Source organism: Ovis aries, chromosome 16, assembly GCF_016772045.2.
Source record: "Ovis aries strain OAR_USU_Benz2616 breed Rambouillet chromosome 16, ARS-UI_Ramb_v3.0, whole genome shotgun sequence".
In the NCBI taxonomy this organism is placed as follows: domain Eukaryota; kingdom Metazoa; phylum Chordata; class Mammalia; order Artiodactyla; family Bovidae; genus Ovis; species Ovis aries.
In genome coordinates this window covers 66749996-66821469 of record NC_056069.1, presented here as the reverse complement: position 1 = coordinate 66821469, position 71474 = coordinate 66749996, and the positions used below count along the sequence as shown (strand labels likewise).

The 71474-nt window shown below is 49.8% G+C and overlaps 1 protein-coding gene across 1 annotated transcript; it reads left to right on the top strand.

Annotated features, from left to right (window-relative positions):
• The first annotated feature begins 13639 nt into the window (after positions 1–13639).
• On the top strand, positions 13640–69416 carry UBE2QL1 (ubiquitin conjugating enzyme E2 Q family like 1). Its single transcript, XM_027980178.3, has 2 exons — positions 13640–14777; positions 68061–69416. Exons 1-2 carry the CDS (start codon positions 13986–13988, stop codon positions 68190–68192), a joined length of 924 nt encoding a protein of 307 aa, XP_027835979.1. The 5' UTR covers positions 13640–13985; the 3' UTR covers positions 68193–69416.
• Positions 69417–71474: the final 2058 nt, after the last annotated feature.

The window sequence follows — 71474 nt, the reverse complement described above, 5'->3', positions numbered from 1 at the left end:
TCCACGAGCGCTAAAACATAAAACCCTCTCACGTAGGAAAACAGGACATTTGAAATGTTTTCCAAAAGAGTTCATGTTACTTCAAAAAGAGTTCATGAACTTGCTAGAGATTCAATGCTTGCGTACATGCTCCAGCCCACTCACACACCCCGTGTCCAAAACACATCAATTTCTTGCAGAAATACTCATAATCAAATCTTACATTTTTAACAAGCTAAAGGACAGAACGAAATCCAAATGCGGGTTACAGAGGTAGAGAGGCATCTCAGAGTCAGTCAGAGCAATTCAGAAAGATCGTTCACAGACTCCACCCCGGTCCCGCGGTGAAGAACCCGCCTGCCAGTGTACGGGACACAGGTTTGATCCCTGGTCTGGGAAGATTCCACGTGCCTCGGGGCAACGAAGCCTGAGCGCCGCGACCCTTGAGGCCCGTGCTCCGTGGAGCCTGTGGTCCACAATGAGAGAGGCCCCCACAAGCAGAAGCCGGACCACCGCAACTCGAGAGTGACCCCTGCTCTCCGCAATTCAAGAAAACCTGCGGGCAGCAACCAATACCCAGCGCCACCAGAAAGAAACGAATAAAATGAAAAATAAATATCATTTGCTTCTGAGATAAACATTTGATGACTCAAACCACCAGCATCTCCCCCTCGATATCTTGCTTTCATCGGGTTAAACAAACATTCTTGCATTTTGGGACACTCATAGCTTCTAAATCCATGACGAGACAGTCATAGCCACACATCTTAATTACGGCCTCTGTTTTCCATCAGAACCGTGACCTTTGACGGTGGCTTTTCCCACCTTCTATTCCCTAGTTCGCTCTAAATTAAGCTAGTATGTAGTTTTTTTGGTTCTCTGTCCCCAGCCTTTTCTATGTGTTTGAAAGAGTTCTCTACCAGGGCTTTCTCGTCTTCTGATTTTTCTGTTGAAGGGGCTCTTGCCACTGACCTTACGATAAAACATCCTCCTAAATCCTGTGCCAGGAATTCTGGGAAAACATCTGAGCTCAGAGACCCCAAGTCATTGCCGTGGTCTCAGCTGCCAAGCAGCAGTCACGACCTGCTCCAGCGCAGGGCAGTCAGTGCCTCCTTCCCGCGTCACCTGGCTGTTCGTGTGGTCCCATCCCTCAAAGAAATATGGGAATTCCTCTGGGGCAGGCTGCCTGACCGGAGACACTGTCCCCTGCTTCAAAAGCAGACGGAGACCGTATATCACTGGAACAACAAAACAACTCCTCCCACGAGACTGTCATCCCTCCCTGTCCTCGCTGCCTAAACACGGGGACCACTGCACAAACATCTCCGGGCAGGCAGCCTCACCAGTGCGGATGCCTTCGATGAAACCATGGGCTTTTCATATATCTGGAATCTAGGGAAATGGTACTGATGAACCTATCTGCAAGGCAGGAATAAAGGCGCATGTGTAGAGAGCGGACTTGTGGACACGTCGGGGGAAGGAGAAGGTGGGACAAATCGAAACAGTCTCACTGACGTGTATGCTCTACCACGTGCAGAAGAGCTAGCTGGTGTGAACGTGCTGTCTAACACGGGAGCTCAGCCCAGGGCTCGGAGGCAACCTAGAGGCCGGGGGTGACGGGGTGAGAGGCAGGGACGTGTGTACACACAGCTGATCCACGCTGCTGGACAGCAGAAACCGATGCAACACTGGAAAGCAATTATCCTCCACTTAAAAATAACTTTTAAAAAATATAGGCTTTTCTATTTAAATATTCATCACTGGATTAATTCATTTAGGCGTGTATACAATTATTCAGTAAAAAACCATGTTCAGAAATGCCATCCCCTGAAAGACAGCAGGACAAATTTTATCTCATGCTGCTTTTGAAGATATCTGTTATATACCTTTAAATCTCTTTTGCTGTTCTTTCAGCTTTGTTTCCTCAGACGGTGGTTCTCTGTTTGGGTGGTGTTTTCTCAAGCCTTTGGTGGCGCTTTATTCTCTGCGTATGGGATTGCTCAGGAACCCCTGCTCATTCCCCGGGGAAGGCTGAGGCTGAATTTGCTGTCTTCCATGATTGCGGGTGAGGGACATGAACAGAGGAGCAAATTGGCGCTGGTCATCCAGATAGTGTTACTCACTCATTCGGGTCCTACTCTTTGCAACCCCATGGACTGTAGCCCACCAGGCTCTTCTGCTCATGGAACTCTCCAGGCAAGACAACTGGAGTGGGTAGCCATCTCCTCCTCCAGGGATCTTCCTGACCCAGGGATCAAACCCAAGTCTCCTGCATTGTAGGTTGATTCTCTACCGTCCAAGCCGCAAGGGAAGCCCATTTGTCCAGATAAGCAGCTTCTAATTCACCCTAGGACCTCCAGTAGCTCCCATGCTTTCTCTGAACTTTGGGTGCATCTTCCAACGCTGCCTGTGGTGGCCCAGCCAGGATCACCTCAGTGACTGTCCGGAGTCCCCATCCTATTCTTTATCTTCAGATCAGTTCAGTCACTCAGTCATGTCCAACTCTTTGTGACCCCATGGACTGTAGCACGCCAGGCCTCTCTGTCCATCACCATCTCCCAGAGTTCCCTCAAATTCATGTCCATCAAGTCAGTGATGCCATCCAACCATCTCATCCTCTGTCGTCCCCTTCTCTTCCTGCCTTCAATCTTTCCCAGCGTCAGGGTCTTTTCAAATGAGCAAGCTCTTCACATCAGCTGGCCAAAGTATTGGAGTTTCAACTTCAACATCAGTCCTTCCAATGAACACCCAGGACTGATCTCCTTTAGGATGGACTGGTTGGATCTCCTTGCAGTCCAAGGGACTCTCAAGAGTCTTCTCCAACATCACAATTTAAAAGCATCAATTCTTCAGCATTCAGCTTTCTTTATAGTCCAACTCTCACATCCATACATGACTACAGGAAAAACCATAGCCTTGACTAGACGGACCTTTGTTGGCAAAGTAATGTCTCTGCTTTTTAATATGCTGTCTAGGTTGGTCATAACTTTCCTTCCAAGGAGTAAGCGTCTTTTAATTTCATGGTTGCAGTTAACCATCTGCAGTGATTTTGGAGCCAAAAAAATAAAGTCAGCCACTGTTTCCACTGTTTCCCATCTATTTCCCATGAAGTGATGGGACCAGATGCCATGATCTTTGTTTTCTGAATGTTGAGCTTTAAGCCAACTTTTTCACTCTCCTCTTTCACTTTCATCAAGAGGCTCTTTAGTTCTTCTTCACTTTCTGCCATAAAAGTGGTATCATCTGCATATCTGAGGTTATTGATATTTCTCCCAGCAATCTGGATTCCAGCTTGTGCTTCTTCCAGCCCAGTGTTTCTCATGATGTACTCTGCATAGAAGTTAAATAAGCAGGGTGACAATATACAGCCTTGATGTACTCCTTTTCCTATTTGGAACCAGTCTTTTGTTCCGTGTCCAGTTCTAACTATTGCTTCCTGACCTGCATATAGGTTTCTCAAGAGGCAGGTCAGTTGGTCTGGTATTCCCATTTCTTTCAGAATTTTCCAGTTTGTTGTGATTCACACAGTCAAAGGCTTTGGCATAGTCAATAAAGCAGAAATAGATGTTTTTCTGGAACTCTCTTGCTTTTTCGATGATCCAACAGATGTTGGCAATTTGATCTCTGGTTCCTCTGCATTTTCTAAAACCAGCTTGAACATCTGGAAGTTCACAGTTCATGTCCTGTTGAAGCCTGGCTTGGAGAATTTTGAGCATTACTTTACTAGCCTGTGAGATGAGTGCAGTTGTGCAGTAGTCTGAGCATTCTTTGGCATTCTTGATCTCCATTCAGTCTCAAATGGTCACAGCCTCTGTGGCAGAACGTTCATGTCATGGATTCACTGAACTGCTTTCCCTGACAACCTGCTTCAGTCTGCTCTTGTCTTTGAGGAATGCCTCCACGTTTCAGGTCCACTGAGGATTCTCTTTCTTATTTTCTAGCAGTTATGCTGGTGAGAGTGGGACACAGTGCAACCAACTTGGAAAGGAGTTTAGTAGTTTCTTGCAGAATTAAACAAAGACACAGCCTTTGACGCACTCCTTGTCATAACCTGAAAGAAGTGAAAACATACATTTAAAAAGACTTGCATCTCGGGGGGCACAGAAGCCATATACACAGTATCCCAGACTGGGACCAACCCCAAAGTCCTTTGACAGGAAAACAGATAAACATATCATGGTATATTCATACGATGAATCAATGAGCAACTGTTATTCAGTTGCTTAGTCGTGTCCGACTCTTTGAGACCCCATGAACGGCAGCATGCCAGGCACCTCCGTCCTTCACTGTCTCTCAGAGTCTGCTCAAACTCATGTCCATTGAGTCAGTGCAACGAATACTACTGATCAATCCAACAAAATGCCGATACATGCACGACATCCATGAATCTCACCTTGAGACCATATATTGATCATATATCGACTGGCAGACGTCAGACACAAAAGAGGACCTACTGTATAATCCCATTAATATAAAGTTCAAAAACAAACAAAGCCACTTTATGGTAATAGATACCAGAATAAAGGGTGCCTTTGGTGGAGGCTTAGGGAAGGCTAGACACACCATGGAGGGATGGAAATAGTCCATCTCTTAACTGAAGTCTAAGCTACACAAAGGTCCGTCTAGGCAAAGCTATGGTTTTTCCAGTGGTCATGTATGGATGTGAGAGTTGGACTATAAAGAAAGCTGAGCACCGAAGAATTGATGCCTTTGAACTGTGGTGTTGGAGAAGACTCTTGAGAGTCCCTTGGACTGCAAGGAGATCCAACCAGTCCATCCTAAAGGAGATCAGTCCTGGGTGTTCATTGGAAGGACTGATGTTGAAGTTGAAACTCCAATACTTTGGCCAGCTGATGTGAAGAGCTGACTCACTTGAAAAGACCCTGATGCTAGGAAAGATTGAAGGCAGGAGGAGAAGGGGATGACAGAGGATGAGATGGTTGGGTGGCATTACTGACTCGACAGACATGGGTTTGGGTGGACTCCGGGAGTTGGAGATGGACAGGGAGGCCTGGTGTGCTGTGGTTCATGGGGTCGCAAATACTCAGACACAACTGAGCAACTGAACCGAACTGAACTGAAGACACACAAGTACATACATGCTTGAAAACCCACTCAGTCATGCAATAAAAATCTGTGCACTTCACTGGATGCAAATGAACCATCTACTTTTAAAAGTTTGAAAATAAGATACTATTTTTGAATACCAAATTTGCAGAGTTTATTTTTAATTATTTTTTTCAAAGCTGACATGAGAGCACGAACACATTTATCGTCCTGCACTGCTGGGAAGCTGCTGCTGCTAAGTCGCTTCAGTCGTGTCTGACTCTGTGCGACCCCATAGACGGAAGCCCACCAGGCTCCCCCGTCCCTGGGATTCTCCAGGCAAGAACACTGGAGTGGGTTGCCATTTCCTTCTCCACTGCTGGGAAGATAAACAGCAAAAAAGGTTCAGAAGATTCCTTTATATTCTAATGCTTTGAAAATGCATAAGATAAATATAATACATGCTCTCAGTTTCAGCTAATTACAATATTTCACTCACCACCCCTCAGCTGTGTCAGGAAGCAGGACTGACTTTCTCAGAATACTATATTTGGACCCATATTTAGACCTAATATTTAAGGTAACAGTGAATAGAGACACGCGCCACCTTGACACACAATATCAGCTGTCATTTTACACTTCCATACAATCAGAAAGTAACTGTCTTTGCCTCCAGCAAAGATAAAAAGGGCAGGAGGAATGAGATGATTATCTCTGGAAACCTCTCCAGGACCAAGCAGCTTCTTCTTCAGAAAAGAGTGCATGACTCATTTCATCAGTCAAGCATGCCTTCAACTGCCAAGAGAAAAATCTAAATTCCGTAATCACAAAAGCCATCTCAAACTCTTTCTTCTCTGCTCAAAAAGCTAAGTATAGCCCAAGAGGAAGCCTTCGGCGACATCGTGGTAATGGTTCACGGGGTCTTCCAGGCGGTCCACACGCCGACCCCCTCTGGACTGGACCACCTGACCTTTGGAGGTCATGAAGGAACAGTGTGGGGATGTTCTGCCAACTCCTGAAAGACGCTGCAGTGAGGGAAGAGGGGAGGCAGCTGTGGGCAGCGACGGGGACCGCCCTCCGCAGCCATTCCAGCACTCGCGCAACCCTGGGCGGGTGGGCAGCTAAAACCCGAGGGCAATTCCCCCTTTCCGGCCTCCTCAGCACCCGTTTCTCCTGTTGTTTCTCAACACAGCACCTTCGTCATCAATTTTCTAGATTAAATATCTCCTGTTGAAACGCTTGGCTTAGCTCTGTGTTGCTGATTTGTTGTTGTTGTGATTCAGTAGCTAAGTCATGCCCAACTCTTTGAGACCCCGTACAATGCCAGCCTTCTCTGTCCTTTACTATCTCCTGGAGTTTGCTCAAACTCATGTCCACTAAGCCAATGATGCCACCCAACCATCTCATGCGGTCGTCCCCTCTTCTCATCCTGACCTCAATCCTTCCCAGCATCAGGGTCTTTTCAAATGGCCACCCATCATCAGGTGGCCAAAGTATTGGAGCTTCAGCATCAGTCCTTCCAATGAACATCCAGGACTGATCTCCTTTAGGATTGACTGCTTTGATCTCCTTGCAGTCCAAGGGACTCTCAAGAGTCTTCTCTAGCACCACAGTTCAAAAGCATCCAATCTTTGCTGTTCAGCCTTCTTTATGGTCCAACTCTCATATCCACACATGACTACTGGAAAAACCACAGCCTTGACTAGATGGACCCTTGTCAGCAAAGTGATATCTCTGCTTCTTAATATGTTGTCTAGGTTTGTCATCCTTTTCTTCCAAGGAGCAGGCATCTTTTAATTTTATGGCTGCAGTCACTGTCCACAGTGATTTTGGAGCCCAAGAAAATAAAGTCTATCACTGTTTCCGCTTTCCCCTCTCCTATTTGCCATGAAGTGATGGGACTTAATGCCATAGTCTTAGTTTTTTGAACGTTGAGTTTTAAGCCAGCTTTTTCACTTTCCTCTTTCCCCTTCATCAAGAGCCTCTTCAGTCCCTCTCCACTTTCTGCCATTAGGGTGGTGTCGTCTGCATATCTGAGATTGGTGCTCTTGATTCCAGCTTGTGTGTTCCTGACTGGACCTGGACTAATATGGGATTAGCACCAGGAGTGAGTCCAAAGACTGAGATGACCAGCTAACGGCTTAGACTTGAGCACAGAGATGGGATCGGCGCTGGTGGGAAACGGGAGACTGGCAGTCAGTGGAAAGCAGCAGCAGCAGTCCTGCTGTGGCCAGCATCTGTGCTGCCTGAGCCGCGGGGTGCGCTTGAAAGGAAGGTTGGGGAGTGCACACAGCTGCTGCACTTGACCCTGATGGTAGAGACACTGATGACAGTGGAAAGGCAGAAGATGGGGGGCTCTGCACAGTGGGGAGCGAGCTGGTGGAAGGAAAACAACAGGCTCAGAGATCAGAACGCTCAGCTCAAGAAGAGTCAGAGCCGGCGGGACCCTCCACCATGGCCCTAAAAGACCATCAGGACCCTCAGAGTCGCAGCACTGGAACAGCTGAAACCAGCCCCCAAAGCTTCTTCCTGAGGCTGCGGAACCATAAAGGACACGGAATTCACCGCCTTGCCAGCACTCGGATGTGAGAGCCGGGTCACGGATCGGGAAAGAAACAGAACCCGGGTGACTGAGGCTGGGGGTGACTCCGGAAGCTTTGAGAACCTAGAACCCTAACTGCCCTTGCCTGCCTAGGGAGTTTCACCACACCTGAATAAGGATACTAGCTCCTACGCCTGGAAAATGTTAGTCGCTCAGTCATGTTCAACTCTTTTCGACCCCGTGGACTGTAGCCCACCGGGCTCCTCTGTCCACGGGATTTTCCAGGCAAGAATACTGGAGTGGGTCGCCCTTCCCTTCTCCAGGGGATCTTCCCAACCCAGACATCAAACCCAGGTCTCCTGCACTGGCAGGTAGACCCTCTACCATCTGAGCCACCAGGGAAGCCATTCTGTGCCTGGAGGCCCCATGCTAATCATACCCAAGGCAGTCCTCCCCGACACTCACCTGCCACTCCTCCCTGCCCTCAAACCAGAGCCCAGCTCACCCCAAGGGAACATGTGTCAGGTCTGACCCAAGAGGAGAGAGCCTGTACTCTGGGAGAAAGCAGCAAAGCCCTGCCCTGTTTTGGTACAACCGACAGCATGTGGATGAGGCATCTGGCTAAGGCACCAGGCCTGGGGTCCAGGCTCCCTTGCCACCACCTCCTGTGAGCCTGGCAAGAGCCTCACTACTGTGACTTCAGAGTCTGTGCTGTAAAATGGAAAGCTGAGTTTTCAATTAAATGATAAATCCTTCCGCACCCATCATGGGTCTTGGGTAAGTGCAGAACACGGTATGGAATATTCCTGGATGTCCTCAAGCTCTTTCCTTTAGCGCTTTCTAGAGCAACTCTCTAGGGAGCACTCAGAGGGCGATAAAGACGTCCTCCCCAGAACCCCGGCTCCAGGAGGGCCGGACGCGCGCACTGTGGTCTCTGCAGTGACCGCATGCAGCGGGTGCTCACAGAGCGACGGTGCGGCACCATCTGTCCAGGTCTGAACCTTGCCTTCACTGACCATTCACTGCATCATTTTGGACCAGGTTCTTAATTTCTCTATAAAGTAAGGCCAAACATGCTGCCTACTTAAGAGGTGTTAGGTCCCATCACTTCATGGCAAATAGATGGGGAAACAATGGAAACAGTGAATGACTTTACTTTGTTGGGCTCCAAAATCACTGCAGATGGTGACTTCAGCCATGAAATTAAAAGATCCTTGCTCCTTGGAAGAAAAGTTATGACCAACCTAGATAGCATATTAAAAAAGCAGAGACATCACTTTGCCAACAAAGGTCCGTCTAGTCAAAGCTATGGTTTTTCCAGTGGTCATGTATGGATATGAGAGTTGTACTATAAAGAAAGCTGAATGTTGAAAAATTGATGCCTTTGAACTGTGGTGTTGGAGAAGACTCTTGAGAGTCCCTTTGATGACAAGGAGATCCAACTAGTCCATTTTAAAGGGAATCAGTCTTGAATATTCATTGGAAGGACTGATGCTGAAGCTGAAACACAATACTTTGGCCACCTCATGTGAAGAACTGACTCACTGGATAAGACTCTAATGCTGAGAAAGATTGAAGGCATGAGGAGAAGGGGACAACAGAGGATAAGATGGTTGGGTGGCATCATCAACTCATGGACATGAGTCTGAGTAAGCTCCAGGAGTTGGTGATGGACAGGGAGGCCTGGCGTGCTGCAGTCCATGTGGTCACAAACAGTCGGACACGACTGATCAAACTGAACTGGACTGAAGATTAAGTGAATTAAGATTCAGATCACATAGTGCTTGGTATGACACAAGCTAAGAATTGTCATGGTAGTGCTGGCTTTGATGACTGGTGGAAAAACGAAGGCCATCATAGGTCATGTGCCCACTGATATCAATGATCAACACTATGCTGCCTTGCAGAGAATTGTTTTAGCAAAAAAATGTTTTCGAATTTTGGTCATGATCTCAACACCTCCGTTCAAGGGAATAAGCAATGCGCGTGACTCGGGTGCTGACATTTTGAGCTGTTCTGGTTGATGCCTTTTTGAGACTAGACTCCAAAAGAAATAGGACCAGCTGGAAAAAATCGATACAGCCCTTTGAGACAAAAAAATAAATAAATGGTCAAACCCAGTTCTGCATCCTTTTATAAAAACTGCCACTGGAGAGAGCTGGCCCCGACATCACCAATTCGAAGGCTCATGGGCGGGTCATTGGCAGTGCAATTCCCGGATGACCAACGACCGCTGTGATAACCAGCTTCCCTTCCTCCCTCCCTTTCTTCCCTTCAAGGCAGACTGGCCTCGGCTTTCTCTGCGGATATTCCCTAGCCGTTCTCCTCCCCATCCCATCACTGCTTGCGGACGGAGAAGGAACTCCGGACCCACAGTTGTCCTTAGAGTTTATCTTCTTTTGCTAAATGCTCACAATTCATCTGCCCTAATGGTGTAAACTTAATCTCTGCTGCTGCTGCTGTTAAGTCGCTTCAGTTGTGTCCGACTCTGTGTGACCCCACAGCCCACCAGGCTCCCCCGTCCCTGGGATTCTCCAGGCAAGAACACTGGAGTGGGTTGCCATTTCCTTCTCCAGTGCATGAAAGTGAAAAGTCAAAGTGAAGCTGCTTAGTCCTGTCTGACCCTCAGCGACCCCATGGACTGCAGCCTTCCAGGCTCCTCCATCCATGGGATTTTCCAGGCAAGAGTACTGGAGTGGGGTGCCATTGCCTTCTCCATAACAATCTCTAATAAGGTAATTTTTTAAAACTTGTTAACTTTTTTTTATTGTAACTGCAACATATTCCTTTTTAGAGTGTTGGAAAATCAAATAAACAGGAAAAAATTTAACAACAAAGTGTAACCTCTACACACTGCTAGGCTGGGTAGTTACCCAGTCATTCTTCTAACACAGAACCTTCTAGAATCTCCTGGGATAAGAAGGAAAGGGTCCTTCTTCCCATTGCTGCCTTTACCATGCAGTCACTGAATCAAGTCTCTGGGTCCGTTGACTGGAGGGTTGAGGGGAGAGTAAGTTAGAATACCTACCTGTACTAATGCGATAATTGTTACCATTTCAATTTTCCTCCTTCAGTCTTTCTTCCTATACATAGCTTTATGTAACTGTAGCTATAGTGTGATATAACTTTTCAGTCTGCTTTCTTACTTGAAATTATTAAGTTCATCATAAATATTTTCATTTTGCCATATAATCTCCATAGCTGTAAGGTTATTGCTGCATACTATTCTCTCAAGTGGATTAGGTATAATAGGTAAGATGACCACAGTCTCACCTGCCAGTCAGTCCTGCTTTGGGCTCTTGCTTCAGCATTAGTATTAAATGAGGTCCCAGGTGGCTCAGACGGTAAAGCGTCTGCCTACAATGTGGGAGACCCAGATTCAGTCCCTGGGTCGGGAAGATCTCCTAGAGAAGGAAATGGCAACCCACTCTAGTATTCTTGCCTGGGAAATCCCATGGATGGAGGAGCCTGGTGGGCTACAGTCCATGGGGTCACGAAGAGTCGGAGGACATGACTGAACGACTTCACTTTTTTTCACTTTCACTTTTACTTAAAAAAAGAACAAAAAAAGCTGCATTCAGGGAATAAATTATATGATCACTCTAATAATCTTCCCAACAGCTGGCTGGGATTTCAGTTAAACCATTCCCAAACCACATAGGATGACACCTCTGCTTCAGGTGAGGCCTCCCCCAAGGCCTGCTAGTCTGTGGGGAGGATAGTCACATCTACAGAGGCTTTCTCACCTCCAGCTCCAGAACAGGACCGATATTCAACCCAAGCAAAAACCCTGTAGTGCAAGGTACTGTCTAGGGCAGCTGGTCAACCCCAGCACAGGACTTGGGGTCACGGGGTCGGGGTGTAAGGCCCAGCACAGGGCTGAGCTGGGCCAGCTGCTTAGCTTCTTTGAAACAGCTTATTCATCAATAAAATGGGTCAGATAAAACCTGAGATGGTGTCTCTGGCCGTAAAATGATAAAACATGAGATGCTTGCCTGTCCCCACCAGCATCACCACCAGATCTTCTAACATTCCATCTTCCCACAGGGTAAATGAACTCAGCATATTTGCAGACAGACCCTGTCATCTTCCTGCTCCACTTCTCTTTAAAAATCAGAGCTGGATAGAATGGGGGTCACAAAAATGTCCAGGAGACCTGGACAACTACATCGCAGTCAGTTACAGCGAGACTTGGTCACCAGCCACTGGTCTCGCTGGGCAGAAGCTCTTGCCCAGTCCCACCAACTGAAAAAACAGCCTCCACGGAGACCCACCTTTGTACCTCGTCCCTCTCCAGGGACCACATCCCAGGGCGCATGCACTTGCCCCACGCCAGTGAGGACTGGCCAGCACCCTGCTCTGCTGGGAGACAATCCCAGAAAACCCAACCGCAGACCATCAGATCTGTACTTAGTTCCGGGGTGGTCTGAAAAGTTACTTTTCACAGTGAAAATTTTTAACAATTTGGAAAAAGTGAAAATGGTAGAGACATTTAGAAACAATCATCATGATGATATTAGAATGAACACGCTGGGCAGATGAATTTAGAGGGTCCTCGAGATAGATGAAAGTCAAACCAGAAACAGCAGCGAAGTCTGGAGTCAGCCCTGAGCCATCTGGGTTTTGGGGGCGGGGGGAAGGGATGGATTCCTTCTACTTTCAAAGCTCAGTCGGTAAAGAGACTGCCTCTTGCAGGAGACCTGGGTTTGATTCCTGGGTCGGGAAGATCCCCTGGAGCAGGAAATGGCAACCCACTCCAGTATGCTTGCCTGGAGAGTCCCGTGGACAGAGGAGGCTGGCGGGCAAGAGCTGGGCACGACGGAGCGACCAGGCGCGCATACACCTCCTGCACCGCGGGGCTCGGCACCGCCCCACTCGGTTCCCGATTGTGCAGCCGGGCCACGCACACCAGACCTGGCACGCGCGGCAGCGCGATCGCTGCAAACATTGCCTCCAAGGCTTCTCTGGTTGGTCCAGCTTTGGGGGCTTCCTGCTTGAAATTTCACCAGATAAAAATACTTTTCAGTGGGTTCAAGGCAGAAAGAGAGGGGAGGGATGAAAGCAACCAAGTTGAGGGAGGCTTCCCACACTTTCCGCTGCCGGTCCCGAGGTCACTCGCGGGTACCGGAGTCCGGGGCCCGCCCCAGCACCGGCGGGAGCCAGCGTCGGACGCAAAAGCCAGTGATCAGAGGTCCCTTCCTTCCCCTTTCGGAACGCAGGACCCCTGTGGCGTGGAGGGGACGAGAGGAGCCGGGCCGGGACGCAGGAGTCAATTCATGAAACGGTCATCTTCTGAAGCCCTGACTCGAGGCGTGGTGGGGGCGGGCGGCCACTCTTTAGGGGCTGGCGGCGCCCACGCTCCCCGAGTCCCACTTCCCAGCCCCGATTCTTTGATCGGTCTTTGGGAAAGCGCTGGTTCCGCAGACCCGGGTCCCAGATTGCCTTGTGGGACCCCAGGCTCCATCTGCGACGAGGGAAATCAGTAAACAGGTTGCTTTCCATCCTTTCCCGGACGCCCTCTTGCCCTCGGGATTGTTCGAAGCAGGGGAAGCGAGGTCGGAGGTAGGACCCCGGTCGGTGGCCGAGCCTGGATCCCGGGGCGGAAAAACTGGGGGCCTCCGAGACCCCGAGTGCGCGCCCACACACGCCCCTCGTCTCCCTACTTCGCATCCTCGTTCCGGGTCCGCCGGGCTCCCGGTGTGGCCGGCGCGCGCCGTTGTCTCCCCCCAGCGGCCGTGCGCTTGTAGCCGCCGGAGCCCGGCGGGCGGCTGCGGGGAGCGGAGAGGCTCGGCGCAGGCAGCCCCACGGCCCCGCCCCGCGCCCCCCCGCCCGGGCCGGCAGGACCGCCCCCTCCGCGCCGCGCGCGGCTCAGACGGAGCAGCCGCCTCTGCAATGTCAGCAGCCGCAGCGGCAGCGGCGGCGGCGGCGGAGACGCGAGCGGCAGCGGCCGGGGCCCCGCGGTAGCGGCCCGCGCGGCACGGCACGGCCCGGCGGGCGCGCACGGCCCGAGCCCGCGGCCCCTTTCGCTGCCTCCGGGGCGCGGCGGCCGGCTCTGCGCGCCCCGGCGCGGCGCTCGGACTCGAAGCCAGCCCCGGCTGCGGCCGCGCACAAAGGACCGCGGACGCCGGGCTCCGGGGACCGGCCGGGGGGGACGGACCACCGCGCCGCGCGCCCTCCACGCCTCCGCTTCCCCGGCGGCCGGAGCCGGAGCCCGAACCCGAGCCGGCCCCATCATATGACAGCGGCGACCCAGCGGCCGGCGAGAGCGCGTGCTGCCCGCTCGCCTGCGCCACGGCCGCCGGCGCCGGGGGTGGCCCGCGCCGCGCCCCGCTGAGTGGTCGCTGGTCGCCGCCCCGCGCGCCCCTCGGGCTCCGGGCGCAGGAGCCGGGGGGAGCCCCCCGCCCGCGCCGAGCCTAAGATGGCCACGCTGCTCCGCAAAATCGGGCTCATCCGCCTGCACAACCGGGACACCGAGGACCCCAAGCACCACCACAACCACCGCGCCGGCGGCGGCGGCGGCGGCCCGCAGAGCGCGGCGCTGCGCGGCAAGGGCGGCGCCAAGAGCGGCGGCCACAAGCCCCCGCAGCAGCCGCACCCGGCCGGGGGCGCGGGCGACGCCAGCCCCGGGCCCGGCAAGGGCAAAGGCAAGCGCGCGGCGGAGCTGGCCCCGCGCGACAAGGCGCCGCCGCCACCGGCGGGCGCGGCGGGGGCGCCGGGCGCCGGGGGCCCCCGGGAGCGGGCGCCGGGCGCCAGGGCGGGGCCGGGCCCGGCGGCGGCGGCGGCGGCGGCGGCGGGCGGCAGCCTGGTGCCCGCGGCGCGCCAGCAGCACTGCGCGCAGGTGCGCAGCCGGCGCCTCATGAAGGAGCTGCGGGACATCGCGCGCCTCAGCGACCGCTTCATCTCCGTGGAGCTGGTGGACGAGAGCCTGTTCGACTGGAACGTGAAGCTGCACCAGGTGGACAAGGACTCGGTGCTGTGGCAGGACATGAAGGAGACCAACACCGAGTTCATCCTGCTCAACCTCACCTTCCCCGACAACTTCCCCTTCTCTCCGCCCTTCATGCGGGTGCTCAGCCCGCGCCTGGAGAACGGCTACGTGCTGGACGGCGGCGCCATCTGCATGGAGCTGCTCACGCCGCGCGGCTGGTCCAGCGCCTACACGGTGGAGGCCGTCATGCGCCAGTTCGCCGCCAGCCTGGTCAAGGGCCAGGTAAGCGGGCGGGCGGGCGGCTCGGGGGGGCGCGCGGGGCGCCCTCGAAACCTGCCTCCAACGGGGAGCCGTCCCCCGGGCGCCTCCGCTCGACTTGCCTGAGCGTTTTCTCCCTTGCCCGCTTTCCCATCCCGTCGCTCCGGGTCTCCGCCTCACCAGAATTCGGGCTTCCCCGCCCGCACACCCTCCTGTCTCTCCTCCTCTGTCCTCGCCGATCGTCCCTCCGGCTCTGCCCGTCCACCTCCGGTCCTCGCCTCAAACCCGCTGCCTCCATCCGACCTTGCCTCTTTCCCCCTTGCCCCTCCACCATCTCCGCCTCCTGCCTCCCTCTCTGCCCCTTGAGTCCCCCTCTCTCCTCCCCTCCCGGCCCAGCCCGCCCCCGCCCAGGCCTCCTTCTCCGTGGCCTCCCCATCTCCTGTAGCCGTAATCTCCCCGAAGGAGAAACTTTATATGGTCTCAGCATCTAAACGTCCAGCCCCGTTCATCGCCCCCTTGCCCGCCACACACACAGAGGTTTTCCCCACCCCCCAATAGCTCAGGGATGTCTTGCGAGTTCGGGCGGGGCGGGGGGTCGTCTCTGCAGAGGGCCAGCTGCCTGCCGCCGGATCTGCTCGCTGGCCCTGCTTCGTCCTCACCGTGCAAGGTGAAAATTCTGCTCTTGACAAATTTCACTGGAGAGGCGGAGGTGTGGTGTGAGCCGTTCTGTAAGTGACAAGGCCAGACTCCCCCAGGAAACGCCTGGGACCTGCCTCTCACCAGGACCATTGGCTCTTGGGAGATCTAGCTGGCTCGCTCTCTCAGAGCTGTGAACTTCCTTCAGTTTCCTCATGCCCCCAGGGCTTAAATCCATCATCAGGGTTAAAGATTTTTGACTACTGAAATCAGGGGCAAGATTGATGTCTGAGTCTTCTCTCCTACTGCCCCAGATGGCAGCTTTACTGCAAAGAACCCCCAGAGAACCTGAGAGCAGAGAATGAATGAACCTTCTGAAATCCCTTCCCCTAATCCCAGGGAAGGGGGAGCCCGGATGGTGGGCTGCCGGCTACCGGGTCGCACAGAGTCGAACATGACTGAAGCGACTTAGAAGCAGCAGCAGCAGCAGCAGCAGCTGCAGGCAGAGGTGTGATGGTTTTTCTCTTCCCAAGCTATATGCTCTTGATCATGTTCAGGTTGGTTGATGTTTTCCTAAATCTCTATTGTTCGTTACTTAAAAAAAAAAAAAAGCATAGTTTTATGTGGGTGTGTTTTAGGTTTATGGAGAATCACTGTTCTGTTTGCTAAGTTGCTTCAGTCGTGTCCCGCTCTATGTGACCCCATAGACGGCAGCCCACCAGGCTCCCCCATCCCTGGGATTCTCCAGGCAAGAACACTGGAGTGGGTTGCCATTTCCTTCTCCAATGCATGAAAGTGAAAAGTGAAAGTGAAGTCGCTCAGTCGTGTCTGACTCCTAGTGACCCCATGGACTGCAGCCCACCAGGCCCCTCCGTCCATGAGATTTTCCAGGCAAGAGTACTGGAGTGGGGTACCACTGCCTTCCCCGACTGTTCTGTTTAGGAGGCCCCGAATGACCTCGATGTGATCATTCTACAGCCAGCATCTTAGAAGCCATCAGCCCCTGTCACCTGCCTCTTCAGGGTCTCTCACACTAATCAGATAATGCTTGTTCCGCCCATTTCACCAGAGGCGGAGCCCCTGGGATTCCACGCCAGTCGCCTTGGCACTTAATTCTTGGCGAAGGTCTGTTTTCACCAAGTAACTATGCTGCTAGTCCAGCTTTCCTGGGGTTTAGCTTCCGCTTGTTTCTCCAGTTCGAAACAGCATGAATGTGGCAGCTTTAGAAAGGCGAGGTTTAATGCTTTAACATCAGAAATTCACCCTGAAGCTTGCGGTTTAGTGCTGGCTCTGATGTGATGGGAGCCTGCGACGAAATACAAGCCACGGGGGTCAGAGGGGGTCCCGTTTATATTATCAGGATTCGTACAAATGATGGGGAAGACTTTTTCACAGAAATGCATCTGTTGTTGGTATCAGAAAGCTCTAATCAGAACTCTCTAGAACACTCTCTTACCATCTTTTATCCTTCACGGTGATGATTTGGGGACATGGGGTGGAGGAATATCATTCTGCCTTATAATCATAGAATCACAGCACTTAGGTTTGGAAGCGACCCCAGAGGTCACGTGGACCTCAGCCTGCATTTTGAAAGATGCAGGAAAATAAAGATTTCAAATGGCAGGTAAGGACTGTTTTCCCTAAGAAGAGATCTGTCTTAGTAAGTTGTTAATAAATATCTGCCGCGTTCACATCAGTGCTGTGAGTGATCGTTCTGTTGGTGCCTGGGCACTTCTGTTAAACTGGGCAAGTCCTTGGGTATGTATTTCTTTCCTCTGTACTCCAAATTGAGAATCTTCATACAGTCGGCAAGCTAGAGACCTCACTGTTGCAAGTAATTATCAACATTTTTATTTATTAGTTTCAAAATCTTAGTTGAACTCAGCACCTCCCCCACCTAGCATATTATGTTATACTTAGCCTGTTCTAAAGTCTAGTGTGTGAAATATCTGAAAGGAAGAGGAGGACTCTCTCCTCTTTCTAAAATACCAATACAAATTTCTAAAAATACCAATTCAGTTCCTTTGCACTTTTCCTGCTGACTTCAGCATCCAAAAGAGTCATGTAGGATACACACAAACCACTCAAAATTCAGTGTAAGGACCGGAGGAATGGTCGCTCAGCAGTGCCTCAGGCTTCTGTGCTGGGCAGGGTCCCGGTAGTGTTTGGGGGCTCTGTGTGTTAGGCGCCTTTCCTGTTTTTGTGTATTTCCTACCTACAGGTTGTTCATCACACGTACCTTGGTTACCAAATTATTTCCATAGTTAAAGGTAATAGGCTTTGGGAAGGCAATCAAAATACCTGATGAGGCATTCAAAGACAACCAAGAATGCTACCAAACCAGTAATTACTTTAAAAGGCAGAACGGCTCCATGCCACTTACCTTCCCCTCTCTGCTGGCACTTTCTTTTTTAGGATTCGTTTTTCTTACTCAGCAAAGTTAGAAAAGGCTCTGTTTCCTCTTTCGCAACTACTAAGCTTAAATTTCTGAATTGGGGATACCCTAAAGTCGATTTTGTTTCTCTGCCTTTAGACACATCATAAAATTCTTTTAGCATAGCATAATGAAGTTGCTCAGTTGTGTCCAACTCTTGGCGGCTCCATGGACTGTAGCCTACAAGGCTCCTCTGTCCATGGGATTTTCCAAACAAGAATTCTGGAGTGGGTTTCCATTTCCTTCTCCAAGGGATCTTCCTGACCCAGGGATCGAACCTGGGTCTCCTGCATTGTAGGCAGACGCTTTACTGTCTGAGCCACCAAGGAAGACAAAATACTTTTAAGGGTCATATTGAGAAGAGATTGGTCTTCTTAATCAACGGGTCATATAAAGAAGAGATCTACTTCACCATTTTGTGTCGAGCGTTAAATGTTTGGGTTTATCCCGAGATGTGACAGGTCAGTCATTTCATGAGTCATTTCACGTTTCCTGACTCTTGGGGGCCCCATGCTATCAGCATCTCTGGTGTGCTGCTTTAGGAATTTTGTCTGTTTTAAATTAACTTACCAAATATTTCTTCTGTATATATTCTGTGTAGAGATGGTGACATACATACCTTGCCTGTTTATTACCAAATCCTCTTCTGACTACAAAGAGACATTTTAGCTAACTCTTCGTTTGTGAAATTAAAAGAGAAATCTCCATGCCTCGGAGGGTCCTGCGTAGGCCATGCCCTGTGTGTACCGGGTCTCACTCCGGAATAACTGATGATCCTACAGATGCCCTCTACTTGCACTTGTCTGAGCAGAAGCTCCCCAGAGTGACTTCTTGTTGTTGTTCAGTTGCTCAGTTGTGTCCGACTCTTTGTGACCCCATGGAGTGCAGCACACCAGACTTCCCTGTCCTTCACGATCTCCCAGAGCTTACTAAAACTCATGTCCTCTGAGTCAGTGATGCCATCCAGCCGTCTCATCCTCTGTCATCCCTTTCTCCTCCTGCTCTCAATCTTCCCCAGCATCAGGGTCTTTTCAAGCGAGTTGGCTCTTCCCATCAAGTGGCCAAAGGATTGGAGCTTCAGCTTCAGCAGTATTAGAGTCATAGTGGCTTGAGGGTGCATTAAGTCGGGTTCTATTTTCACATCAGTGTGCCTCCTGAGTGTCTCCTTTTTAATTAGCGAGACATCACCCTGGGCAGGGGAACCAGATGGTGCTTGAAAGAGAGTTTCTTACTCCGCCTCTGCCCCCTTGGTGCCAACCACGGCACTCAGCCCGGCAGGAGGTCGATGCATTAACAGCAGTGGCCGCTAGCATGTACTGTTTGCTCTGTGCCAAGCTCTGGGCAGCTGAGCATTAGGGCAATCAGCTTACCTGTTCCGCTGTTCCAGCGGTCGCTGTACAGGTGAGGGAACCTCAGCTCCACGTGGTCAGGGGAAGTAAATGCAGCTGTGTGTACTAATACCAGCAATGACTGTGAGGCTCTGAGCACCAGCCCATGTTGGTGATGGTTGTCCATGATGGCAGAGTCACACCCAGGTCAGCTAGGACCCTGATTATCTCCAGCTGGTGGTTGGAGGTGACCTATGTGGTCATCATTTGTGTCCACAGAGGACAGGGACACGGTCAGCCATCAGCAGAAGAATGAGAACAGTCAGACTGAAACACCTTCAGTTCTCAGTGTTTGAACTAGAAATAGGTAAGCGATTCTGGGGCAGTTGAGTTTCCTGACAGCAATCGTTTCTGGAATTTTGGAACGCAGCAAAGTGGCAGGTGTCCAAGCTTGTGAACGTATGATGAAGAAGGAGCAGGCCCTGCAGATCAGCTTTGTTTGGTGATAAAGTGCATCTCAGAGGTCAGCTTTAGCGCTCCAAGGGTTCTGCATCCTGGGTATTGCTGAGTCTGGCGACACACACACACACAGCCCATCTTTAGGATTTCTTCCAAAGTACTAGGCCTGGAAGTGGCTTTTTACTTGTTACTGCACAATCTCTATGGCTTCCCAGGTGGCTCAGTGGGAAAGAGCCCGTCTGCCAGTGCAGGAGTCTTGGGTTTAGTCTCTGGGTGGGAAACATCCCCTGGAGGAGGGCATGGCAGCCCACTCCAGTATTCTTGCCTGGGAAATCCTATGGACAGAGGAGCCTGGCGGGCCACAATCCAGGGGGTCACAAATGAGTCAAACACAACTCGGCGACTAGAAGCAAGCAAACACAATCTCAAAAAGCAGCGAAGAACAGCCCTGTGGGTTCCTAAAGTGTACTGGCGTCTGAGCTATTGTAGTTCACACAACATTCTGAAAGCGCTGTGTGGGTTTGCTAAGGCTCTGACCCAAAGTGCTGCATTCTGGGGCGCTCAAACAACAGGCGTTCACTTCTCGCCTTCTGGAGGCCAGAAGTCTGAGACCAAGGTGGCAGCAGGCTTGGCTGCTTCTGAGGGGAGGAGGATGCTCTCAGGCCTCCTGCCCGGCTCGTAGACGGCCGTCTGCTCCGTGTCCCCGCGTGGCCTTCCTTCTGGCTCTGTGTCCTCACCTCCCCTTCTTGTAAGGACACTGCTCTTACTGGGTCAGTGAAAGTCGCCCAGTTGCATCCAACTCTTTGCCACCCCATGGACTATACAGCCCACGGAATTCTCCAGGCCAGAATATTGCCGTGGGTAGCCTTTCCCTTCTCCAGGGGATCTTCCCAACCCAGGGCCCGAACCCAAGTCTCCCGCATTGCGGGTGGATTCTTTAGCAGCTGAGCCACAAGGGAAGTCCAAGAATACTGGAGTGGGTAGCCTATCCCTTCTTCAGGGGATCTTCCTGACCCAGTAATTGAACTGGGGTCTCCTACATTGCAGGCAGATTCTTTACCAACTGAGCTATGAGGGAAGCCTGTGTGTTACCAGATCAGGGCCCACACTAATGACCTCAGTGTGACATGATCACCTCTACAAAGACCCTCCACACACCATTAGTTACCTTCTGAGGTGCTTGAGGGTAGGACTCCATCCTATGAGTTTCGGTGGGATCACTGTGCAGCCCCATGACAAGCCCAAACAGGAATTAACCAGTTCAGGCTCTTTTTTCTTGAGGCTGTTGCTGGTTTCCAGAGTAACACAAATGACGCCCACCTGTGTGCACACAGGACCGCACTCAGCGGGGTCAGCTTGGAACAGAGACCGTGGCCCCTTTAAAGGGAAGCTAGGAGAAGCGGGCGTGTAAACAGTGACAGCCGGAGCGTGGGTCATGCCACGTGACTCACCCAGGAGAGCAGATTCGAGTGTTTTGGGTCTTATGAGTCACTGTGTCACTGTGCCCTGTGCCCGCTTGTAGGTGGCAGAGGTCATCACCCATGCCGGATGACTCTGCGGCTTGAGGTCTCCATGTGCTCGATGGTTCGGAGGAAAAAATAGCTTGTTCCACTATCAAGTAGGGCGGGCGGGAGGACATGGACAGGCCTCTGCATCCTAAAATAGTCCCACGCCAACTTGGCGAGCTCCCACACGCCTGCTCCGCAGCGAGGCTGCTCAGCCCGGGGCTGACGGTGCAGTTCATAGCAGAAGTGACTCACTTTACCCTGAGTTGTTGCCTTTTTAGGATCAGCACATATAGAAAGAGGGGGTAAACGCCTTTCTGTTTACTTGTCTGATTTATAGGAAACGGTGTAAAAGCTTTGCTTTCCTTTCTCAGGGTCAGGAGAGTTTAGGGGCTTTTCTTTGCTTTTCAGTGGGACATTCCAACACAACTAAGAAGCTGAAGTTTGTTTTAACCCAGAGTCCTGCCCTTTCTCATCCCCACAAACAGGCATGTGTGAGTGCAGGTTTAGAAGGAAAGCAGCCTCAGTGGTACCACTCTAGGGGCAGTAAAGGGACCAGACAAATGACTTTCATGTCCATTTAAAAGATAAAATTAAAAAAAAAAAAACACCAGCCACTAACAGTGGGTTCTCTGAGCCACATTTCAAATCCCTTGAGTCCTAGATTCTTACTGGGTTGATAAGGTGGTGGGAAGGGCTTCACTAGTGGTTCAGTGGTGAAGAATCTGCCTGCCAGTGCAGGAGCTGAAGGAGACACAGGTTCGATCCCTGGGTGGGGAAGATCCCCTGGAGGACGGCATGGCAACCCACTCCAGTGCTCTTGCCTGGAGAATCCCACGGACGGAGGAGCCTGGCAGGCTACAGTCTATGGAGTTGCGAAGAGTCGAACGCAACTGAAGTGACTTCACACACCCATGCATGCAAGGGAGTGGGGAGATGGGATGGGATGGGGAGGGTGACTCCTGTCCTCTCTGCTGGAGGTGGTCAGCCCCAGGTTCATGAGATGCTCTGGGAAGGGAGTGGGGAGATGGGATGGGATGGGGAGGGTGACTCCTGTCCTCTCTGCTGGAGGTGGTCGGCCCCAGGTTCATGAGATGCTCTGGGAAGGGAGTGGGGAGATGGGATGGGATGGGGAGGGTGACTCCTGTCCTCTCTGCTGGAGGTGGTCGGCCCCAGGTTCATGAGATGCTCTGGGAAGGGAGTGGGGAGATGGGATGGGATGGGGAGGGGTAACTCCTGTCCTCTCTGCTGGAGGTGGTCGGCCCCAGGTTCATGAGATGCTCTGGGAAGGGAGTGGGGAGATGGGATGGGATGGGGAGGGTGACTCCTGTCCTCTCTGCTGGAGGTGGTCAGCCCTGGGTTCATTAGATGCTCTGGGAAGGGAGTGGGGAGATGGGATGGGATGGGGAGGGGTAACTCCTGTCCTCTCTGCTGGAGGTGGTCGGCCCCACGTTCATTAGATGCTCTGGGAAGCCTTTAGATTATTCCAGTGCCCACGTGTGTGCCCAGTCGCTGAGTTGCGTCTGACTCTTTGCGACCCCATGGAATGTAGCCCACCAGGCTCTTCCATCCATGGGATTCTCCAGGCAAGAATATTGGAGTGGGTTTCCATTTGCTCCTCCAGGGTATCTTCCCAACCCAGGGATCAAACCCGTACCTCCTGCATTGGCAGGCAGATTCTTTACCACTGTGCCACCTGGGAAGCCCACGTTATTCCAATGCCAGGCCCCCATCATCGAAGATTCAGATTTCTCGTGGATAAGATCAGGCCCTAGTAGAGTCCTGCTGGAAAATCTCCTACTTGATTGTAATGGACAACCAGGGCTGGACCAGAACTGCTCATTTATTCCACATCCACCATCTGTGGTCCCTCCTCCCACCAGCGGCCAGAGCTTCAGGCGGTGGTGGGTGTAATGAACTCTTACCTGCCCCCCCCACCTTGTTTGAACTCACTGTCCTGTGTCCACCCTGCCCAGCCCTCTGGAAGCCCTGCTTGTGTAGAGGAGACCATCACGCAACCCAGGCCTGCTTCCCTGGACTAAGGAGTGGACACCCTGCAAAAAAGGGAGCGTGAGTGTCAGAAACGTCCTCACCTCGGATCAGACACAGCTCCAAGGGTCAGGTGCAGGACCACCCAGAACTGTGGATAACTAGCTGGTTCATGCACTGCAGGCATTGAGTGCCCACTCTGTGCCAGGCACACACTGGGAACACAGTGAATAAAACTTGTAGAAAGTGCCGGTCACCAAGAACTATCCAGTGATTGCTATTCAGTTGCTCCATCATGTCCGACTCTTTGCAAGCGTGTGGACTGCAGCATGCCAGGCTTCCCTGTCCTTTACTATCTCCCAGAGTTTGCTCAAACTCATGCCCATTGAGAAAGAGGTGCTATCCAACCATCTCATCCTCTGCCACCCTCTTCTTCACCTGCCCTCAATCTTTCCCAGCATCAGGGTCTTTTCCAATGTGTCAGCTCATTACATCAGGTGGCCAAAGTATTGGAGTTTCAGCTTCAGCATCAGTCCTTCTAATCACTATTCAGGGTCAATTTCCTTTAGGATTGACTGGTTTGATCTCTTTGCTGTCCAAGGAACTCTCAAGAGTCTTCTCCAGCACCACAGTTTAAAAGCATCACTTCTTCATTGCTGAGCCTTTTGTAAGGTCCTACTCTCATGTCTGTGCATGACTACTGGAGAAACTGTAGCTTTGACTACATGGGCCTTTGTCAGCAAAGAGATGATTATCTAGTAGGGATGATGCGAAACCCGCTCACATGTGTCTGTGATACACCCAGCAGCCCTGCAGTTACTGCTTGCTTAGTATTTAGAAGAGGCCCGTTCACTGGTGTGTGCAGACTGGACCCCTGGCCATGGCCTGCGTGTGCACTGGGGACTTATGAAAGGCAGGGTTCAGGGGTCAGCAGGGTTTTCCAAGCTCCTGCGTGACTATCCCAGCAGGAACGCTCATTGCAGGAACCTGATTGTAACACTGAGGGTTAGCCCGCTTTTCTAAGTATTGTTTCACTGCTCAGTTCGGTTCAGTTGCTCAGTTGTGTCTGACTCTTTGTGACCCCATGGACTGCAGCATGCCAGGCTTCCCTGTCCATCACCAACTTGCAGAACTTGTTCAGACTCATGTCCGTCAGGTCCATGATGCCATCCTCCCATCTCATCCTCCTCTGTTGCCCCCTTCTCCTCCTGCCCTCCATCTTTCTCAATCAGGGTCTTTTCCAGTGAGTCAGTTGTTTGCATCAGGTGGCCAAAGTATTAGAGTTTCAGCTTCAGCATCGGTCCTTCCAGTGAGTATTCAGGACTGATTTCTTTTAGGATGGACTGGACAAAGGCCCCCGATGGAGAGCGTCAGGGGAAGAAATAGAATTGGGACCAACCAGGTGGCGTTGGTTAGGAGAGGAGGGCCGGCTGGGATCTGGGAGCCGGGGGAAGTGGCCAGAAGGTGCCGCTCCCTTCCTGGCGGGTCTGGGGGTGGTCTAGCTCCTCCCTCCTGTCCCCCAGCCTGGCTTCTCCCCACCCTGCCCTGCTGTCTCCCTACAGGCGTGCCATCCCCCACTTGGCTTCCTGCAGTGCCCGTCCAGCTGCTCCATCCCCTTCCATCCTCCCTGCGGGCCTTGCTCTGGTTCCTCTAAACCCTCACCTGGCATTCTCACGCCCCTAGTCATGACCATTATAGAATACATCCAAACCCCCAATCAGTGCCCACCTGGGGTGTGGCTCTTCCCACCAGGGCCCCCGGGAGGTCCCTCTCCCACCAGCCCCACCCTCCCAGGGCACACCGGTAGGTCTCCCCTTTTGCTGAGCTCACAGACCCACCCCGATCTGGAAAGCCCCCCCCATTCATCACTTGAGCCCCTTCCATCCTCCAAAACCCTGCCAAGACGCCTTAGCTCCCGCAGAAGTCTCCTCCATGACTCTGCCAATAACGTGAGGGCCCTGTTCTCTAATATCTCCGCGTGGTATGGAAAATGTTGATTTCTGCGCTGATCCTGCTAGACTGCATTACCTATCTGCAGCTCTGTTTCGCATTCCCCTCACCCAATACCCAGCATATCATATGTGCCAAACAAATGTGTCCATTACCAATTTGCTCAACTGAGCACACACCCCATCCCTTCTGCTCATAGCTATTTGAAATACAGTAAGACTGTGAATTTGCCAGGTGCTTCCTGTGGGCCGGCTGCTGTGCAAATGCTTTTAGTGGGTCATCTGATTAAATCTTTGCAACAGCCCATGGGGTAGGTGCTGTTGTTAGTCCCATCTTAGGGAAGAGGAAGCTGAGGCTCGCTGAGGTTGAACCTGTGCCTAAGGCAGACGGCTAGTAAAGGGCAGAGCTGAGAGGTCACCAGGCAGTCTGCCAGAGACACCTGGTTCCCGTGGGCTGTCCCACTGGTGGGTGGAGCCCCCCCAACCCGACCAGGTAGCACGTGCAGCTTGGTTTTTCCTCATGGGTCCCCATGCTCCTCAGGGATAGCTTTGTAAGGATAACATGCTTGGTTTTGCTACAACTCAGAATTAATACACAAGAGGTGGGACTTGATGTAGCCATCAAATCTAATCTAAAATTCCGTAGTTTGTGGTACAGAATTATCCACAAACTTGAACAACTGTATTGGCCCAAATTCAACCATCAGGAGCTTGTATCTATTATGTTAAATGGAAGAATGTTTTAATTCTTTCAGACTATAGGAGAGAGAGAATTATTGCTGCTTTATTTCTTCTATACACAAAAAGGAAAGACATTTTAAAGATTCTGAAGATAACTGGAGAAAGAAATGCTTTCTGAAGGAAATGGTTACATTGGTGAAGCCACACAGGTTGAAGACATTACTACTTTAAAAATAGTTTCTGTAAAATAATAATTCCCCATCACAATATTTAGCAAATATCCCCAAGATTTTTTATTATTAAGAGTTCTTGATGAGAGAAGGAAATCCTATATTTTAGTGGATCAGATTACATTTTAAAAGTGAATTCAGCTCACTTGGGAATTGGAGGAGAAATGTCCCAGAAAAATATTGTTAAGGGGGTACTTGCCATTTTTTGATGGTACAAATCAGACATTTCCAAACATCAGAATATGAAATTACAAAATGTTATTACATGGTGATTATGATAAAAAGCAGCTATTCTTGTTTTGCAAATTTGGCCATTTTGTGCACACACACACATGTGCACACACACACAACAGTTGCTTTTGCCTTACCAATACATATGAGTGAGAGTGATTTTGACTATCAGGCTGGGAGCTGGTTTTTCTTCCCAAGAGACACCAGCTAGGAATTGCATGTAACTGTACAAAATAAACTTTCCTTGCAGTAAGGACTACCCTGTGTCAGTCTTCCACAGTTAGAGGCATACCCTACCCTGCTCTGCTCCCCTGCCAGTGGAAATAACATGAAGGAAACTTGAAACTGAATTTGTTACAAGCTTAAATTAATTGTAACAAGATGACATGCGCTTTTACAATGTAACTTTTAAAAGTCATCCGAATACTAAATGAATCATTTCTTTAATCTCAGTTTGTACAAGAGGACTATGTCTCAGGGAAGCTTCCTCTGTAGATCACAAGTGAGGGGACACACTCCCCTGAGGTTGGAGCCCCTCCAGTTTGGCCTGGGGAAGGCAGAGCCCTGCAAATATGCAGGTTAGGGTCCTCAGGAGCCCCTTCATCCAGTGAGTGCCTGAAACTAACACAGATGAGCTGCCCATAGTGGCCCCTGTGGTCCCTCCCTTCACAGAACTGCGTTTTTCCTTTGATCACTTTTATAATGCGTATTAGGAAATATTGTAATCATAGCCCATAAAAGACAAAGTTTCTCTATAAGGATCAACTGGCAAAATTACATAAAGCGTAAAGTAAATTATTTTAATTCGTAACTAAAACTAATCTAATAAAAAGTGACTTTGAACCCTACTGGATTGAATTACAGTGATTTTTGTTTCAGTAATTTTATTTAAAGGATCCTGGCGTCCGCCTTTTCATAGCCAAGAGAGATGGATGCCTTTTGGTTCTTCTTGCAGATCAGAGAAGGAACCAGAGGCCCTAGGAGCCCCTTCCTACAACCTCGGATCCCACAAGGCCACCCTTAGCATCTGTGGACATCTGGAGACCCCTCCTCAGAACAGTGCATCAAATGCTCAAAATAAAATTCACAGGAAAACAGTCAGACTTAGAAATACAGCTATTACCTTTTTAAAATGATGAACTAAAATATGAAGTTAAAAAGCATGACTTTATTGACACATTTAGCATCAAGACCTAGTTAGTGGGGTCCAGTGGCTGAGACTCCACGCTCCCAGTGCAGGGGCCCAAGTTCCATCCCTGGTCAGGGAACTAGATTCCACAGCCAAATAAATAAATAAAAATAAATATTAAAAAGAAATCTACTTACTGTCCTAACTGGACATAGAAACTGACAACATTTCAACCTATCTACAACTGCCGCCTGAGTTTTAAATGTCTGGGGTTTCTCTTGGTAACAAAACGAGAGCAATGCTAAGTCTGCGCTGCTTTGTTACTTCCAAGCACAGCTAAATGAAGTGCTGAGCGTCAGTTCGGAGTTAATGGAAATAAAGACAGCTTTTGCATCTAAGTTCATGTTCCTTTGAGGATTTGTGGCCCCTGGAGCCCGTGGCTCTAGGTGTTGACAGCTGTCTTGGGAAATAACTTAAATCTTACCATGCATCTCATGGCCAGAACCTCTGGGGATGAGGTTCAGGACCCCAGCATGTAGCTCAGTCATGGTCTTGTTGGGTGGACTTGGGATAAAGCCATGGGCCTCAAGCAGGAGCTGGCTGCACCCCAACCCCTCCTCCCAAGCCCGCTTCCCACCTGAGCCTCAGTTGCCTCACCTGAAGATAACCCCACATCACAGGTGTATTATGATGCTCAAAGGAAATGATGGCCACAGGTGCCTTGCATACAGGAGGTGATCAATAGATGCTCCTTCTTCTTATGAAAGTAGAATTTTATTGAAATAAATACATAAGAAAAGTACAACCAAAAATCCAGAATTGGTTTTCCCCTCAATATCCATCATAGGAAGCAATCTCCTTTCATAAGTATTAGTATTTCAGAGTGATATTGACATTCAGTTGGCTCAATTTGTTTTTAATATTTGACCATAATTTTCTAATATTCACAAAAACCACATTGCAGCCCCCTCTTTGCTCTCTCAGAACTATCACCTACCTGGTGGACTCTTGTCATCACCTGTTGACCCTCCATCATCAGCTCATTTTATTTAGTTGATTTCTGATAAGAGTTGATTTCTGATTTAAAAACACCATGATTGTGTTATCCAAGCACAGATTTGAGAGCTGCTTTTTCAGCTTTACAACCTTGCTCTCCAAGAACTCTGTTTGTTAGCAGTATCTTTAAATCACCTTAATTTCTGCTGCTGCTAAGTTAGAAAATCACATTGAAGAATATAATCATTCCACACATGTATCTTCTTTCAATGCCATCTTGGTTGAGATGCTTTCTTTATTACAGAATATGAAGTCCACTTGAAACCTTTTGGGCTTCCATTTTGTTTCAAGATGAAAAGCTGAGTCAGAAATCAAATTTTAAATCTTTTCAAATGCTGTGGTTTCCAGCAGTTATCACAGGTCACACAGAACGAACACAAATTGCCCCCAGTACAACTGAAAGAGAGTTTCATTTAGTCAGTGGTTCTTTGCCTGCTAACCTTTAGGGAAAGTCTTTTCTTTCTCTTTTTTAGAGAGTATATACATGTCTACTTGTATATATGTATGTATTTGTATATATAAGAATACATATACCCATGTATTTACAGATACACACACATATGTATATACATTCTTGTCCCTCATTGGCTATTATAAGATATTGATCATAGTTCCCTGTGCTATACGTTAGATCCTTGTTTTTTATCTGTTTTATATGTAGTAGTGGTGTGTATGCTAATCCCAAACTCAAGGGAAAGTCTTTCTTTAATGAAATTCATGAGAAGTATAGTTGAAATGTTCAACCTACCTTTGTATACAATATATTACAATAATTGGAAGATAGTCAACAGCAAACACCCATCTTCTCTTATTGCTTACTCAGCTAAGGTTCTGAGCATTGGCCTGGAAACTGGGGTAAGGCATCCTGCATTTGACAAAAGAGTGACTAGATGGCTTTGGAGTTTCTTCCAGCTCTTAAGACTCCGAGGAATGGAACCAGCATTCTCACAAGGAGAGGGAGTAATCTATGGTTCATTGGTCCTCCATGATGTGTATGTTGTTTCTGTAGTACTCCCACTGATTTCCCGCAAGGTTACCAATACTGAAATCTGAAATTCAACCTCTGAAATCACCAGAGACATGAAGCCCCCTCCCATCCCCAGGGGCTCTCAGCTTGCAGGGTGCATCAGTCTAAGAAGGAGTGTGAGCTGCTTTGTGAAAGTAGAGTCTGTAACAACATCTAAATCAATGTGTGGGCCTCGGTGGTGTTGCCATAACTACCTCTGTAGGTTGGTAATGTTTTCAGCACTGTAGTCAGCAAATAGAAATGGTTCTACCCAGAACCAAACGGTTCTGCTCAGATTGTTTATTTCACGGGCATTTATGTCTTTTTCCCCTCCTGTAAACTCATTATTTGGTTGTCATTGAACCTTCTGGTTGAGATCATTTCAGTTGCCGTACCCTAAGAAAATCTTTGCAAATGGCATTAGTGGTAAAGAACCTGCCTGCCAATGCAGGGGACGTAAGAGATGAGGGTTCAGTCCCTGGGTTGGGGAGATCCCCTGGAGGAGGAAATAGAAACCCACTCCAGGATTCTTTCCTGGAGAATCCTATGGATAGAGGAGCCTGGTGGTCTACAGTCCATATGGTCGCAAGGAGTTGGACACGACTCAAGCGATTGAGCATGCACCCCAAGAAAAAATATCAATAGCCCTCAATCTGCAGCTTGGCCCAAACCATGTACCACTTAGAAGTCTCAGTGGACAGCCGATCACCCCATTCGGATGAGGAAACGCCTAGCAGCTGTTGGTCAACCCCTGACTTGATTGCCTCTGGGGCTAGGATGATGGCCATTGTCTAACCTTTTCAGGGTGTTTGAAGAAGGGAAAGATAGATGGTCTCATACCATCTCTGTGGCCAAGAGAAACCCCGGGTCTTCAGAGCTGGGTCTTGATCAGCACCCAACCCAGAACGACACCCACAGCCCAGAACTCTAAGCTCAGTTCTGGGAGGAGGTGTAGGAAGGATGCAGCCAGTGGGCAGAGGTGAGAGCCACAAGCCTGCATGGAGGAAGGAGTGAGCATGCTGGCCAGCAGGGGTCTCTGATAGAAGTGGATGAGCCAGATCCCCCTCTCAGGGCAGCGCTTGCATTCTGCATTGCTGCTGATGGAGCACTTCTACTCGTGTGGCTCCCTGGGGATCCAGGATCAGAGGAAGGCCAGCCTGAGGAGCGGGGCAGACTAGCAGACCCAAGGGTACAGAAAGTGCCTGTTTTATTGGGCTCCCAAGGGCAATGTGATTGAATCAGACCATTACTCCTCAAGTGGGGACTAGGGGCTTCGTGATAATTTCCAAGAGGGATCTTCTCTCCCTGTTGTCTCATTCTGTAGCATCATTAAGTAGGCGTTGTCAAATATTCAAGTTTGAGGGCTACTAATTAGAAAGATCACTTCTTAACAAATAGGTGGGTGAAAAATGGAAACAGTGACAGATTTTATTTTCTTGGGTTCCAAAATCATTGTAGGCTGTGACTGCAGCCATGAATTTAAAACATGCTTGCTTCTTGGCTGAAAAGCTATTAAAACCTAAACAGCGTATTAAAAAGCAGAGACATCATTTTCCCTACAAAGGTCCGTGTGCTCAAGGCTACGGGTTTTCCAGTAGTCATATCCAGATATGAGAGTTGGACCATAAAGAAAGATGAGCACCAAAGAATTGATGCTTTTGAACTGTGGTGCTGGAGAAGACTCTTCAGAGTCCCTTGGACTGCAAGGAGATCAAACCAGTCAATCCTAAGGGAAATCAACCCTAAATATTCACTGGAAGGACTGATGCTGAAGCTGAAGCTCCAATCCTTTGGCCACCTGATGCAAAGAGCTGACTCATTAGAAGAGACCCTGATGCTGGGAAAGATTGAGGGCAGGAGGAGAAGGGGACGACAGAGGATGAGATGGTTGGATGGCATCGCCGACTCAATGAACATGAGATTGAGAAAATTCTGGGAGACAGTGGAGGACAGGGAAGCCTGGTGTGCTGCAGTCCACGGGGTTGCAAAGAATCACACACGATTTAGTGACTGAACAAAAACAATAACAATTAGGAAGAAGACAGTCTGCCAGGAAGGGCTGGACAGAATGAACTTGTTCCAGGACTCCTCGAGGTAAAAGACCACCCTACTAGTGTGCATTCAGGACAGAAAGAGCCTTGTCCAGAATTCCTGTGGAGCAATCCCCGGAGTCAATGGAAACTTTCATTCTGTGCCATTGAATTAAGTCGACCCAAAAAGTTAAAGGAAAACTTGAGATTTTTGCCACAAGGAAACACTTCTAACATGTCAGCTTTCTAAACCTACGGTGAATTTCATAACTTGTTTGGTCTTCAGAAGAACAATGCAGCGTTATTAACTAGTCATAAGTCAAGCATAGTTTGAGTGATAGAATTTTTCATAAGTCATCTCTCAGAAGCGTGAAATGCCTAAATCACCCCATTTGCTCCTTAGTATTTCCCTTTCTTTTTCATGTTATTTTCTCTACATAATCACAGTGAATATCGGTGTGTTGTACTCAATCTTCATTTTCCCCATTTCCTGCTAGTCTCATTTATCCCACTACTCTCTACGAGGCTTTTAAGTCAGTTCAGTTCAGTTCAGTCGCTCATTCGTGTCTGACTCTCTGCGACCCTATGAATCGCAGCACGCCAGGCCTCCCTGTCCATCACCAACTCCCAGAGTTCACCCAAATTCATGTGCATCGAGTCGGTGATGCCATCCAGCCATCTCATCTTCTGTCGTCCCCTTCTCCTCCTGCCCCCAATCCCTCCCAGCATTAGGGTCTTTTCCAATGAGTCAACTCTTCGCATGAGGTGGCCAAAGTATTGGAGTTTCAGCTTTAGCATCAGTCCTTCCAATGAACACCCAGGACTGGTCTCCTTTAGGATGGACTAGTCGGATCTCCTTGCAGTCCAAGGGACTCTCAAGAATCTTCCCCAGCACCACAGTTCAAAAGCATCTATTCTTTGGTGCTCAGCTTTCTTCACAGTCCAACTGTCTCATCCATACATGACCACAGGAAAAACCATAGCCTTGACTAGACGGACCTTTGTTGGCAAAATAATACCTTTGCTTTTTAATATGCTGTCTAGGTTGGTCATTTCCTTCCAAGGAGTAAGCGTCTTTTAATTTCATGGCTGCAATCACCATCTGCAGTGATTTTGGAGCCCAAAAAAATAAAGTCAGCCACTGTTTCCACTGTTTCCCCATCTATTTCCCATGAAGTGATGGGACCAGATGCCATGATCTTTGTTTTCTGAATGTTGAGCTTTAAGCCAACTTTTTCACTCTCCTCTTTCACTTTCATCAAGAGGCTTTTTAGTTCTCCTTCACTTTCTGCCATAAGGGTGGTGTCATCTGCATATCTGAGATTATTGGTATTTTTCCCAGCAATCTGGATTCCAGCTTGTGCTTCCTCCAGCCCAGTGTTTCTCATGATGTACTCTGCATAGAAGTTAAATAAGCAGGGTGACAATATACAGCCTTGACGTACTACTTGTCCTATTTGGAACCAGTTTGTTGTTCCATGTCCAGTTCTAACTGTTGCTTCCCTGACCTGCATATAGGTTTCTCAAGAGGCAGGTCAGGTGGTCCGTATTCCCATCTCTTGAAGAATTTTCCACAGTTTATTGTGATCCACACAGTCAAAGGCTTTGGCATAGTCAGTAAAGCAGAAATAGATGTTTTTCTGGAACTCTCTTGCTTTTTCGATGATCCAGCGGATGTTGGCAATTTGATCTCTGGTTCCTCTGCCTTTTTCTAAAACCAGCTTGAACATTTGGAAGTTCACAGTTCACATATTGCTAAAGCCTGGCTTGGAGAATTTTGGGCATTACTTTACTAGCATGTGAGATGAGTGCAATTGTGTGGTAGTTTGAGCATTCTTTGGCATTGCCTTTCTTTGGGATTGGAATGAAAACTGACCTTTTCCAGTCCTGTGGCCACTGCTGAGTTTGCCAAATTTTCTGGCATATTGAGTGCAGCACTTTCACAGCATCATCTTTTAGGATTTGAAATAGTTCAACTGGAATTCCATCACCTCCACTAGCTTTGTTCGTAGTGATGCTTTTAAGTCAGTAAGTCACAATATTTACAGAGGTAGCGTATTAGAAAATATTTCAGAATGCTCTAGAAGGTTTCACTCTGAGGTTGGCTGAGTGAACCCTTTGAACCCTTTAAAACGTATTCCTTGCAAACCTTAAGCAGGTACCGTGTGTTAAGTTTAACATACAGTGATTCCAGTATTATTTTCACTTAATAAAACTTTTACTGTTGTACAAACCAGAAGAATGTGCAGCAGACAGCTGGGGAAAGGGTTTGGTAGCAACGGGAAGAGGAGAGAAGGCCACAAGTGAAGAAGAGGGTGGAGTTCCCTCAGTGCTGGGCCTTGGGTGGGGCACCCCTCCAGTTCTTTATGCTGCCTGTTGCTGCTAAATTGCCTCGGTCCTGTCTGACTCTTTTCAACCCTATGAACTGTAGCCCGCCAGACTCCTCTGTCCGTGGGATTCTCCAGGCAAGAATACCGGAATGGGTTGCCATTTCCTCCTCCAGGGGATCTTCCTGACCCAGGGATGGAACCTGTGTCTGTTACCTGTCCTGAATTGGCATGTGGGTTTTTTACCATAGCGCCACCTGGAAAACCCTCTTTACGCTGGTATAGACTGCAAGGTTACCCGTTCTGACACTGTACTGGCCTCAAGCCATGCTCCAGCCAGAGGAACCAGGTGCCAGGCCTTGATCCAAAGATCTCCTCAAATCCAGTTAGGCTTACTTAGCATTTGCATTATGATTTTATACTGAAATTTTGTTCCAGAAGATTCTCAATTTTCTGTGGAATCTCGGGATTAAGTGGAGTTGGGGAAACACATTCACCTGTAGACCCAGATTTCAGTGATGCTTACTGAGCTGTGATGACATTTGGTGTTTCCTTGGCATGCAACCAAATTCTCTCCCCAATATAGCATGGTTTAAAATCCTGTGCTGGGAACACTGAAGGGCTTCCCTGGTGGCTCAGACGGTAAAGGATTCAACTGCCATGCAGGAGATCTAGCTTCAGTCCCTGGTTTGGGGAGATCCCATGGAGCAGGGAATGGCTACCCACTCCGGTATTCTTGCCTGGAGAATCCCATGGACAGAGGAGCCTGACGGGCTACAGTCCATGGGGTCGAAAAGAGTCAGACGTGACCAAGCACAAGGCACACGCGTAGGAGCTAAAGCTATGAGAGACTCGAAATCCTGCATCTCACGAAATTCCCAAGTCAAGGTGGTGAGCCATCTCATCAACGGGAAAGTGCCCCAGTCATGTCCTGTAGGACTGCTCAGCGTGAAGAACATTCGTGTGTCTGTAGGGTTCCGAAGGCCTTTATCAGAAGTGGCTGATTTCACTGTCCCCTCTGTGAGGGTTCTTGTCCAATGCTGGCTGCCTTTCTCAGTCAGAGCTGAAGAGGATTCATCATGTGGAAGTCAGGACAAACTCCTGCCAGCCCTCCCCAGGGGCTCGGAGGCTCTGGGGTCTGCAAAGGCGGCCTTTGCAGGCCTTCCCCCTGGGCTGCACAACCCCGCCCCAAGTGCGCGTGCGAGCCTCAGGCCACCCTGAGCCAGACTAGCGCCCCCACAGTGGGAGCATCTCCCTAGAGGAGGAGTACCTTCCCCTGGGGGGAGCACTTTGGTGCAGCTCCCAGGGGGCTTGTGGGGCCATGGGGACTAGCCCAGCCCTTTCGCCTAGTAGACACCCCACAGCTATTATAGAATGAAGTTGAGTTGGTGACCTTCCAGTACCCAAGACCATGAATCATCAAAGAAAGATTAAAGGTGTTGAGTGCACTGTAATTACAGTGTCAGTAAAGTGGACATTTTTAGCAACAGACGCTCCATCAAGATGGTGTTTCTGGTTGACACTTGAGTATCGAAATAATTTCACCCCCTGCAATGTGAGCATCTCAGGTGATATGAATGTTTTGTTTGCCCTCTAAACACCAAATGTACTGATCCTGGTGTCTTAGTAAATGAGAATTCCTCTTATGAACTTTTTAATCACGTGCCCTTGAAGTGTCCTCATTCGATTTGCCAGAAAACACACCAGGGGGACACTCATGCAGGCTCGCATTTAGAGTCTAGGAAAGAGTGAGCGAGGGTCCTGCCCACTGTCCTCAGATGATCAGTCCACACCGAGGGCTGGCTCTTTATTTTGTCAAGTAAGTTTAATGTGAAAGAGCTTCCCTGTAAACGTCTATCTCTCTGTGGTCTTAGCCTGATTGGGGTTTCGATGAGGCCAGATCAGTTCATTCTGCCCTCTTCCCCTCCTTCCTCTCAGCAGTGACTTTCCTTACTCGAGCCTGCCCTGGGCTGTGTTATTCCGGGAAGGCTGCTGCGGCCAGCAAGCGCCACAGTCTGGGCGGCTACGCAGCAGACGCTTATTTGTCACAGTCCTGGAGGCTGGAAGTCAGATCACGGTGTCCGCAGGGCTGGTCTCCTTGGAGGCTTCTCGTCTTGGTGTGTAGACGGCCGTCTCCTCAGTGTCCTCACGTGCCCGTCCCTGTGTGTGTGTCTCTGTCCTGATCGCCTCCTCTTCGTAATACAGCATCTGAAGTGAGAGTCGCTCAGTCCCATCCCACTCTTTGTGACCCCATGGACTATACAGTCCTTGGAATTCTCTAGGCCAGAATCCTGGAGTGGGTAGCCATTCCCTTCTCCGGCGGAATCTTCCCAACCCAGGGATATGAACCCAGGTCTCCCGCATTCCAGGCAGATTCTTTACCAGCTGAGCCACAAGGGAAGCCCAAGAATACTGGAGTGGCATCAGTTCAGTTCAGTTCAGTCAGTCGCTCAGTCATGTCCAACTCTTTGCGACCCCATGGACTGCAGCACGCCAGGCCTCCCTGTCCATCACCAACTCCTGGAGTCTACCCAAACTCATGTCCATTGAGTCAGTGATGCCATCTAGCCATCTCTTCCTCTGTGGCATAACCCTGATTATTTAAGAATGTATTCCCATTTCAAATGGCACCGTTCAGCAATGTAAAGCCACTATTACGTTTGCACGCACCTAATACAAGGACACTGGTCAGGTGGGATCAGGGCCCTTCCAATGACCTCCCTTTACCTTACTGACCTCTGTACAGACCTTGTCTGCAGTCACGTTCTGAGGTGCTGGGGGTGCGGGCTTCCACATAGAAATGGGGGACACGGCTGAGCCCGTAGCAGAGTCTTTGACACCGTATCAGTGTTGGCCGCTTGTTCTCCTCCCGTGACCTGGATTTCCGGTTTCCCATCTTCCTGTCGTCGTCTGGAGGCCCCAGCACCTCTCCGCGGCTGCCTCCGGAGCAAGTGTCTGGATGCTTCTCACCTCACGCCCGCTCCTCCCGCAGCGCCCCATGCACACGCCTCTCCTCGTAGGCAGGTCCCTGTTTTCTTCGCTTGCTCAGAATGCCTTGGTTTTTTCCTTTCCCTAAAGATCGTAATTGGCTTGATTTTTCATGCTTTTCTTCTCTTCCTGAAAGAGTCTTCCTGGCCCTGTGGGCTGTGGCCTTCTCCCCCTGCTTTTATCGAACCGGGGACTGAGGGCCTGCCATCTCCCTGCTGCTCAGCCCAGCCCCCTGTTTTTCTCCTGCACCTTGTGACTTTTGCCCCCCTTTTCTTTTCACGATGTTTAAACATCTCCCCACCCCTGCTCCCACATGGTCCCACTGCTCTGCTTGGTCCAGCCATCACTGCCTCCCATGTCCCCATCTACCCTGGACCAGCTACCCACCCTTCTGTTTCTCTCTGGGTCGGTGTTTCCTCTCCTCCACTTTGCCCAGGTGCTGTGCCCCCTTCTCCTTCTGAGCATCTCCATCAGCCCTGCGAGCAGGTGTCCCAGAAAAGGGGTGCTGTGCCCTGTCATCTGTTGGGGGGGTCTGCAGAGGCAGAGGACCCTGGGCAAAGCCAGGGTGCAGAGGGTTTGCTGTCAGGAAGGCAGTGTGGACATGCTGGGTGGACTGAAAGGGAGAGATGCTGATGGGTTGATGATTTATTTGAAACCGCAGCTTGAGATTCAGCCATCCTGGAAGGCCACATTAATGGACCAGTTGAGGTCAAAATTAGAGTGAGTATGCTTTAATCAAATTGATTTTTATGTAGATACACCCAAATTGTTGCATTTTTTAAAAATCAAAAGTGATATTTATTGTTCTAGATGTCTTTACCAAACTTAGATGTAGGATGCTTTCTGAAAACCCTCATTTCCATTTTTATGGTAATTCTATTCACTTAGTCTATGAGAAAACAATTCTTCATCGGTAAATGTATTGATCGTGTCTGAAGCAAGCCCTTAAGAGTTTGGAGGGATACATCAGATGCGAGGTTTATCAGGGAGAACTGTTGACTCAACCATTTGCACTGTGCCTGCTTTCTTGCTTTGTTCAAAAGTAGAGGAATTCATTAAAATATCCCCAAGCATCTCTACCAGCCTGAGGACAGGCCAGGACAGCCCTTCTTGGTGACAACTCCTGGCAGAAGTGAATATAATTTATACACAGAACCACGCTTCTCCTTCCAGTGTCTTGAATGCCTTGTTCAGCTCCAGGCCGACTAAACAAGCCCTCCCACCGCTGGTTCTGTTGGAACATGGAACTCTGCAGGGCAAGGCAGGCTTGGTTTCATCACCAACATTGACAGAGGTCAGGAACAGTGTACAGACTCTTCCTGAATGAATCTCTTCAATCACAATTATGTTCGTCTGAGTGTCCAGATGAAACGCTTTGCAGATGACGGACACTCAGCATCTTTTCCACGACTGATTGCCAAGACCAACTGATCCCAGAGATGTTACACAAGCAGAGGGATTTTTCCATAAACTTCACAAATATCAGAGACTAACAAAGTGTCATAAGACTGAAGCCTTAATACATGTAAGCCAAGGCGTCTTATAAAAATTCATGTTGAAAGTATTACGGTAATTTTCTTACTCAAACAGCATACACTTAGATATTTACATTTTAATTTAGGAGTGATATTGCTGACTTTCACAGGATCATAGTTAAAATCATCTGTAGGCTTTTTTCCCTTCCACTTAATGCAGTTAACCACAAAAAGCCAATTAAATGAAAAACAACAAATGGGTGTTCTCTGTGGCAGCCGGCTTTGATCTTCCCCCATGATATCATGATTTATTAGAGAAGTAGATGGCTCTAATTCAGTTCAATTTAACAACAGTTGTTGAGTTGGAGTCAAATGCCCTTATGAGATTAAAGTAGGACCAGGAAATGTTTTATTTTTTTATTTTTTTTTAAATTTATTATAGTGAAATAGAATTGATTTACGATGTGCTAGTTTCTGCTCTACAGCAAAGTGATTTACATATATATGTACATATATTCTGCTTGTATATTCTTTTTCATATTCTTTCCACTATGGTTTATCAGAGGATGTTGAATATAGTCCCTGTGCGATACTGTAGGACCTTGCTGTTTATCCACCCTGTGCATACTAGCTTGAATTGCTAATCCCAATCCCCCAACCCATCCCTCCCTCACCCCTCCGCCCCTTTCGCAGCCACATGTCTGTCCTCTCTGTCTGTGAGTCTGCTTCTGGTTCACACATAAGTTCATTCCTGTTGTGTTTATCCCACAGGGCTTCCCCGATAGCTCAGTTAGTGAAGAACCCGCCTACAATGCAGGAGACCCCAGTTCGGTTCCTGGGTCGGGAATATCCGCTGGAGAAGGGATAGGCTACCCACTCCAGAGTTCTTGGGTTTCCCTTGTGGCTCAGCTGGTAAAGAACATGCCCGTAATGCAGGAGACCTGGGTTTGATCCCTGCATTGGGAAAATCCCCTGGAAAAAGGAAACACTACCCACTCCAGTATTCTGGCCTGAAGAATTCCATGCACTATACAGACCGTGGTGTCACAAAGAGTCAGACACGACTGAGCGACTTTGCTTCAGACCCCGCATACAGGTGATATCCTAGTATTTGTCATTCTCTGTCTGAATTACTTCATTTAGTATGACCATATCTAGATACATCCTTGTTACTCCAAATGGCATTGTTTTTACGGCTGAGGATTGTTCTGTTGCACATACGCACCACCTTTTCTTCATCCATTCACCTGTGGATGAATGGGCTTCCCAAGCGGGGCTAGTGGTAAAGAATCCACCTGCCAGTGGAGGAGAAAGAGACGTGGGTTCAGTCCCTGGGTTGGGAAAGTCCTTCGGAGGAGGGCATGGCAACCCACTCCATGGAGAATGGGAGTGTTCTTGCCTGCAGAATCCTGCAGACAAGGAGCCTGGCGAGCTACAGTCCATACGGTCACAGAGTCGGACACGCCGGAAGCGGCTTGCACAGCACAGCCTCTTCTTTATCCACTCATCTGCTGATGGACACTTAGGTGGCTTCCGTGTCTTGGGTGTGATAAACAGTGCTTCTGTGAGCATAGGGCCCCTTGCATCTTTTCACATTAGGATTTGCATCTTTTCCGGGTGGGTGCCAGGAGCAGGATTGCTGGCTCATATGGCAGCTCTAATTTTAGTTTTTAAGGAACCCCCAGACTGCTGTCCAGAGTGGCTGCACTAGTTTGCACTCCCACCAACAGTGTGGGTGTGTTCCTTCTTCCATGAGACATTTCATGATACTCAGGCAAGAGCCCGCATCCGTCCATGACAATCAGAGGCCAACAATGAGCGAGCTGCCGAGGGGAGCCAAGATTCAGGCGTGCTTCTGTGCCCGGCACTGAGTCCAGAGGCTCGAAGGTCCTTACAAGATAGCACACAGCCTGATGCCTTTGCCCCTTACCTGAAAGACGGCCTCTTAGAAGACTGCCCTTCCCAGAGGGCAGCCAGCTATGGCCTTTGTCCACTCAAGGCAAGACTTTGATGACACATTTATACGATGCTATTGCAGTTTTTATCATCATCATCATCTTGTTTTTTCTTATTCTTACCATGACTATCAAGGACTCAGTATTTCCTGAAGGGGCCAGGAAAAGCATAGCTTTTGTGATAATGTGCAAAATTTTAATGTTATACATTGTTTTATCTAACATGTAAAATTCTGAGCTTTCTTCTGGTTATAGAAAGTATTGCATACTTATTGTACAAAATCCATCCAATAGAAAGTAGAAAATAGGGAATGAACAGATCCGGAATTCTACGTGCCAGAAATAATGATGTTTTTACACACACGCCACGCATGCACACGTGAGCTCGCACACACACCACACACACATGCACACACACCACACACACACACATGCACACACACACACACACAGTTGCACCAGGGTAACAGCCTCACAGTAATGGCATCCTGCTGTGTGTGTGATGTTCTGAAGTCTGCACGTCTTTTCTCACCAGTGCACCATGCACGTCTAAACAGTAGGTCGCACAGCCCAATCAGGTCGCTCTGCAAGGCTGCCAAGTGCCCCAGGTGTGAAGTCGTGGGCTCCGGAGCTGTCCACAGAGCAGCCTTCTCTGTTACCATTCTTGTGCATCACAGTCACTCACCTGCACTTGTGTTGCCGTGAAAGACCCTCCCAGAAGCAGGTCACTGGATCCGAGGGAGTGGGCACACATATTGATGGGACAGTGCTGTCAAATTGCCTGCCATCAAGGTCACTCGAGGTTGCATCCCACCAACAGCATGAGCTTGACGCCTCTCCACTCCCCTCTACTTGTTATTCCGATGCGTACTTCCTGGTCTCATTGACAAAACAGATCTGGTTCTTTCTTAAACCCTACACTGGACTGCCTCCCTATTTATTGACTTATTTGCCTTTGTATTTGTCTTTTTTAATCGAGGTCTAATGTATTTTCAATGCCATGTTAATTTCTGGTTATAGCACAGTGATGCAGCTCTGCATATATATGTATACGTACATTCTTTTTCAGATTCTTTTTCCTCATAGGCTATCACAAAATATTGAATATAGCCCCCCGTGCTGTAAAGTAGGTCCTGGTTGTTTATTTTATATATTGTTGTTCAGTTGCTCAGCTGTGTCCAACTCTTTTCGACCCAGTGGACTGCAGCACGCCAGACTTTCCTAGCCTTCACTATCTCCCAGGGTTTGCTCAAACTCATATCCGTTGAGTCGGTGATACCCTCCAACCATCTCATCCTGTCGTCCCCTTCTCCTCCTGCCCTCTATCTTTCCCAGCATCAGGGTCCTTTCCAACGAGTCAGCTCTTCCCATCATGTGATCAAAGTGTTGGAGCTTCAGCATAGTGTGTATTTGTTCATCTCAAGCTCCCAATTTATCTGCCCTCCCTTTTCCCCTTTTCTAACCATATTTTTTTTTCTATATCTGTGGGTCTATTTCTGTTTTGTAAATACATTCATTTGTATCTGGTTTTTTTTCCTCACATCTAAGGGATATTATATGATATTTGTCTTTCTCTGTCTGACTTCATTAAGTATGAAAATATCTAGGTCCTGCAAAAACATTTGTTTTTTTAAACTGAGGTATAGCATCTGTATTCATTTGCTAGGGCTGCCATAACAACGTACCACAGACTGGGCGGCATTTATTTTGCCGGCGGCATCATTCTGAAGGCTGCAAGTTCAATATCAAGGAGTGGGCAGGGTCAGTTTCTGCTGAGGCATTTCTCCCTGCAGGTGGGCATCCCTCTGTGCCTGTCTGCACCCTAATGTCCTCCACCCATAAGGACCCCAGACCTATAGGACTAGGGCTTGCTCCGGACTTCCCAGTTCTTCTCAGGTGGTGCTAGTGGTAAAGAACCTGCCACTGATTCAGGTAGATGTAAGAGACGCAGGTTCAACCCCTGGGTCGGGAAGATCCCCTGGAGAAGTAAATGGCAACCCACTCCAGTATTCTTGCCAGGAGAATCCCATGGACAGAGGAGCCTGGTGGGCTACAGCCCATGGGGTCACAGAGAGTTGGACTCGACTGAGCAACTAACACCTAACACCTCACTAGTGACCTCATTAACCTTGTGCATCTGTGTGCTTAGTCGCTCAGGCATGTCCGACTCTTGCGACCCCGTAGACCGTAGCCCACCAGGCTCCTCTGTCTGTGGGATTCCCCAGGCAAGAATACTGGGGTGGGTTGCCATTTCCTTCTCCAGGGGATCTTCCCCACTCAGGAATTGAACCCGGGTCTCTTGCTTTGCAGACAGACTCTTTACCGACTGAGCTATGAGGGAAGCCCTGATTAACCTTAATTACCACTGTAAAGGCCGAATTTCTCAGTAGAAATAAGGGCCTAGATCAGCTGGGGAGCTGAAGACCTGACGGGGTGAGGACCTGCTTCCTGGATCGCTTACATTCTGGCCCCTGGCGGCTGCTGGCTGGGCCACCCCTGTCCCCCGGGCTCTCTGGGGAGCATCTGGCCTCCCTCGGAGGGAGCTGGAGAGAGAGCAAGAGAGTGTGCCCGCAGCAGAGGCCCCATCCCAGAAGGGACATCCCATCAGCTCTGCCGTGATCTGTTCCTGTGACAAGTGACAGATCCTGGCCATACTCACGTCACAGGTCACCAGGGGCAGGAACCCCAGGAACGGGGATTTGGGGCCACCTTAGAGGCTGCCCATCACAGGATGGGCCGTGTTTGCTGATCTGGTCAGTAAGGCTTTGTTTTCATTACATTTTCTAAACAGTTGTTATTGACATATGGGAAAACTATCAAATTTTCACATATCCATAATGTATTCATATAGATGTATGTCTGTTTCCATCTCATTTTTACTGTGATTTCTTTCTTTCGGCCTCACGTGCAGAGAGAATTGGGTTAATCATGGCCCACCCGTCCTCTCTCTCTCTCATCTTTTATTGAAGAAAAGATGGCTAATTTTGCAGCACGGCTAATTTTGCAGTAGTTCAGTTCATCCGTCTTTTCACAGCAAGAACTGTGTGTGAAGACCCGTCTCCTCACACCTACATCACAAGATACGCCCCTGTGTGTTCTTGCAGCAGCGTTATAAGCCTGTCTTTTGCATTTTGAGTGTGGTCCATTTGCTTTGTGGGCGATGAGAAACCCAGCTTCTCCGTGAACTGCAGGGGCCTGGCCGTCTTCCACTGTCCTTTACTTTTTTGCCTTCATCATTGTGTACAGTCCCCGCATGCATGGAGTCCTCATGGTCTCCGCTCACCCATCCCCCTGCTCTGCACGAACATTATTCTGTCCTAGGAACACAGCCTCCTCGCTTGCTACTCTGTGCAGCGTCGGGTAGGACAGGACCCCCTCTTTGCTCTTCCCAGCCCTTTGTGGATCATTCGTGTTGCGTGTAAATTGTTTTCAACTGTTTGTCAAGGATTTTATCACAGTAGGGAGCTCTCGCTGCTGCCGCAGAGCACACCCGGAAACCTCAGGGTCCACAATGAGTATGTGTTTCCTGCCCAAGGCCTGATGGGGGCTGGTGCCACTTCCCGCCGTGTGCCTTCTCCATCGAGAGCACGTGAAGCACGTTGTCAGATTCCTGGCCACGGAAGATGGAGATGGCTGAGCGCAGCAGCTCCTGCTGGCCTGCCCACAACGGGTGTGCCAACCTGTCACTGTCCACTGGCCAGAAGTAGCCACATGGCCACCATTCAATGTGCAGGAGGTGGGAATATAGGGCAGGAATGCCCCCTACCTCATCAAGTTCCTCAAAAACAGCCACGTGTCAGGCTCAGCAAGTTGTACACGTTAAATACAAACAGCGTTGGCCTGTCAATCATGCCTCACAGGGGTTGAAAAAAATTGCTAAGCCTTTAGGATTTTCTGCGTAGGCAATTCTATCATCTGGAAATAACGAGGTCAACAGGCGATTGCATCCCGGTGGCATGAAAAAACTCTTAATACCATGAGAGGCAGGCCAACAAAGCTGGAGCCAAACGATCATTTTTTGCCACTTCAAATATCAAGATCGAACAAGCTTGATTTTTGTATTTTTGTATCACAACACAAGCCAACATGAATACCACATGACAAAGCCAGGAAATTGTGAAAAATCGCCCTGTAACATTTAAAATATCACTGCAAAACATACCTGGGATTACCTTTCCCATTCCCAGGAAAAGGGCAGTTTTGATAATTTAATTCTTTCACTCCCTTTGATATCTAATTAGCACCTGCGAAATAAACCCTATCCCAAATTGTCGATTGTACACGTAACCACTGCGTGAGCTGTTTTCAGTTAAAGTGGAAGAGGAAATTTGTCTTCTGTAAGCGCTGGCTTTGTTAAAGATGCTTATTGGAAACCTCTGATCGGAACTGGTGTGCTGGCTGGTTTCAAGTCTTCAGGGACCTCCCTAGTGGCTCAGATAATAATGAATCTGCCTGCAATAAGGGAGACCCGGGTTCGATCCCTGGGTTGGGAAGATCCCCTGGAGCTCCAGTATTCTTGTCTAGAGAAACCCATGGACAGAGGAGCCTGGTGGGCTAAAGTCTGTGGGGTCGCAAAGAGTCAGACACGACTGAGCGACCAGCACTTCACTGCACGGCTAAGAGAATGTTGGTCTGTGCTCATGGTATCTGGGTGGGACCGTCCACCACTGCCATCTGTGACACCGTGGAGATGACCCCTCCATCAGGAGCGCTAGCCCTTAGGCTGTTACTTAGGATGAGAGCAGGCAGGGGGTGGTATGGTGAGAACAAGGTTTTCTGTCATCAGATAAGCTTGGTATATCCTGGCTTACTCAGAGCCATTACATTTCTTATGCTGATGATACAGTGATATTTCTTGTGAAAGCTGAGACGCACATCGGTCCTACAATGCCAAGTTTGGTGCAGTGAGCTCCAAGTCTAATTCCAGCAGCTGGCTTGGGTCGCTGTGGGTGCATGCTCAGTTGCTCAGTTGGTCCACCCCTTTTCGACCCCATGGACTGCAGCCTTTGGGTCGCTGACCAACTCCTGTCTACCTCTGCTGACACAGAGAAGCGATTCGCCCCTTCATTCTCCACGGATCATTTGCAAAATTACGACCGTGGCCACCTCCCAGGGGAGGATTAGATGAGCTAATGTGTGAAATACCATGTGGGGCACCCATGTCCCACTTCCCCCTGGCGTTCCGGCCGGGACGCAAGGGAGCCTTTACCACATCAGTGCTCATGACTCTTCCGGATCCCTGCTTCCCCCTCGGGGAGCGGCTGGACCACGTGCGGGGTGCAGGGTGAGTGGTCCTGTGATGCCTCCATGGAGGCCTTGGGTACCCAAGACCATTAGCTGGGATGCCTCAGCCTCACGTGTCCCTTCCAACAGTGAGAAGGGGTTTGTTCCCCTCCAGTCTGTGCTGTGTGTTCACAGGTATATGAATATGTATCTGTGGGCGTAAAATACATAATCACAGCTGACCTGAGCTTGCCATACAGACTAACTCCATACATTATATCCATGGTTAAAATTAGGTATCCAGGGGACTTTCCTGGTGGTCCAGTGGTTAAGGCTCTGTGCTTCCACTGCAGGGGGCCTGGGTTCAATCCCTGGTCAGGGAACTAAGATCCCACATGCTGGGAGGTGTGGCCAAAACATAAACAAACAGGCTCCTCTGTCCATGGAATTCTCCAGGCAAGGATACTGGAGTGGGTTGCCATTCCCTTCGCCAGGGAATCTTCCCAACCTGGGCATTGAAGCAGGGGTCTCCCACATCGCAGGAAGATTCTTTGTGGTTCCATCCACCAGAGAAGCCCATTAGAAACTTAAGTTTCCAAAATGGAAAAATAATTCTCTTAATTTACAGTAGACTAGCAGCTGACAGTCAACGTGGCTTTCTCACGCTTCCCACCAAATATTTCAAAGCAGAGTAAAGCCAGTCTACTGAGCCCAGATTGTGGTGAAGGACAGCACGGTGCTTTTTGCGAGGCATCCACCATGGGGCAAGGAGAATGGGCAGCCTGCAGTCAAAAGGCCCAGAGTACTCAGCGGCATTCGGGGAAGGGTTTTGAAGACAGTGTTTAGGGTGAGGGTCAGAGGTGCCTGATCAGCTCAGGGACATGTTTTTTGATTGGTTGGTAATGAGGTGGTGATGGTTGTTTTGTTGCTAATTTGTGTCCCGCTCTTTGCGACCCCGTGGACTGCAGCATGCCAGGCCTCCCTGTCCTTCACCATCTCCCAGAGCTTGCTCAAACTCATGTCCATTGAGTTGGTGATGCCATCCAACCCTCTCATCCTCCATCGTCCCCTTCTCCTCCTGCCCTTAATCTTTCCCAGTATCAGGGTCTTATTTTCTAATGAGTCAGCTTTCGCATCAGGTGGCCAAAGGATTGGAGCTTCAGCATCAGTCCTTCCAGTGAATATTCAGGACTGATTCCCTTCAGGATTGACTGGTTTGATCTCCTTGCTGTCCAAGGGACTCTTGGTGGTGAGATAACCAAATACTGGGAGTCAACCTCATCAGCCTTCTGGCTCCAGCAGGTCTGGGATCCCCATGCTTGTGGGGAGCCTACAGTTAACTTCTTCCACCTGGTGGGGGTTTTAGTATCTGAAAAACAGCTCAAGGGTACAGCTCGGAATATTATCTACAGTCCTCAGGGAGGAACTAAAGGTCCTTGGCTTTGTTTTATGGCTGAACTGTTATTGTTTTGTCTTACTTGACTGTTTTCCTTTGTGTCCTCATTGTTTGACTTCTCTGATTAAATTTCTTCTTTGGAACTCCGAGAAGGCCAAGAAGGCTAACGTTTTTCTACAGACAGGAGGCGGGGGACACAGAGAGGGGTGGGGGCAGCCTGTCCCTGGGAGGGGCCACGCTGTCCTTGTTCTGTTCAGCCGCTCAGTCGTGTCCGACTCTTGGCGGGTCCTGCTTGGTTTCAAAAACTTAAATGATGGTTCTTCAGAACATTTGATTATACTGTTGTCTACTCAGAAATCTTATCTATAAGAATTACCTTATTTAATTTGTGTTACAGTTTAGATGTCTTGAGAATATATTTGTATAGTTTTTATTAGGCTTAATAGCAAGTCTATCAAGTAAAAAGTTCACGTATCTGCAAAACGCAGTTTGCATTGGGTGTGCAAACATTATCTGTCGGATTTGTTTTTCCTCAAACGCTTTGTCCTTATGAAAAGTATTAAAGTGTTAGTGGCTCAGTCGTGTCCAGCTCTTTACCACCCCGTGGACTGTATCCCGCCAGTCTCCTCTGTCCATGGAATTCTCCAGGTGAGAATACTGGAGTGGGTAGCCATTCCCTTCTCCAGGGGATCTTCCCAACCCAGGGATAGATCCTGGGTCTCCTGCATTGCAGGCAGATTCTTTACTGAGAATCTGATTCTTCTCTGAGAATTATCTTAGAACTATCTGATTCTTACCTGAGATTCTTGTCTGAGAATTCTCTATCTGAGCCACCCGGGAAGCCCACTGTGCTTATATAGAGGCATGGTTCTGCCCTCTGGGGCTCCCTCTGTTTTTTGTTTGTTTTGTTTTTTTGCTACACCAATTGCTATTGTGTACAATTATATTGACCAAATAGATACCCAACTTGATCTTTATATAAAGAAAACAAAATTAATTGGACTTGCCATGGTGTAGTCTTTACATTGAGGTTATGTAACAACGTATAAATCAGAGACTCCTTTTGGTCCCATTGTGGGGTTGGGTAGATCTAGGAAGCTGCTGCTTACTTACATAATGCGGGAGGGAGGTTTACAAATCAGTGGGGTCCCAGCTCTAGCCTTGACTCTGCATTTCTTTCGGTGTGAACCCTGCTCCCCACCTACCAGCATCCCTTTCCACCTTTTACTGTAGAAGGTGATAGTTTCTGTCTCTGCCACGCCAAGAAGCAAGACATAAATGAGAAAGGTCGGTTGAAAATGATGTAGAAACCATAGCAGGCTTTGCAGGGATCGCTGTCAACTTGTAGAACAGGTTTCGTTTACACAACATTATAAAGCAGAAAGTACCCACAGGTCAGGCATCAGTCAACCTAGCACCTCTATCTCCATCATGATGCCCGCCCTTTGGCATGGTCTGGCAGCCGACTTGTGACACGCCCGTGTCCCCAGAGGGGAGGGGAGGTTCCCTGTCTGCCGTTTTCAACATGCACACAGGTTTTGAGAAAAGACAAGCCCCCTACCCACTATGTGTAACAACAGACCCGTATCCTCCCGGGAAGGATTGAAGGGAGGAATACGCTCCTTCCGCTGGCCCCAAAGTTCAGTCCCTTTGTACAAAAGAGGAAAATTAATTTGGGCAGACAATGAAAGGGAACAAGTATAACCCTGATTACCGTGAGAGGAGAGGGTGAGGCTAGGAGAGGATCCAACAGTCTGATATAAGAAATAAAGCGATCCTTTCTGTAAAAGGGACTGGCGCAACGGGGTTGATTGCCTTTAGAAATCTATTTAACATTTAAATACAATTGTGAACTGCTCAGTTAAAGATTGGACCGATATTGTGCAAACCTGCTGATACCCTAGGCATGTGTGGATGGGAGCCACTCAGTCTTCATGTTTGCATCAGTGAGGGTTGCTTTACCTGGTACAGCAGATCCGTGGTGGGCAGGGAAAGCGAAAATGTTAGCCAGTCAGTCGTGTCCAACTCTGCAACCCCAAGGACCGTCTTCTGTCCATGGGATTCTCCAGGCAGGAATACTGGAGTGGGTTGCCATTTACTCCTCCAGGGGATCTTCCCAACCCAGGTCTTCTGCATTGCAGGCAGATTTGTTACCACTGAGCATTCAGATTCCAGCTCCACCTGCAGTGTGACCACAGGCTGTTTAACTCTGAGCCTGTTTCCTCCTCATGAGGGTGGGTATCGAGATCTCTCTATGGTGTGGATTAAGCGAGCTGATACATGTCACTCTGTCAGAACTGGGACCAGCCCAAGCTTTATGTTATTGTTCGTTGTTCAGTCACTAAGTCATGCCCAACTCTTTGCGACCCGTGAACTGCAGCACACCAGGCTTCCCTGTCCTCCACCGTCTCCCGGAGCTTGCTCAAACTCATATCCATTGAGCCGGTGATGCCATTCAACCATCTCGTCCTCTGCCACCCCCTTCTCCTCCCGCCTTCAATCTTTCCCAGCATCAGAGTGTTTTCCAATGAGTCAGCTTTTCACATCAGGTGTCCAAAGTATTGAAGCTTCAGCTTCAGCATCAGTCCTTCCAAGGAATAGTCAGGGTTGATTTCCTTTAGGATGGACTGGTTGGATCTCCTTGCAGTCCAAGGAACTCTCAAGAGTCTTCTCCAACACCACAGTTTGAAAGTATCAATTCTTCAGTGCTCAGCCTTCTTTATGGTCCAACTCCCCATACATGACTGTTGGAAACACCATAGCTTTGACTATATGGACCTTTGTGAGCAAAGTGATGTCTCTGCTTTTTAATACACTGTCTAGGTTTGTCATAGCTATCCTTCCAAGGAGCAAATGTCTTTTATATCTGTGGCTGCAGTCACCATCCTCATTGATTTTGGAGCCCAAGAAAATGAAATCTGACAGTATTTCCACTTTTCTCCGTCTATTTGCCATGTAGTGATAGGACTGGATGCCATGATCTTCGTTTTCTGAATGTTGAGTTTTAAGCCAACTTTTTCACTCTCCTTTTCACTTTCATCAAGAGGCTCTTTAGTTCTTCTTCACTCTCTGCCGTGAGGGTGGTGTCATCTGCATATCTGAGGTTATTGATGTTTCTCCCAGCAATCTTGAATCCAGTTTGTGAGTCATCTAGCCCGGCATTTCACACGATATCCTCTACATAGATGTTAAACAAGCAGGGTGACAGTACACGCCTTTAGGTACTCCCTTTCCAATTTTTAACCAGTCTGTTGTTCCATGTCCAGTTCTAACTGTTGCTTCTTGTCCTGCACACAAGTTTCTCAGGAGCCAGGTACGGTGGTCTGGTATGCCCATCTGTATGTTTATTATATTACAAAGCATGTGTTGGTTGAAGATTCGCAGCGAAGTTTATAAAAATCACTGATTGAATTCGTTTCTCTACTTGCTATAGTTCTGACTTAATCAAAAAGAAAAGATTCTGTAGCACCACCCCTATGCAAATAAAGAGCTGAAATCAGAACATCCCTAAAGCAATGGCCTGAAAGCAGTAATAGCCATCCCAGGTGCTTATGGAAAATCACTTTCTAAATGTTTATTAGGTCAGCCAGAATCAGCCCGTCCGTTTCCTAAGCTTTTCAGGCAGAGACTAGAAATTTGAGTTTGGAAACGACTTCCTTTCTTGATTGCAATCTTGAGACAGTTTTCTGGTGACAGAACATGGTGTTTTCTAGAAAGATGCCCACCCCTTCCTTCTCAGCACAGAGTAAGCTATTTCATCTGTTATCTTTGCCCTGCATTTTCTTGCAAACAGAAAAAGCAGGTGCTGGGCTTCACTTGCACTGGGCCCAGCACCTGTGTGACATCCTGCCTGTGGCTGGATGGCAGTCTGCAGCCCTGATGGTTTGCAAGCCTTGCCTTTATCCAGGTGTTCATAGCACGTGGCCACAATACTGAGTGCTGGGTGGTAGGGCTCTTCACACTCCTAGTGCTTTCTTCAGTTAATGATAAAATAGCATAAGGAAGGCAGTGTAGGGAGCTGGGGAGCAGGCTGGGCGGCTGCGGGACACAATGCAGGGGCAGAGGCCCCAGCGGCGGAAGTGAGACGCTGGCATGGGATGGGCGCTCACAGGGCAGAAGCACACAGGCTTGAGCACCTGCCCTGGTTATGGGTGCTGCCTCTGAGTTACGGGTGCTGGGTGTCACCCCAAGACTCTCCAAAAAACGCATCTGATGAAACACTCTTAGTTTTTAAGGTCAGGTGCACTAGGATTCCCGTGTTAGGATGTCTTTGCACCATTGCCCTGGCTCAGAACAGTCCGGGGTCCTCGGAAGTCAGGGTGGGGAAATGCCTGCCCCGGTAGGGTACTGGGGGGGTGTCTGCAGTCTGGGTGGGGAGGGGGGGTCTGGGTGGGGAGGAAAGGCAGGGGGCTGGTCCCACTCTCACCTCCCTTCCTCCCAGCCTCCCTTCCTCTGCCTCTGCCCCAGCACTGCACCTCATTAGCACCTCATTATCAGCCAGCACACAAAACTGTCAGAGTCAAGTTCTCCGGGAAGATACACCAGGCGTGATTCAAGTTTACTACAAGCTGCTTGCTTATTCAAGGTTTTTCACACATAGATGGCCACTTTTCCCAGGAAAGAAAGTTCCGTGCTTTTTAAAATTGAAGTGTAGTTGATTCACAATGTCATGTTAGATTCCGGTGTACGCACAGTGACACAGTTTACGTTTCATATATGTGTAAATTATATATATATATTCTTTTTCAGATTCTTCCCCTTATAGGTTATTACAAAATACTGAGTGCTACCCAATAGGCTCCTGTTAGTTATCTGTTTTATATACAGTTGCGTGTATCTGTTAGTCCCATCCTCCTTGGTCAACGTAGATTGGTTTTCCTTTACATTTTTATTGCAGTATAGGTGAGTTACAATGCTGTGTTAGCAAAGTGAATCAGTTATACGTATACCTGCATCCACTCTTCTGTAGATTCTTTTCCCAAGTAGGTCATTACGGAGAATTGAGTAGAGTTCCCTGCGCTTTCCAGCAGGCCTTTATGAGCTGTATATTTTATGTATAGTAGGGTCATATGTCAGCCCCAGTCTCCCAGTTTACCCCTCCCTCCTGCCCCCCAGTGACCATAAGTTTATTTTCTACATCTGCAACTCTATTTTGTAGATAAGTCCATTTGTAACTGTATCTATTTTGTAGATAAGTCCATTTCTGAGGGAGATAAGTCAGACAGAAAAAGACAGATACCAAGTGATAGCGCTTATATGTGGAATCTGAACTATGGCTACATAAGTTTGTTTTCTGTCTGTGGGTCTATTTTCAAAACACCCCATGTTAAGGTCACGGAGGTGGGTCAGGGCTGTTTGGCCAGGGCCCCCATGTCGACTCATTGTGGGATGGAACAGAAACCTGGGACCCCCAAAAAATAGATACAGGTGCATCCTGAAAGCATGCAAAACGCACCCCAGACCTCGGCCAGTGCGTGCAGGCGTGCCTAGAGGCAGAGGTGCCCCGCGCGTGACGCGCTCCTGGTGACGCTTGTCTGGCTCTTCCCATTACCTACAGCAGTGTTTCAAGGCTCATCCTGTTAGCGATGCCCACCCGCCTACAAGCCTCCTTATTTTCCATTTTTACAACCAAAGCACCATTGTCTTCACTGGGCTTAGGTGCCTCCATGACGGCTGCCATTCCTGGGGCAGGAGCGCCCCACCCTCCTCGCCATAGGGAGAGGTGAGGGGTCAGAAATCGCTCCGTGCCCATCCTCAGGGGTGGCCTCACCTGTGAGCCCGGGGACCACCAGCTCACATCAGTGCTGGAGCTCCGTGGTGGCGTGAGGGGGCAGGGCCAGCAGGACAGACCCTCCCACATGGCCCCCGACCCCGGTCAGCCCCCACAGCCTTCTGCCTCAGACTGAGTCTCCTTCCGCCACCCCCTGCACTTCCCCCCGACCACCCCGCCTCTGAGCACCCTCCAGGAGAAGGCAGCCTCACAGACAGCCCGGCTCAGGCCACGACCCCCACCCCAAGCCAAAGCGATGTTGCGGGAGCCAGCATCCCAGGCCAAGTTCAGAGGCTCCTGGTTTCAGCCCCGCTAGGGATTCTTGGTCACTGCCCTGGCTCCCAGCCCTCACTGGGCTTCTCTGGTGGTTCAGACGGTAAAGCATCTGCCTGCAATCCAGGAGACCCACACAGTTCCATCCCTGGGTCAGGAAGATCCCCTGGAGAAGTGAATGGCAGCCCACTCTAGTATTCTTACCTGGGTAATCCCATGGACAGAGGAGCCTGGTGGGCTACAGTCCATGGGGTCCCAGAGATGGACAGGACTGAGTGACTCCACTTTCACTTTCTCCCAGCCCTCGCTCGGGGTGACCTGCAGGTGTGCTGAGCTGGGGGGGGGAGCGGAGCTTGCAAGGAGTCTCCCACTTTCTCCCCCAGGACAGGAGGACCCCAGCCCCCACTCACCTCCTCCCCCCCACCTTCAAAACCGGAAGGGCTGGCCCAGCAGGCCTCCTAGGCTGAGCGAGGGACTCTTGCGGGTGCTCCAGACTGAGAAACAGCTTCCCAGAAAGCTGGTAGTTTAGTCCTTCAGTCGTGTCCAACACTTGTGACCCCGTAGACCGTGGCCCTGCAGGCTCCTCTGTCCATGGTGCTTCCCAGGCAAGAACACTGGAGTGGGTTGTCATTCCCTTCTCCAGGGTAGCTGCCCAACCCTTCTCCAGGGATCAAAGTCAGGCCCCCTCACTGCTGGCAGGTTCTTTACTGAGCCACCAGAGAAGCACCAGAAAGTTGGCGGGGTTTGTGCAACATAGGAGGGAGGGAGGTACACACTATTGGGTGAAAGATAAGCTCAGGAATGTATTCTGCAAGGAATACAGCCAATGTTTCATAATAACTGTCAATGGAAAGTAACCTTTAAAATGGTATGAACAATAAAACATTCTTTTAAACTTATACAGAGAAAGAGAGAAACTTATGTAAAGAGAAAATGGGGAAGTTAGAGAAAAACAGATCAGAAGGTTGATAAGTTGGATGCCCGAGGTGTCCACGCAGAGGCTACAGTGGTCTCCCTGGTGACTGTGTCCAGCAGGAAGTGACCGGCACCTGGGAGGCCAGGGGAGGCTGAGCTGCGGACTCCAGGGTTCCTGCCCAGGACATGATGTGTGAACTAGGACGTGTGCACCGGAGACCCAGTCTGCGTGGCTCTTCAGAGACAAACCGTGTTCTGGGCTGCTGTCCGAGGCTTCATCATGTCCCCATCTCAATGACTTCCATCCTCACCTAGCACTTTGAGAAAGAGAACCTAGCTGACCACAGACCCTGCCTTCTCAGACCCATCCCACTGGAAGCAGGTGGCAGGCAGGCGTGGGATCTCTCCAGTGAGCAGAATTGAAATTTCACGTCATTAGGAACACCACGGCTTTCCTGAAATTCAGTGAAGTAGTGAAGAGCAGGTCTTCCTGAGTAGCTCATGTGGTAGAGAGTCTGCCTGCCATGCAGGAGATCCCAGTTCGATTCCTGGGTAGGGAAGATCCCTGGGAGAAGGGATAGGCCACCCACTGCAGTATTCTTGGGCTTCCCTGGTGGCTCAGATGGTAGAGAATCCATCCGCCTGCCATGTGGGAGACCTGGGTTTGATCCCTGGGTGGGTAAGATCCCCTGGAGGAGGAAATAGCAACCCACTCCGGTATTCTTGCCTGGAGAATCCTATGGACAGAGGAGCCTGGCAGGCTGGAGTCCCTGGGGTAGCAAAGAGTCAGACATGACTAAGTGACTAAGCACGGACACACACACAGAGTAAAGATTAAAGTAATCCACAGTCTTCATCTGTGTCACGTGTCGGGTGTGGGGGCAGAGGGTTGGCCTGATCCTGACCCAAGAGGTCCGGTGGGTAGGAAAACACTCCCGAGCCCTATTCACTCACCAGGATGCCGAGCTGCCCCTGTGAGAAGGCTGATGATTGTGACGGAGCCAGGTCAGGGGAGCGTGACCGAGCTGATGAAGATTCCCCGCAGGGGTCTCCCAGCAGGGCAGAGGGTCTGCTCTCCGGCTTCTCCAGGCGCCAGGATCCGCTCAGAAGCAGCAGCCCCAGAAGCAGCAGCTGTGCTGTGTTAAACGGGCCCTCCAGCTTGGAGAAGGGAACACGCCGTCCTCTACTGGCCTGTGGCCAGCAGCTCCTCCCGCGCCGTGTGTAGCAGACGGAGACCACGGATGCCGGCGTCCCGGGGAACAAAGCCCCTGGGGGGTGAAGGCGCCTGGCTGACCGAGGTCCCCAGAGTCGGGCAGGAGCAGAGGTCCCCACGACGGTGGCCGGAGGGCCAGACGCTTGGTGCTGAAGGCAGATTGGGTGCCCTGATCAGCTCAGAGCATGCACGTGGGGTGAGTTCCAGGAAGAAGGGTGCAGAGGGGAGGGGACGGAGGAGCTCAGGGAGCCTGGCGCCCTGTACCCAGCAAGAGCAGCCAGGCTCGAGCGTCCTGTGCAGCAAAGGGTCGGTACCTGGTTCCCTCGCCAACTCCCAGGAGCTGCTGTGTGTTCTGAGAGCCAGCCTGGCCAGGGATTCAGCTGGGGGATCCGGTGTGACTTTGAGCACGTGGTTGGCGTCTCTGTGTCTGTTTCCTCACCTGTGAATCAGGGTTGATGGGCTGACGATAGCAGAGCCCACCTGGTGGGGGTCCGGGGACCACCCCACACCCCACGCAAGGAGTCTATGCAAGCCGGGTCCTGAGGGCAGTCCCCAGCACAGCGAGGATGAGCTGCTGCCACCACCACGACTGCCTTTAAAGAGTGAAGTCCAGCTGCCTCTGCCTGTGTCTCACACAGCTGGTGAAACCCACCGGGACCCAGTTGCTGAAGCAGAACTATTGGCAGAGCCTCCAGAAAAAAATAATTCTGAAGCAATTATCTTACATAATTGAAAGTCTGATCATCACGTTCCTTTTTCCCTGTTTGCTTCTCCTAAGAAAATGCAGTCTGTCTTAAAACAGATCCCATAATTGCTAGAACTTTATTTAAAATGTAGAAGAAAGAGATGCTTACGTTTTGCAAGAATCAAAAATATCCACGAACTGCGCCTTTGGTGCTGCCAGTGGCCTGAGGATGGTTTAACGGCTATCAAGTCGTCGCTTCTTATCTGCGAGGGACACACTCAGCCCCCCAGCAGACGCGGGAAACCACGGATCGTACAGAACACTACACTGTGTCTTTTTCTCTGTGTGCACATGCTGGACAGGGAGGCTTCACGTCCCGGGTGGGACTGCGGGCGACGGTCAGGCACACCTCATTTCACTGTACATCGCAGATGGTGTGGCTTTTTTTCTTTTTTAACGAATTCAGGGCTGCGGCAACCCTTCATCAAGCAGGCCTATCAGTGCCAACTTTCCAACAGCATTATTTTGTACATGGGCTCCCCAAGTGGCTTGGACAGTAAAGAATCTGCCTGCAGTGCAGAAGACCCGGGTTCAACCCCTGGGGGGGGGGGGGAGATCCCCTGGAGAAGGAAATGGGCACCCGCTCCAGTGTTCTTGCCTGGAGAGTCCCGTGGACAGAGGAACCTGGGGGGCTATAGTCCATGGGGTCACAAAAAGTCGGACGCGACTGAGTGACTAACATTTTGCACTTAATGCTGATTTTTTAATGTTTCTATTGTTTTTTTACACACAATGCAATTGTGCACTTAATTTACTAGCGTGGTGTGTAAGCACAGCCTTTATATGCACTGGGAAACCAGAATATTCGTGTGACTCACTATAAGATACTCGCTTTATTTCAGTGGCCTAGAGCCAAACCTGTAGTGTATCCAAGATCTGCCCCGGCATGAGATTTCGTCTCGCTGTTCAGAACAGTCTGCGATTTAAAACTTGTGAATTTTTATTTCTGGAATTTTCCATTTAGTATTTTTGGACCATAGTTGACAAGGGTAACTGAAATCACAGAAAGAGGAACAGTAGCTAAGGGGCACCATGGGGTTAAATAACGTCGTGGCTTCACTTTAATTTCTATTAAATATTATCCAGGTTTATATAAAAGTGATGCTGACTTTGTCATCCTGAGAGGTTCACAAAAATCAAGAGAGACTATCTGAAGACATTGGTCATTTAATAATTTGGAAACCACTTTAGAGACTATGGTGGAGACTCTGCCCGCCCAGAAAACCTTCCTTCCTGGCGGCAGTGGCTGCGCGTCCTTGGCCCTGAGGAGGGTCAGTGCTGTGGAGAGCTGGTCTGTGGTCCTGCCGGGGAGGGGATGCAAGTCTGGCCAATTGGTGGTACATGCATCCACCCCTCCAGGGCTTCCCTGGTGGCTCAGACGGTAAAGAATCCGCCTGCAGTGTGGGAGACCTGGGTTCGATCCCCGGGTGGGGAAGATTCCCTGGAGGAGGGCATGGCAACCCATTCCAGTATTGTTGCCTGGAGAGTCCCATGGACAGAAGAGCCTGGCGGGCTGCAGTCCACAGAGTCGCAAAGAGCTGGACACAACTGAGTGACTAAGCACAGCACAGAGCATTCTCTCGTCCAGACATTCCCAGTGTCCCACCCACCAGGCCTGTGCCAAGCCCTGGCCATCTCCCTCCCCTGGTGTCTCCAGCAACCCGCACAAGCTCTGCTCTGTTTTATCTATGGGAAATACAGTTTACCTACGGGAAATACACTCCTTTGCACGTCAGCAACTTTGATGGACCAGGTGTGTCTTTGAGCAGGGATTCTCAACATCCGGCATCTAATGCGTGATGATCTGAGGCGGCACTGATGTCATAATAACAGAAAGAAAGGGCACAATAAATGGAATGCACTTGAAGCATCCTGAAACGGTACTCCACCCCAGTCCGTGGGAAAATCGTCTTCCACGAAACTGGCCCCTGGTGCCAGAACGGTGGGGGACTGCTGTCTTTCAGGGTTGGTCGACCACAAGAGCAGTGCTCCTGGTGTGTGTGCGGCGAAAGGCTGTGTGCTGATGGGGAGAGAGTCCCGGCTTCCCCCAAGGTGTGCCCGGGTTCGCCCAGTTATCTTTCCTAGGCACAGCATCACCTGCTGGCGCTCTGCCTGCCTCGGGTGGACACATGCAGCCCCACGATGCTCTGTGAGGACATTTCCGGTAGAGGGACCACAGCGCCTTTCTTCAGAGGACGTGTAGCCACGAGTGCACACATGCAAAGCTTCATGCCGCTCCCTGAGCGGCGGAGTCTGGGCTTGCCCCCTGCAGCCACCGAGGGCGGGTCCATTCCATCCAGCACCACGAGCGCGCTGCCCCCAGTGTCCTCTGTTCCAGGGGGATGTTCTAGCGACCTGCCATGAAAGGCACTTTTCTAATAGGCTCTGTGTCTTAACTATGAATTAGTACCCAGTGTCAGAATTAGAGGACAGACCTTGTGTCCTCAAGGTGTAACTTCCAGAAAGATAGACAGCTTTTTTGTTTCTGAGATGAAAGTTTTGAGTTGATCATTTCTAGAGTCTGCCTCACAGTCTTTTTTTTTTTTTTTTTTTGGTGGTGGTTTGTATTATAAAAATAAGACCTTTAATATATTGTAGAATCTTTATGGGCTTCCCAGGTGGCGCTAGTGGTGAAGAACCTGCCTGCTAATGCGAGAGATCTACGAGATGCGGGTTTGATCCCTCGGTCGGGAAGATCCCCTGGAGGAGGGCATGGCAACCCATTCCAGTAAACTTGCCTGGAGAATCCCATGGACCGAGGAGCCTGGTGGGCTACAGTCCATGGGGTCGCAAAGAGTCAGACATGCCCAAAGTAACTTAGCAGCAGCAGAATCTTTATAGTATTTTGCAATGAGGATATAGAGGCTTTTTTTTAATTGAATTATGCTTGATATAAAATATTATTTAAGTTATAGGCATACAATATAGTGATTTGCAAATTTTAGAAGTTACAGTTTATTTATAGTTATTATAAAGTATTGGCTGAATTCCCTGTGATGTACAGTATGTCCTTGTAGCTTATTTTATACCTAGGAGTTTATATCTCTTACTCCCCCGCCCCTATACTGCCCCCGCTCTCCTCTTCCCACTGGTAATCACTAGTTTGTTCTCTTATATCTGTGAGTCTGTTTGTTTTTAATACACCGGTTTGTTTTGCTTTTTAGATTCTACACGTAAGTGATACCACACAGCATCTGTCTTTCTCTGTCTGACTTACTTTACTTAGCACAGTGTTTTCCAGCTCCATCCGTTTACTGCAAATGGCAAAATTTCATTCCTTTTTATGCTGAAGACCCTGCCGCTGGGAAGGGTTGAAGGCGGGAGGAGAAGGGGATGACAGAGGATGAGATGGTTGGATGGCATCACCGACTCAATGGACTTGAGTTTGAGTAAACTCTGGGAGTTGACGATGGACAGGGAGGCCTGGCGTGCTGCAGTCCATGGGGTCGCAAAGAGCAGGACACGACTGAGCGACTGAAGTGACTGACTGACTGAATATTCCATTGTTTATGTACACCACATCTTTATCCATTCAACTGTTGATGGAAACTTAGATTGTTTCCATGTCTTGGCAATTGTAAGTAATGCTGCTATGAACTTGGGGTGCGTGTATCTTTTTGAATCAGTGGTTTGCAGTTTTTTTCTTTTTTTTGATATATACCCAGGAGTGTGTTTGTATGGTGTTCTATTTTTAGTTTTTTGTGTCTCACCAAAGATGTTCCCAATAAGATCTGAGAGTAAATTACAAATAGCTGGGGCGGGGTGTGGGGATGGTGTGACAGGAGACACGCTGGGCACGGATTCTGCTTAAAACCCAGAAGGAGGGCACAGGGACCTGAACGCCCAGCACCGGGGCAGGCCGTGGGGGGCGCTGAGCCTCTGTGCCCTCGGACACGCTGGCTGCCGAGAGGGAGCCCCCCAGGTCCGGCAAAGCCGTGTCCCGTGGGCCCAGCCACGGGGCCACCTCTCTTGGCCACGGGGCCCTTCCAGGCCCGCTGGTCCTCACCTGGTGGACTGCGGGAAGCAGCTGTGCCTTGTGGACCCACTGACCAGCCCTGACCACCACGCTAAAGCGGAATGTTGTCTGTGGAGGTTTAGTGAGATGCAGTATGTGAAAGCGGCCCCAGCACTGGGCGCAGGAGCTGATGTGAGCCGGACACGGAGCGGCTGCCCTTGCACTCGTGGACAGCAGCCACACGGGCGAGCAGGGGCTTTCGTAGCTGCCAAAACCCAACACCTTGGCAGTCCAGTGGTTAGGACTCGGTGCTCTCTTTGCCATGGGCTCAGGTTCAATTCCTGGTCTGGGAGCTAAGATCCTGCAAGCTATGTGGTGCAGCCAAAGGAAAAAAAAGAACCATTTCCAGGACCAGCTCGTTACCTGCCCAGGTGGCCGCACGGCACATGCCCACAGCATCATTCTGCCCCCTCACTGCCTGCCCTTCCGAGCCCCTCTGCCCCGCTTCCCTGCCATGGCTGGTGCTGGGTGGGGTCCCTGACAGGCAGCAGGCTCCCCCGTAAACTGACCATCCTCCAAGTCCAGGTATGAGGCCTGAGGCTTCCCTCCAGGCGACTCCTGGATTCCAGTCAGCTCAGGGACCCTCACATTTCTCTCCCTGCAGTTTAAACAACATCACTGTAGCCACACACATACACGCGTGCACATGCAAGCCCACATGTGAGCATTCGTGTACATACACGCACATGTATATACGTGTACACGTGCATACGTGCATACACACACACACACACACGTTCTCAGACCCACGGCCAAGGTGGAATCAACTCGGCCCGTTTCCAGCCCACATCAGCCTCTCCCTGATGCCTCACTGGACCACATCCAGCGGGAGTGCCTTCCCCGCTGGCCAGCGGTTTCAGAGCCGCCCTTTGATTTGGGAAAGCATTTCTCTGAAGTGGTCTCATTCATTGCAGAGTCTCGTCTGTCTTTTAGAACTTGTAAGCTGACCTGCTTTGAATGGCAGAGCTTCAGAGAGAGGTGAGATCACTGCCGTCTTTCCAAGCGGACCTCCTTCCAAATCCGCGTGTTCCTGTGTTTCCCTCAAGCCGAGCACAGGTCCGGTCTGAGCGTCTCCTCCACGTGCAGCATCCTCGAGAGAGTCTACACTGAGCACGATACATGCTTGAAACCCACATCGGGGAGGTGGCGTGCACAAGTGCTGTTAGACTAACAGTCACACGTTCTAAGACTTTAAAAACAAATTACAGCCGCTCTGTAATTCCACACAGGAAACGAGTGAAGGAGCCTCAACACTTTGCATGAAGAGTCTGTAAGTCCCTACTAGTTTTAAAGGAGCAAAGCTTGTAATTCATGGGCAAGTGAACCACGAAAATGTCATGAAAGCATGTTGGCAAAGAAGAAAAATAGAAGAAAATCTAACCAAGTGAGAAATGTCAAATGAATATGTTTATGTCAACCAGTTAAAATGATGTTACTGAAAGGGCTAGGAAAGCAGCCCTACAAATACAGAATACTGGACTTGCCTGAAGATGTTTTTGTGACCGGATAAGCCATCATAATATCCACACATTTTTTTTCCAGGAGGGCAGAACGGAGCTAACTTTGCCAAAGAACAGGGATAAGATCGTCTGTGATGATTTCAAAGATGAAAATCCACATTTATTGTGTTCATCCTGTGCCTGACACTGAGCTGAGCATCCTACATCTGTTAACACATTAAGTCCCTATAAAACCTCAATGTCACATAGCACTGTTATTATGCTTATTTTCCAGGTGAGGAAGTTGCAATTCAGAGAGGTTAATTAACACATCCAAGGTCACACAGCCAGGAGGTATTGGAGCAGGGCTTTGAGGCCAGGCGTATTGAATTCTTCACCCCTGCCCGTCGCGCGCGCGCGCGCCCACACACACACACACCCACACACCCTAGCTTCACCAAGTGTCTTCCCATCCTTTTCTGAATACAGCCATGTCTTTCAACCTCCACTTTGGGGTCCCTTGTCCTCACCCACCATGGCCTGGCAAACACTTTCCACCCGTATTTCAAGGCTCAGTTCAAGTGTCTTTAGACGTGGAAATCTTTCTGAACCCACAGACAACGAACCCTACCTCTTCTCCTTCCCTCTCCCCTAGGTAGACCCCACCCTCCCTGCTGAGCTATAAGTTCCATGAGGATCAGAATCGTTTCCAATTTAGAAAACCCTGCAGTCCCAGTTGGAGGAGGAAATGGCAACCCACTCCCGTATTCTTGCCTGGAGAATCCCAGGGACAGAGGAGCCTGGCAGGTTACATTACACAGGGTCACAAAGAGTCAGACACGACTGAAGTGACTCAGCATGCAAGCATGCAGTCCCAGTAACCAGCCCAGTTTGTAACTCCGGGAGGACTTGGGCGACTGTTTGCTGAATGAATGGAGATGGACCGTCTGCCCCTTGCTCAGGGCCATCTTTATTCCATACACCAGTGGCTCGCGTTCGGGGCTGATTTTGTCTCTCAGGGGATACCTGGCAATATCTGGAGATGCTTAGGATGTCATAGCTCATGTAGTGCCACTAGCATCTCCACGGACGCTGCTGAGCATCCTCCTGTGCACAGGACACCCCCCAGCAAAGAATCAGCCAGCCCGTGTTGCTGGTAGCGCGGGGGCTGAGAAACCCTGATGTACCCCCTCCTGTCTCAGCACCGACAACACACTTCAGCTCTCTCCCCGCGATGAATCTAAGGCCCAGCTGCAGGGGCCGCAGTCCCTGTCTTTCTACGCCCAGGATCCAGCATACTGAGTGAGTGAATGAATGAGCGAGAGGTGAGCAGGAGACAGAGACAGGCAATTCAGCGCGCACACTGGGGTGACAGCAGCCGCAGCAGACCCTGCGGCTGGTGCGAGGACCTGAGTCTGGGGTCACCCGTTAGCTCCGTGGAAATGTTCTCATGTTGTTCACTGTGATTGACACACTCCCCCCAAACAAACAAACAAACAAAAAAAGCCGTGAGCGAAATAGAGAGTTCAAACCAAGCACCACCGAATGGCTGTGCTTGGCAGATGTAGCCCCAGGGAGCTGGGTGCTTGTGAGCACTGCTCGGTGTCAATATTACAGTGAGATTTTGAGCTTTTTAAGGTGATTGGGGCAGAACCCTATGGTTATGTATAACTGTACATTTACAATCGGGAGCAAGGCTGACGGTCATCAGGAGAGAGAGGGTACTTTTCTGAGCTCTTAGTGAGAGCACAGAGCTATCATGTAGGCTGAGTAAACTCTCAGATCAGGTCCTTTAGCATTAAAGTGGAGGTGTTTAAGGGAAAAACAAGAGTTATTGGAAGGGAAATCTCCAAGAAAGACTGTCTGAGTATTAGTTACATGGAAACGGATAAGAGAAACCATCAGGTTAGGAAAATAAGAAAAACCGTTCTTAATTCGTTGTATACACCTTAAAGCTCTCACCATGTTTTGAAATTCGGTAGCTTATCTGGCGTTCCTAGTGCTGCTGTGAAGTGGGTTTTGGCCCTGATCTACAGAGGGATGCACAGAGGGTCGGGGAGAAGGAAACGGCAGCCCACTCCAGTCTTCTTGCCTGGTGGGTCCCAGGGACGGGAGCCTGGTGGGCCACCGGCCATGGAGTCACACAGAGTCAGACATGACTGAAGCGGCGTAGCACGGACACACAGAGGGTCAGAGAAGTCAGGCTGCAGTTTTCCCCAGAGTCCAGACTCCAGGAGACTGCTCCCTGGAAGGAAGAATGGGAGACACAGCATCACCAGGTGTCAGAGAAACACAAAGCAAAACCACAGTGAGGGCTCACCTCACACTGGTCACAACAGCCACCATGAAAACGTCTACAAACAAATGCTGGAGAGGGTGTGGAGAAAAGGGAGCCCTCAGACACTGCTGGTGGGAATGCAAACCGGTGCAGCCGCTATGGAGCAGTGTGAGTGAGTGAGTGAAGGTCAGTCGTGTCTGACTCTTTCCGACCCTGTGGACTATATACACAGTCCATGGAATTCTCCAGGCCAGAGTACTGGAGTGGGTAGCCCCTTCTCCAGGGAATCTTCCCGAACTATGGATCAAGCCCAGGCCTTCCACATTGCAGGTGGATTCTTTACTGTCTGAGTCGCCAGGAAGCAGTAAGGAGGTTCCTTGAAAACTGAAACTAAAGCTAGCGTATGATCTAGCGAGTTCATTCCTGGGCATATATCTGGAGCAAACTCTAATTCAAAAGCTCTTTAATTCATGCACCCCCACGTTCATAGCAGCGCTGCTCACAATAGCCCAGACATGGGAACAACCTAAGTCTCCATGTACAGGTGAATGGATAAAGATTGTATATATTAATATATGTAGATGCATGCGTGCTAAGGCCCTTCACTCGTGTCCAACTCTTTGCAACCCCATAGACTGTAGCCCACAAGGCTCCTCCATCCATGGAATTTTCCAGGCAAGAATACTGGAGTGGGGTCCATTGCCTCTTCCAGGGGTTCTTCCCAACCCAGGGATTGGACCCATGTCTCTTGCATCTCCTGCTTTAGCAGGTGGGTTCTTTACCACTAGCACCCCCTGGGAAGCCCAATGCATGCACACATATTTCTATATACATATAGTAGTATATATATACAGTGGAATATTACTCGTCCATAAAGATGAATGAAATGTTGCCATTTGTAACAACATAGATGGACCCAGAGATTGCCATTCTAAATGAAGTCAGAAAGAGAAAGATATTAACACCATATAATATCATTCATATGTGGAATCTGAAAAAGGTGATACAAATGAGCTTATTTCCAAAACAGAAACTCACAGATACAGGAAACAAACTTGTGGTTACCAAAGCAGAGGAGGGATAAAATTAAGAATATGGGATTTACATACACACACTACTGTATATAAAATCCATAATAAACAAGAACCTGCTGTATAGCACAGGGCACTGTACTCGGTATCTTGTAATAACATAAAATGGAAAAAATATGTGTCCATAATGCATGTATTCAGAGAATTAATATAAATGTGTGTGCACATATATATGTGTCTATGCATATATAACTGAATCACTTTGCCATATACCTGAAACTAATATAACATTGTTAATCAGCTACACTTCAATTAAAACACTAAAGAAGTTCCCTGGCAGTCTAGGCATTAGGATTAGGTTAGGATTCATTGCTCTCACTGCCTTGGCCTGGGTTCAATCCCTCGTTGGAAAACTAAGATCCCACAAGCCACATGGCACTGTCAAAACAATTAAAAAAAAAAAAAGAATGGGAGTTGGTTCAATGTCACAGTGGCCTGGACCATCAAGGGGCCCGGGGTGGACAGAGTGCCCCTGACCTTCCCAGTGCAGTGGGCTCCTCATGGGCATTTCAGCAAGCGTAGCTCAGCCGCCCTGGTTTTCAAGCCCAGTGTGTTACTGGGCGATGCTTAAATAGCCAATCAGAGGAGGACAGGCGGTCTGCGCAGGGGTATCTGTTAGCTGCAAACTCAGCCATAAGACGCGAGGCAAGAGGGAGGTGCTGGAGGCCAGCTGAGCGCAGGGGAGATGCCGAGACCCCGGCTGCCACACACGCGCTCTGTCTCCCACGGGCTCTGTCTCCCAGCTGCTGAATTGACTGGGTGCTGGTGTTTTATGTTCATAATTCTTCTCCGGGAGAAGAGGTTACAAAGACTGGTCTGTTCGTTTGGAGTTTTGTCTGTTGTTTTCTGTAACAATTGGGACTTTCACAAAGAATGAGCCAAGTATATGTTCATGCCAAGAGCACAGGAATATTCCAAGATTATTGTGAGCTGGTATTTGTCCGGCTGCCGTTAGTTCAGAATTCTCTAGTCATACCATAAATTTTCAGTATCGTAGAAAAGAATGATAGACATGGTTAGAACTGGCGTTTTATGGGAAAGAAATTAGCTCTTGATACTTGTTCCCACTTATGTGGAAATTGATACTGACATCCCTGCAAAGATACAGTTGCCTGTGTTTAATGAAATAATGCTGGACTTTGATCTTGGCTCACACAGTGACGATTATAAATGTCTTAGCTTCTCATGGTCCCTTTGTATCGTATAACTACCTCCCATAAGCAAAGCAAGAGAGGCACGGGGACGTTTCTAGCAGTCAGAAAATGGTGGTTTCCTGCCTTCTTGTCCCGTTTTCCTTCGCCGTTTAGCAGCTCATGTGACATGGCTGTTTCCGTTCAGTCACCCAGTCGTGTCTGACTCTTCTCGACTCCATGGACTGCAGCACGCCAGGCTTCCATGTCTTTCAGCATCTCCTGGAGTTGGCTCAGACTCATGTCTATTGAGTCGGTGATGCCATCCAACCATCTCATCCTCTTTTGCCCCTTTCTCCTCTTGCCTTCAGTCTTTCCCAGAATCAGGGTCTTTTCCATTGAGTCAGCACCAGGTGGCCAAGGTATTGGAGCTTCACTATCAGCCTTCCGATGAATAGTCAGGGTTGATTTCCTTTAGCAGGAGATCAACTGCTTTGATCTCCTATTTGATGTGGACCAAGCAGCTAATCGGAGAAGGAAATGGCAACCCACTTTAGGACTCTTGCCTGGAAAATCCCGTGGACGGAGGAGCCTGTTAGGCTACAGTCCATGGGGTCGCAAAGAGTTGGACCCAACTGAGTGACTTCACTTCATTTACTTCTTACTTTATCACTGGAGAAGGAAATGGCCACCCACTCCAGTATTCTTGCCTGGAGAATCCCATGGACAGAGGAGCCTGGCGGGCTGTGGTCCATGGGGTTGCAGAGAGTTGGACATGACTGAAGTGACTGGGCATGCACGGAGCAGCTAATTAGAAGAGGTGGTCTTGCCCTTGACTGGCAGCTGAAAAAGTTCAGCCAGAGACATGGCCAGAGGGACAGAGCAACACAGGGGCTCCGGAGGCTGACTCCTCGGCTGGGTGTGGCTCTGAGTCTCCCCTGCTGGAAAAACAGCAAGTGTTGGGAAGGAACGAGAAGCCCTAAATTTAGATGTGTGACACAGCCTCCCATTCTCAGGTCGTAGGGGTCTGTGCTATCTCCCTCGTGGATTCAGATGTCTTCCCAGGGGCTTGTCAGTGGGTTATCAGAGCTCGGATGGGGGATCTCACGCACCCAGCCACACAGAGGTGGGGGGCTGCCTTTGCAGGGGGGACAGGTATGCGGTGAGGCCCTAGGCATGAGTCCGGGTTCCTGTCCGGGTCCCCTTACACAGGTGGCGCTTGGGCATCACATGTCAGGAATGCAGAGAGACTGCCCAGAGTGCATCGTTAGTGAACGTTGCCTGTTGAGAACAGCGTGCATGTCTTCCCTAGTGGGTGAAACTGCGGGTGTTTCCCACCGACAAAACGTGTGTATGAGATGCTCAGGATGAGAGGCGGATCTGCCAGCACAGGCGAGCGAGGGGAGGTCGGGTGCAAGGACGTGTGCCTGAGGCTCAGACAGCGTTTCCGCTGACGGGCTGTCACGTGGGGGCTGGCCGAGCCTGGGGCAGTAAGAACAGCAACAGCTTGTCTGACGGGGAGTCCGGCCCCGCCCTGCTCCTGTGGTCCTTCGTCCACCCATCCCCACCACCGCCAAGGTAAACCTCCCTCCCCAGGGCTCCCCGAGGGGGGGAATGGCCTGAGCCCCGGCCACTCAGTGGGGTCCCCTGGTTCCTTCTCATGGTCTGGAGCCTGTGGCCGTGCCAAGATGAACCAGACCCTCTGTTCACTGCAGTCCCACGTGCTCCGTCCTTCAGACCATGGCCTGCCCCGGCACTGAGAACTGGGCAAACCTCTCCCCTCACCCCCTACCACCAGGGACTGTGTAGGGGAAGCGCTGGCCTCACCTGAACCCCTCCCTGGGAACCCTCAGGGCCAGGCTTCTGCCTTCGTGTCAATGGCCCTTCTGTCTTCTCAGGAGCTTGTTCCCTCACAGCATGAAATGCAAGAAAGTCGCTTTTTGCTCCTGAGCTTGAATGTGGAAAGTCAGAGTTTTCAAGTGTGCGTGTGTGTGTGAATGTATAAATACACACATTATACATAAATGCGTTATCACTAAGTTGTAATTAAAGGCACCCTGAGGCGGGAGGGAAGAGAAGTTAGAATAGCATTTTTGCCTCCAGGGCGACGCGCTGCATTCTGCTTGGATGCTCTTTTGATAAGGCTGGTCCTCCCAGAGACCGCCTGCCAGCATCCAGGGATGAGCGCCTTCCAAGGACCCCAGCAGCACCCGTGTCTCTCCCTCCCCTAAAAGCTTGCCTGCCACTGGACTCCTGCATCTGTTTGGTACCAAAGCCATGATGTTCCCTATCTCTCCTTTCATCACGGACTTCAGAAGTCCCCGCCTCTGTGAGTGTTCTTCACAAAGACGGCAGTAATCGGGATCACTGCTGGGCTCTAACCTGCTTTTTATCTTTTCCCTCTCACCCAGGGGCGGATCTGTAGAAAAGCTGGCAAGTCAAAAAAGTCCTTCAGTCGCAAGGAAGCCGAAGCCACCTTTAAGAGTTTGGTGAAGACTCATGAAAAGTACGGCTGGGTCACCCCGCCCGTCTCTGACGGCTGATGTTCGAGATGTGCACTAGACGCTTAAGCTGCCTCTCCACACACACACACACACACACACACACACCTGACATCTCCTCTCCACGCTGAGCACCCTTCTTCCTTTTCATAACTCCAGCCTTCGGAACGGAATCCTGAATGCCAAGGAGACGCCTAAGTTATTTATGATCAGATGTGTTTACAGAGAGAAGGAGGGGGAGCCAACGCTGTTCGGGATTAGGTTTCGATGATAAATGAGCGATCATCTCTAGGTCACTTTAGAACACACGTCGAGATGGTGACGTTCCCCCGCCCGCCTGCCCTCCCCGCCCCGCCCGCACCCCATCATTGGGCCTCTAGCTTCTCCTGACAGCAGCTCCAAAGAGCAGGCAGGAAACTCAGCTCCCCTCGCTCGACCCGTTGACACGCCCCTAGGAACGCCGTGCCCGTCCGGTCCCCGTTTGCTGTGCCCCGTGTCTCTTTCTCTCCCCGGCAGGTCAACGTCGTAACTTGAAGACGCGTCTTTCTGTGGCCCCGGGTCATGACATGCAGACCTCGTTTGTGCTCTATGACCACTGGTTCATGAGAACAAAAAAATTTAACATGGCCAGGTTCTTGGGATGGAAAACAGCAACCGCCCTCTTGGCCAGACGGTGATCCCAAGGCCGACGCCGAAGCGCGTGCGGTCCGCAGCTCAGCCCACGCCTGTGGGTGAAGGTGGGGTGCTGTGGCCGCGACAGGGCACACAAGTGCAGACGCCGGGATGGGGGGCGCTCAGAGAAACGGTGTTGGGTTGCGGACGGGGTCTCTTCCGACATCCTCAGACGCTCCTACGATGTTCGTGTTCCTGTCTCCTCTCTGCTGGTCGACCCACCACCGAAAGCAGAACACAGTGCCCCATTCGCTGAAGTCGCCTGACCCATGTCCTCCCGTGTGCTCGTGACAGGGAATGCCAGGACTGCCTTCGGAGACCCGGTGACGGTAGGACAATTTGCATGGCCCAGTAGTCACTTGTGTGTCCCCGAGGCCACGACGCGTGAGCACCCTCGCTAGGATATAAACTTCTGTTATTTAATCTCCCCACAATTTCAGTTTTCTCTTCTGTTAAGTTACTTAGACCTTTCCAAGAAGTTCCATGAAATGAGGAAACCACGGTTTCTTATAATATGCGGAAAGAAGTAAAATGTTCATTCCAAGTGGAAAAATCTTATTGGACACATTTTAAATAAAATCACGCATACCTGAATCTGGTCATTGTGGGCTCTCCTTCCACTGAAAGTATTTAATCTGTTTTCAGGCTTTCCAGGTGGCGCCAGTGATAAGGAACCCACCTGCCAATGCAGGAGACGCCAGAGACACAGGCTCGATTCCTGGGTTCATAGTTCAGATGCTACACATGCCAGGGAGGCATTCTGCCATGAGTTGCAGGAAAGGAGTCTCAGGAACCCATGGTCTTTTAAAAAATCCAGTGGATTGGAATGGTCCCCAGAAGCAGCCCAAAAGACAATCGGAAACTAACTGGAAGGACTGATGGGTTATTTGGCCAAACCCGGATGTTGCCAGTCATAGTTTAGCACCATGAAGGAAGAGGAAACGTCTTTGCTCATTCTGTTAAATCTTGCAGGCAGTTTCGGGTGCTTGGCGCCCCATGCACCTGTCCCACATGGTCAGAGATCTGACACCAAACCTTAAAGCCAAGGGCATCTCCTCCCAGTAGGGTTTGTCCTTACCCAAATCTACTCTTTATTGCTGCTTCAATTATTTCAACCATGTTCTTATGGCCCCAGATACATACGCAGTTCTGTGCAGCTAAGACACTTGACCTCTTCAAGTTCCCTCTGAGTAAGAGTAGTCATGAAATTCGATGACAGTTAACTTGAAGCGTCCATTCACCTGATCCTCCACGGCAGAATTCTCCATCCTGGAAATGTGACATCCAGCCGATGGTCCCTGGGCCCCTGGGCTCCAGTCTGTAATGGAATCACACGTGGGAGAGTGAGGGCCTAGGGCAGAAGCGCTGGTCAGGGAGAGCACCTCAGTTTCTTTCTTTCCAGAAGTCCCCGCTTCCAGTTGTAAAATAAAAGTAAGTTTCTGCTAGGAACGTAGGTACATAATTTGACCCAAAGCTGGGTCACTTGAGTGCTGCTCATTAGCTGATCGAACAGCTTGGCCATGGTTGGTTCAGGTGCAGCCAGGTGGTGGGCAAGGTGACGGCCAACAGCAACGGGGAGGGAGACCGTTGGCTTGTCTGCATTCCAGCCTGTACAACCTAGACTTCCTGTGCGTGGTGTTTCTATTAGGTTTGTTAGGAACCAGAAGTTACAGAAGAAATACCTCTTTGTTAAAACAAAAAAAGCTAGTCTTCACTTAAATTGGGAAGACGTTTTTATTTTAAAAAGCAGCAGGGAATAATTTAAAACTCAACTATTGTTTTGACTCTTAGAAGCAAGAATTCCCTTTTCTGGGGGCTGGAGGCAACCATGGCAGAGTTGGCCAGACAGCAGAGGCTGGAGGGGATGTTCCGTGACGACCCTGCGCGTGGGTCCTGCCTGCCCTCTGGGTTGGGCTGGCTGGGTTCATGTTCCCATGCGGGCCAAGAAGCCCATCCCTCTGCAGGCGGACAGCAGGGAGGAATTGGACGGGCCAGCACATGTTCAAGGCCTACCATCTCCACACCCCCGCTCACAGACAGGAACTTGAATCCAGCCGGTGCCCACGGAACCAAGGGAGGAAAAATGCAAACCCCCACATGCCTCCTTTCCAGCCAGCGCTTTTCTTGGACTGACTGCCCAAGCCCCTGGGTGTCCCCTCCACAGCAGGCCGGGGGCTGTGCGTGGGACCTGGGTGTAGCTTATGGTCTTTCTGAAGATCAGAAACGACTGCTGCTTAGGAAATTCTTTGACTTCTCTGGTGTCTCAGATGGTAAAGAATCTGCCTGCCTTGCAGGAGACCCAGATTCAATTCCCTGGTCAGGAAGAACCCCCTGAAGAATGGGGTATTCCACTCCAGTATTCCTGCCTTGAGAATCCCATGGACAGAGGAGCTTGCTGAGTTACAGTCCATGGGGTCACAAAGAGTCAGACATGACTGAGTGACTAACACTTTCAGTAAGTTCTCTGTGATCAGTAAGGTTCCACACACTCACACAGAGTCTCTGGAAGACAAACAATTTCTAAAAGTCATTACTCAGGAAAAAAACAGGGTTTAGACCTCAATTTTTTCAGCCCCCAACTTCATTCCATTTATCACAATTCAACTTATTTCATGAGCGGAAACTTGGGCCTCATGAAAAAAGACCCGGTAG

Excerpts from the sequence above, each read along its gene's own strand:
- UBE2QL1 (XM_027980178.3), top strand. The coding sequence starts at position 13,986 with ATGGCCACGCTGCTCCGCAAAATCGGGCTCATCCGCCTGCACAACCGG. Across the intron at positions 14,778-68,060 it reads CCAGCCTGGTCAAGGGCCAG|GGGCGGATCTGTAGAAAAGC; the intron begins GTAAGCGGGCGG and ends CCTCTCACCCAG.